This window comes from Aquarana catesbeiana, linkage group LG02 (genome assembly GCF_042186555.1).
Source record: "Aquarana catesbeiana isolate 2022-GZ linkage group LG02, ASM4218655v1, whole genome shotgun sequence".
Classification (NCBI taxonomy): Eukaryota; Metazoa; Chordata; class Amphibia; order Anura; family Ranidae; genus Aquarana; species Aquarana catesbeiana.
The window spans coordinates 90,214,906-90,285,938 of NC_133325.1; the positions used below are offsets into that span (position 1 = coordinate 90,214,906).

At 45.1% G+C, this 71,033-nt stretch overlaps 1 protein-coding gene across 2 annotated transcripts; it reads left to right on the forward strand.

Annotated features, from left to right (window-relative positions):
- Positions 1–460: 460 nt before the first annotated feature.
- Positions 461–53,999, forward strand: SMARCD1 (SWI/SNF related BAF chromatin remodeling complex subunit D1). 2 transcript variants are annotated; one of them, XR_012241481.1, is made up of 14 exons: positions 461–734; positions 22,925–23,115; positions 25,038–25,080; positions 25,165–25,287; positions 25,396–25,518; positions 28,560–28,676; positions 34,046–34,147; positions 35,612–35,773; positions 35,859–35,956; positions 36,036–36,171; positions 49,584–49,706; positions 49,811–49,912; positions 50,003–53,168; positions 53,421–53,999. XR_012241481.1 is itself a non-coding variant. In XM_073613157.1 (13 exons), the coding sequence occupies exons 1-13, from the start codon at positions 579–581 to the stop codon at positions 50,054–50,056; spliced, it is 1,530 nt and encodes a 509-aa protein (XP_073469258.1). In that variant the 5' UTR covers positions 461–578; the 3' UTR covers positions 50,057–53,999. The 2 variants fall into 2 exon arrangements, 1 of the variants encoding a protein (XP_073469258.1); XM_073613157.1 differs by having other exon boundaries at positions 50,003–53,999.
- The last annotated feature ends 17,034 nt before the right edge of the window (positions 54,000–71,033 follow it).

Sequence of the window (71,033 nt, forward strand, 5' to 3'; positions counted from 1 at the left end):
TTGGCGGGAAATTTGAGTTGTGTGAGGAAGAGGGAGGGTCGTGCAGTGGTGACCTCCAGCCAGCAGAGGGCGCCGCTCTGTATCCCCACGTTGGCCTCATAATCACAGATTACAATCAAATCTCGTCACACAAATGGAGAACCGCTCCGCTTCTACCGACCGGAAGTGTCGGCTCGGTTGGCACCAGCGGCGGCCATTTACCGTGAGGGCTGGCCGTATGCACAGATATAGCGGAGCAGCATTCGAGTCTGACCCTACAAAACACACACTAAATCTGAGCGGCTTCTGGCTTCCAGTGGCGAATGTAGAACATGCCCTGGGCCGATCATAGACGTGCCCTCGTTGACATCTACTAATCGGATTGGCCCTTTGCCCCTGACCAAAATGGCTGCTTAAGTGACTAAAAAGTTTGCATAGGTTCCCAGCGGTGAGAATTGCCCGAGTCCAAGATGGCGGCCATGCACTTCCGGTCTTTCATTCATGGTTGCTACTGCAAGTAGCGCTGTTCTGTGAGAGTGCCCCCCTCCGCCCCCGGTGTGACACACGACTTCCGGTTCCGGCCCCATTGTTGCGAAGCGATGGCGGCGCGGGCTGGCTTCCAATCGGTGACTCCCGGGGGATCCGGGCCTGCGCCCGCTGCGATGGGCCCCGGGACACCCGGACCTGCTGTGAGGATGGGCCCCGCCCCGGGGCAGGGCATGTACCGGTCACCGATGCCAGGAGCCGCTTACCCGGTAAGAAAGCGGGACTGTACCGGACACGTATCTGTCCCTCCCCCCATTATCGAGGCCACACCCCTCCCCCCTTCTATATGACACCCCAATACTGAGCACTTATCTACCCTTCCCCCCTCTATGACACCCCAATACTGATCACTTATCTACCCCTCCCCCCTTCTATTTGACATCCCATACTGATCACTTATCTACCCCTCCCCCCCTCTATGACACCCCATACTGATCACTTATCTACCCCTCCCCCCTTCTATATGACACCCCATACTGATCACTTATCTACCCCTCCCCCCCCTCTATGACACCCCATACTGATCACTTATCTACCCCTCCCCCCCTTCTATATGACACCCCATACTGATCACTTATCTACCCCTCCCCCCCCTCTATGACACCCCATACTGAGCACTTATCTACCCCTCCCCCCCTCTATGACACCCCATACTGATCACTTATCTACCCCTCCCCCTTCTATGACACCCCAATACTGATCACTTATCTACCCCTCCCCCTTCTATGACACCCCAATACTGATCACTTATCTACCCCTCCCCCCCCTCTATGACACCCCATACTGATCACTTATCTACCCCTCCCCCTTCTATGACACCCCAATACTGAGCAGTTATCTATCCCTCCCCCTTATTACTGCTTATTTATTCCTCCCCCTTTCTAAGTGACCCCATTACTGGGCACCCCTCCCCCATATGTGTATCGGACCCCAATACCGAGCACCCCTCCCCCATATGTGTATCGGACCCCATTACCGAGCACCCCTCCCCCATATGTGTATCAGACCCCATTACTGAGCACCCCTCCCCTCATATGTATAATCAGACCCCATTACTGGGCACCCCTCCCCCATATGTGTAATCAGACCCCATTACTGATCACCCCTCCCCAATATGTGTATCAGACCCCATTATTGGGCACCCCTCCCTCATATGTGTATCGAACCCCATTACCGAGCACCCCTCCCCCATATGTGTATCAGACCCCATTACTGGGCACCCCCCCCCATATGTGTATCAGACCCCATTACTGAGCACCCCTCCCCCATATGTGTATCGGACCCCATTACTGGGCACCCCTCCCCCATATGTGTATCGGACCCCATTACTGGGCACCCCCCCCATATGTGTATCGGACCCTATTACTGAGCACCCCTCCCGCATATGTGTATCAGACCCCATTACTGGGCACCCCTCCCCCCATATGTGTATCGGACCCCATTACTGGGCACCCCCATATGTGTGTCAGACCCCATTACTGGGCACCCCCATATGTGTGTCAGACCCCTTTACTACGTCCTTACCCCCCATTCTGTGACTGCCCCCCATTACTAGGCGCTTCAACCCTCCCCCTCTCTCTGTGACTGACCCTATTACCGGGCGCTAAGCCCCCCCCCATTTCACCCACTCTCCCGCTCAGTGTAGCAGACCCCTATTACCAGGCATTGCACACCTCCCCCCACATCCCAGCAGAGTACGGGGCCCCCCATTACGTAGTACATGGGGCTGCTCCTGGTATGTCCAATACTCGGTGCCTCTTCCAATGGGGGAAGCCTTGATGTAATGTGGGGCTCTCAGGGGCCCCAGCTAGACATGACCTCTCAGCACTCTGTACATTGGGCTGATCATTGTAGATATGATGGTGATAATGAGAAGGTCAGGGTGTGCAGATCAGCTCATCCTCATAGTAGAGCTGCACGATTAATCGTTAAAAAAAATCGCGATCTCGAATCAACCCCCCTCCCGATCCTAATCCAGGATTTCCACGATTCTATCTAAATAGTGCTGAGCCGTTCTCTGCTCACTCTTGGCTGTCAAATAAAAAAAAAAAGCCTCTTAGTCCCCTTTCACACTGAGACGCTTTGCAGGTGCTACAGCGCTAAAAATAGCACCCGCATAGCGCCCTGAAAGAGCTGCTGCTGTGTCTCCAATGTGAAAGTCCCGAGGGCTTTCACACTGGAGCGGTGCGCTGGCAGGACGCTAAAAAATCTCCTGCAAACAGCGTCTTTGGAGCGATGTATACATCACTCCTTCACCGCTCCTGCCTATTGAAGTCAATGGGCAGCACGGCTATACTGCCAGCAAAGCGGTGCTGCAGCAGCGCTTTGCGGGTGGCTTTAACCCTTTCTTGGCTGCTAGCAGGGGATAAAAGGGCTGTGAAATTGATGGTAAAGCGCCGTTAAAAATAGCAGCGCTTTACCGCCGACGCACCCACCACCCCAGTGCACCCACCACCAACATTGTGAGAGAACTATAAATAAAGTATCTTTTGGTTTGTTTAGAGCAGGGGCCTCCAAACTTTCTGAACAAAGGGCCAGTTTACTGGCCTTCAGACTTTAGGGGAGCCGGACTGTGGCCATTGGGAGTAGAAATTATCCTTGCGTCAGTAGGCGTAAACAATGCATCTTAGGGCACTGTTTCTCACAGTACCAATCATTGGTGTCAGTGAAGGAAGTAGTGCCCTGTTGTTGGTATCAGTGGGGGGACGAGTGCCCCACCGTTGGGATCGGTGGAGGGGGGACGAGTGCCCCACCGTTGGGATCGGTGGGGGGGGGATGAGTGCCCCACCGTTGGGATCGGTGGGGGGGGGACGAGTGCCCCACCGTTGGGATCGGTGGGGGGGGGGACGAGTGCCCCACCGTTGGGATCGGTGGGGGGGGGACGAGTGCCCCACCGTTGGGATCGGTGGGGGGGGGACGAGTGCCCCACCGTTGGGATCGGTGGGGGGGGGGGGGAGTGCCCCACCGTTGGGATCGGTGGGGGGGGGGACGAGTGCCCCACCGTTGGGATCGGTGGGGGGGGGGGGGACGAGTGCCCCACCGTTGGGATCGGTGGGGGGGGGGGGACGAGTGCCCCACCGTTGGGATCAGTGGGGGGGGGGGGACGAGTGCCCCACCGTTGGGATCGGTGGGGGGGGGGGACGAGTGCCCCACCGTTGGGATCGGTGGGGGGGGGACGAGTGCCCCACCGTTGGGATCGGTGGGGGGGGGGACGAGTGCCCCACCGTTGGGATCGGTGGGGGGGGGGACGAGTGCCCCACCGTTGGGATCGGTGGGGGGGGGACGAGTGCCCCACCGTTGGGATCGGTGGGGGGGGGACGAGTGCCCCACCGTTGGGATCGGTGGGGGGGGGGCGAGTGCCCCACCGTTGGGATCGGTGGGGGGGGGGGGGACGAGTGCCCCACCGTTGGGATCGGTGGGGGGGGGGGGACGAGTGCCCCACCGTTGGGATCGGTGGGGGGGGGGGACGAGTGCCCCACCGTTGGGATCAGTGGGGGGGGGACGAGTGCCCCACCGTTGGGATCAGTGGGGGGGGGGGGCGAGTGCCCCAACGTTGGGATCAGTGGGGGGGGGGACGAGTGCCCCACCGTTGGGATCAGTGGGAGGAATAGTGCCCCATCACCCATGTCAATGGAAGGAATAGTGCCCCATTGTTGGGATCAGTGGGAGGAATAGTACCCCATCACCCATGTCAGTGGAAGGAATAGTGCCCCATTGTTGGGATCAGTGGGAGGAATAGCGCCTGTTGATGTCAGTAGCAGGGATTATGCCCCATTGTTGGAGTGGGAGGGATAGTGTTTTGTATCACAGGGAGGAAAAATGCCCCAAGGGCCACATAAAGGCATGTAAAGGGCCGCAGTTTGGAGACCACTGGTTTAGATCAAAGGGATGAACTTCAGTGTGTAAATGAAGTCAGTTTATACAGTAAGGCTTCATGTACAATGAATGTATGAAAACCTCTTCTAAACTATGTAACTTGATAACTAGTAACTGACACAAAAAAAAAGTCCGTTTTGCACTTCACTTTTTGTATTCACTTTTACAGGCCACATTTAGCGCCTTCATTTTTGTTTAGAAGCGTTTTCAAGAAGGAATAATTTCTGCCCATTTGCAATGAGAAAATATCATCTCTCTTTCTTTCTTTTATTTATTCAATGGATCTGGAAAGACTGTTTTTTTACCATTACAAATGGTCAGAAATGATTCCCCATTAAAAAAAACTTATCAACAGACGCATTTGCAAGCTGTTACAGGTGTTTTGCCTTTCAAATGTCTCTGAACATCCGTCCTGAACACATTTTTTTGCTTTCTAAAAAATGCTTCTAAAGTCAACTGCCTAGAAATGACTATAAACGACCCTGTGTACATGTACTGATAAGATAACATAGAGGAGAGTTCAGGGGCAGCCGAAAAAAACACCCAACTGCTCCTAAACGTCCGTTTACCAGCAGCAGTGTACATGAAAGACTTGGTCCCCTTTCACACTACTGCGAATTTGACGCACTTTTTTGCTGCGATTTCAGGGAATGCTTGTGTAACTCGCATCAAAGTCGGACCAAACTAGTGCAGGGACTACTTTGAAGTTATACTAATATGAATGGTTGTCATTGGAAATCATGGGGAACGACTTGTCGTGCAACTCTGCAGCCCCAAATCCTAGGAAAAGTCGTACAAGTGTGAAAGGGACCTAATCCTTTTCCTGACACTTGTTGCCTAAAGTGATTATAAAGCTTAGTTTTTTTGTTTTGTTTTCTAAATAACACATTTTTATACTTGCCTGCTCTGTGCAAAGGGTTTTGCACAGTGTGGCCCCAATTCTCCTCTTCTGGGGTCCCTCAGCGTGCTCCTGGCTCCTCCTCTTCTCGAGTGCCCCATGGAGAGTGATCTTTCTATGGGGGAACTCGTGCGGGCGCGCTCTCAAGTAATGCTGCTGCATCCATTGACACAGACAGCAGGACTAGGCCCCACCCCTGTCCAGCAGCGGGAGCCAATGGCTCCTGCTGCTATCAGTCTATCTGGTGAGGACCCAAGACAGCGAATGGAGCTGCTGTGCTCATCCCCGTCGCTGAAACGATTGGGTTCAGGTAAGAAAAAGGGGAGAACTGGGGGGCTGCTGCAGCACAAAAGGTTTTTCACCCTAATGCATTAAGGTGAAAAACCATCAAACAACTCCTTTAATCAGTATTTTTGCTAGAAAATTACTTAGAATCCCCCAAACATTTTATATCTATCCATATCATTAGATATATATATAGAGCTATATATCTCTATGTAATTAGATATATTTATCTACTTATATTTTTTTTTTTCCTAGAAGAGACCCTAGAGAATAAAATAGTGGTTGTTGCAATGTATTATGCCACACTGTATTTACGCAGCGCGTCTTTCAAACGCAATTATTTGGGAAAAAATACATTTTTCAATGAATTAAAATTAAAGCCAGCCCAGGTTTTTTTGTATAATGTGAAAGATGTTACACCAAGAATCGTGATCTTTATTTTAAGCAAAAAAATTGCGATTCTCATTTTTTCCAGAATCGTGCAGCTCTACCTCATAATAATAACAAGGCCTCATCTACACTGAGGCAGAGGAGCCTCCCCGGTAATGTCGGGATGCCATCTACTTAGGCGGGAGTGTCACTGTGATATAAAGGCAGCACACTGCACTGTAACCCTTCTTTTGTTAGAACGTTATTGAAATGTCACCATGACGCTCCATTTAGGTCCTCTGGCTGCCACCCAGGGACTACATAGGACCACACTGCTGAAAAAACAAAACTGTGCCATACTTTTTTCATCCCCCACCACCGCAGCTTGATGGAGTGACCTGCCATGACGGGAAACAAGGGTAAGGCTGCCCACCCAATTCCTCTGGGGTGAACCAACCCTAAAGGAGCAAAAAATGTCCCCAGTGTCACTGACTCCAAGAACGCACCACTATTAAAGTAGAACTCCAACTTATTGTCATCCTATGGGGCTCATATGATAAAGGTTCCCAGGGTGTACTTGCCCTCTTGAGTGCTATCCCTGACTTCCTCCTCAGTACATTCCAGAGGTTCTGGTATTCTGTTCTGATGGGTGGCTATGTGGACTGGGGTGGCCAGGGTGCAGAACCACCCAGTCTCCAGGTCTAGCAGAGGAATCGTATCAGAATTTCCTGGTGCACGCGAATACCCCAAGCCACATTCCGGGCCACAAATGGCTCCCATCCACCATCTTCAGTACATGCCATTTTAGCCCACGTTCTGCCTATTTGTGTTGTTGGAGCCAGGTTCTAAAGTATCTCTAGATGGGGGGGGGGGGTTGCTTTAGCATGTTAGACGGTACACCTGAAATACAAGTGTAACATGCTCTAGAAGGTGAACTTTTACTTTAAAATGGATCCTCATTATACCCGAATCTTTGAGATTCATTTTTGTGGTTTGCTGACTATTCATATGACCAAGCAATAGTAACCCAATGGGTTCTAACCCCTCCACTTTCTAGCCAAAAAAAGGCTTTCATGTTGGGCACACCTACAATATATACATCTCTGGAGATCTGCTTTAAACAAAATCTGTTGCTTTGCCCTCTATTCTGGTCTGGGCTGTGTTTCAGTTGCCAGGATTTGGAGAAGACACCTTGTGTGTTGCTCAGTCCTCCCCCATATTCCAGGTTTATTGACCGGCGGGTGGATGTGGCAGGAGGAGCATTTTAGAATTTTATGACCCCGTCTGCAATGAGTAAAAATCTTCAGTGTTACTGTGATCACTGAAACACCGTGATTTTTTGGGATGTGGGTGAAAATAAACACAGGACTTGGTGCTTTAGGCAGATGTTGACCCAGTACTATTAACAGGGCAGTGTGTGTAGATGCCAATTGGCTGCTGTTTCTCAGACTTACTGTTGTCACAGAGGCTACCAGAAACCAGACTGTCTCTGATCGTCTCTATGGCCTTGGAGGAATGGAGCAACTTCACATCCAGTCTAGGGCAGAAGTAATCTTTTGCTTTTAAAGGTAAAGAACAAATTTGGGATGATCTTGATTCCAGATCTCTCCATAAAGAGGACCTGCCATCCTTATTTCTATTACAAGAGATGTTTACATTCCTTGTAATAGGAATGAAAGTGATAAAAAAAAAATAAGTAAGGGACAGTGTGAAAAAAATGTAAAAGTGCCCCCCATCCCTTTGTGCTTGCGTGCAGAAGCAATCGCATAGGTAAACTGTTTGCACCACACGTGAAGTATCACCATGACCGTTCGAGCGAGAGCAATAATTCTAGCACTAGATGTCTCCTGTAACCTGTAAAAATGTTTAAAACGTCCCCTATGGAGATTTTTTGGTAGCGTACTTTGATGCAGTTCCACGAGAATGCGCAGTTTTAAACCATGACATGTTAGGCATCCGATTACACAGCGTAACATCTTTAATATTTTAGAAAATAATTGGGGTGTATATTGTGTTTTGCTTTTTTTTATTCATTAAAGTGTATTTTTTCCCCAAATAAATTGCGCTTGAAAAATCGCTGTGCAAATACTGTATAACATAAAAAATGCAACGATCACCATTTTTTTTGTGGGGGGGGGGGGGGTTATAAGTAATTTTCTAGCATGTGTGTATATGTATGCGTATATATATTAGGGATGCACCAATACCATTTTTTTTACAATGAGTACATGTTCCGAAACTCTTTTTCCCCTTTCGTCTTTCAGGACAGCCACCATGAGAGATAGTCTCCTCCTCTTCCTCTTAGGAAACACTGCGCCAGCCCATAAATTCTCACTTCCCCCTGCCAGACCTCAGTATTAGTGTTTCCTCCGGTGGGGAGACACTGTGCAAGGAACCAGGCTTTTCAGTCAGGGGACTGTGGCTGTTATTTGTTTTTTTGAGCCTGTAAATGGGAGCAGGGGCTTCTTATGGGCATGGGGGGGACTTACCCCTCGATTCGGTGGCCACCACTTCCTTGCTGAGCGCAGCTTCAGGCTGTGGGGGTTTCCTATCGCGGTCACAGGGCTGCAGCAGGCTGGCGTCCGCCCTTCCTGTATACTTTACAGGCCGCTCTCTTTTTGGAACTAGGCGGGCCGGACGACGGGCGACGTCATTTCCGGCGGAAGGGCGGGGGCTTGCCTTTGAACCGCGGCTTCCGGTTCCGGGTCGCAGGGCTGATAGGGAAGCCAGGCACAGGCTGGAGACGAGTCTGGGACGCGCACAGGCAGCGTTGGACTCGGTAGTAGCAACCACCTGCAAGTCATGTCGGAAGCGGATGCTCAACCAACGGACACTACCTCCAGCCTTCCTAAGGTAAGAGTGCCTTGGGGAAAAGTACTCTTTACCTAGGATTGTCCCTCCATGTATGGTTCCTGTCATGGGGGGGCAGATACCCTGGGTGGTCAGGGGAGGGAGGCTCAGATCCCCATAGATGAAGGAGGGTCTAGTGCACTCCCAGGGTTGTATCCTTGTTTCTTAGAAAAAAAAAAAAAAAAAAAAGTGACAAAAATGTTTGTTTTTCCTTTCTTGTATTTCAGAAAGCTACAGAAAAATCTAAGTCTACCCATAGCTCTAAGAGGAGGTGTGCCTCTTGCAGGGACACATTAGGGGAGGCATGGACAAAGGTCTTGTGTAGGGAGTGCATAGACTCCCTTGTTAAGGAGAGGGACTCTGAACAGGAGTCAGGACTTGCAGCCTCAGTTAAAGAGCTCTCGTCCACCTTTTCTTCATTTAAAGCCTTATTTGAAAGGTTTCAACCTCCCATTAGTCCAGCTCCCCAGGATACAACCCCGCCTCAGGCGCAGGTCTCTGCTCCTGCCCAACCTGCAACTTCAGTTAGGGCAGAGGAAGCTCCAGGGCCTTCCGGAGTGGAACTAAGACAGCCAGATAGTTCCTCCTCCGATTCCCAGGATGGTTCAGAGGGGGAGGACCAGGACGGGGAGTCCAGGAGATCCTCCAGATATAAATTATCCCTAGAGGAGGTAGAGGACCTCTTAGGGGCTATTTATACAACCCTCGGTATTCAGGAGGACAGGAAACCCCTGACCCTTCATGACCAGATGTACAGAGGCTTGGGGGAACAAAAGAGAAAGGTTTTTCCAGTTCATGAAGTACTGGTTGAAACTATCAAAAAGGAGTGGCAGGATCCCGAAAGGAAATCCTTTTTTTCTAGATCCTTAAAGAGGAGATTTCCGTTTTCGGATGATCCTACATCTATCTGGAATAAAAATCCCAAGTTAGATGCTGCTTTCTCCCAGGTTTCCAGACACACTGACCTGGCTTTTGAGGACATGGGGGCCCTGGTGGATGTCATGGATAAGAGAATAGACTCTCTCCTTAAAAAGACGTGGGATTCAACAATTGGTAACTTGAAACCTGAGTTGGCTGTCACAGTAGTGGCTCGCAATCTGGAGCACTGGCTCTCTAAGATTCAAGAGCATATTGAGGCTGGAACGGCAAAAGAAACCATTCTGTCTTCCTTCCCTACGATTCTGCGGGGTATCGCCTACATAGCTGATGCCTCGGCAGAGTCAGTACGTATGACGGCCAGATCAGCGGCTCTGGCCAATTCGGCCAGGAGAGCCCTCTGGCTAAAAACCTGGCCGGGCGATAGCGCCTCTAAAGTCAAATTGTGCGGCATACCGTTAACGGGAGACCTTCTCTTCGGCCCAGGCTTAGAGACTGTCTTAGACCGCACAGCAGACAGGAAGAAATCCTTCCCGGTTAAGCGGAAAACCCCTGCACCTACAAAGAAGGGGTTTCGTCCGCAAAAGCGTGAAGAGACTCCAAAGCCGGAAGGGCAAAGGAAGTTCTGGGGTCAGAAAGGCAAGGGCAGAGGAGGGGCGATTTTTCGCCCTCCTGAACAGCCCCGTAAAAGTCAATGACTCCCCAACCATGGTGGGGGGAAGATTGGGGGCCTTCCTCCCACAGTGGGAGGCAATATCCCCCAATCGCTTTATCCTAGGGATTATAAGAAGGGGGTACCATATCGATTTCACGAATCTTCCTCCTCGGAGATTTTTGGTCACGCACCTACCCAGGTGTACGGCAAAAGCCGAGGCTCTGTTGGAAGCATTAAGAGATCTGGTAGATCAGAATGTGGTTCTAAAAGTTCCAAAAGCCGAGGAGGGAGAGGGGTTTTATTCACACATCTTTGTAGTGAAGAAACCCACAGGGAAATTCAGACTGATTCTGAATCTAAAGCCCCTGAACAAGTCAGTGACATACAGGAGATTCCGTATGGAAACAATTTTCACGGTGAGAACACTGTTGCCCCGCAACTGCTTTATGGTATCCCTGGACCTAAAGGACGCGTATCTACACGTTCCCATAGCAGAAGCCTCACAGAGGTTTCTCCGGCTAGCGGTAGATCTAGGTGGAACATCGGTACATCTACAGTTTCAGGCGCTGCCTTTCGGGCTATCCTCCTCGCCCCGCATCTTCACCAAGGTCTTGGCGGAGGTGATGGCCTTTCTTCGGCTCCAGGGAATATCAGTGATAGCATACCTGGACGACCTGCTCCTGTTTGCAGCGTGTCCACTGCAGTTAGTCAGGGATCTAGAGCTTACAAGAAGAGTTCTTACAGGTCTAGGGTGGCTGATGAACTTGGAGAAATCCAGTTTGATTCCCTCCCAGCGCATTACCTACTTGGGCTACCAGTTGGACTCAACACTTCTGAGAGTGTTTCTTCCAAGAGAAAAAATACTAAAGCTGGACAGGGCAGTGGCTGGTCTCCAGTGCAGCAGTCGGGTCTCTATAAGAGTTCTGATGTCGGCCCTGGGTCTTTTGACCGCGACCCTCCCAGCAGTGCAATGGGCAGGTCTGCACTTTCGTCCCTTACAGTCCTTTGTCCTAAGGGTGTGGGATCACAGCCAGAGAAGTCTGGATGCCTTGGTTCAGGTCCCATCCCAAGTAAAGAGATCCCTCTGGTGGTGGAGGAGGGTCTCAAACTTGTCGCAGGGTCGTCTGTGGTTCATCCCAGTCTCTCAGGTGGTAACCACAGACGCAAGCGGCAGAGGTTGGGGGGCGCACCTGGGTTCCCTTGTAGCACAGGACACCTGGGAGGGAAACGAACTCAGAAGGTCGTCCAATTGGAAGGAGCTGAAGGCAATCGGGCTAGCACTCAGGTTCTTCAAAAAGGAGCTACAGGGCCACCATGTACAGGTGCAGTCGGACAACTCGTCCGCCGTAGCTTATGTGAACAAGCAGGGAGGCACAAAGAGCGGAGTACTGCTGGCATTGGCATCAGACATTCTGAGCTGGGCCGAGACTCACACTCTCTCACTCTCAGCAGTCTACCTGAGAGGAGAAAAGAATGTGGTAGCAGACTTTCTCAGCCGAACCAGGCTGAGAGAGGGCGACTGGATCCTCAACCAGGAGGTTTTCAATCTCATCTCAGAGAAGTGGGGTCCTCCAGAGGTAGATCTGTTCGCGTCAAGAAACAACGCGAAAACCCCTTGTTTTTTCTCCCTAAACATAGGGGAGGGAGCACGAGGGGTCGACGCATTGATCCAGGACTGGCATTTCAGAATCTGCTATGCCTTCCCGCCCCCAGCGTTATTACCAGCAGTTCTCAGGAAGTTTCAGATGGAAAACACGTCCCTGATTCTGGTAGCACCACATTGGCCAAAGAGGGCTTGGTTCTCAGTACTCAAGCAGCTAGCGGTCGAACCTCCCTTATTCCTGCCACCTCGAGAGGATCTCCTCTCACAGGGCCCAGTCCTCTGTCCACAGGTTCACCAATGGCAGTTAGCGGCCTGGCTACTGAGGAGGGTATGCTGAGAGCTAGGGGTTTTTCTGAGAAATTAATCTCCACCCTCCTCAATAGCAGGAAGAAGGAAACACGCCAGATATATAAAAAAAATCTGGGTACGTTTCAATAAATGGTGTGCAGAAGGCTCCCTTGCGGTACATAGTCCCACAGCTGTGTTGGAATTCCTTCAGTGCGGGGCAGACAAGGGTTTATCCATAAGTACCCTTAAAGGTCAGGTGTCAGCACTTAGTACTTATTTAGAGAAACATCTGGCCACCAACCCCTGGGTGGTCAGATTCTTTAAGGCTCTGCCTAGACAAAGACCGGTTCAAGGTCCTCCCTTTCCCAAGTGGGACCTATCGTTAGTTTTGCAGGGCCTGACGGGAATCCCCTTTGAACCTTTAGAGGAATGTCTACTAAAGGATCTTACGCTAAAAACAGTTTTTTTGGTAGCAGTGACAACTGCCAGGAGAGTCAGCGAGATTGAGGCCTTATCTGTTAGATCTCCTTTTTGCGTTATTTTTCCAGATCGGATCGTCTTTAAGACCGATCCAGCATTTTTACCTAAGGTTGCTTCTGGTTTCCACAGAAGTCAGGAGGTAGTTTTACCCTCATTTTGTCCCAACCCCTCGGGGGAAAGGGAATTAAAATTTCATTCTTTGGATGTAAGGAGATGTATCCTTAGATACCTAGAGCTGACCAAGATGTTTAGAAAGTCAGACTCTTTATTTGTTTTGTTTTCTGGGGCCAGAAAAGGATGCAAAGCGTCTCGACGCACTATTGCCAGATGGCTCAGAGTAGCCATTGGCCAGGCCTATACATTGGCAGGGAAAGAAATCCCAATGGGTATAAGAGCACACTCTACTAGAGCTATGGCAGCTTCGCAGGCAGAAAGGGCTGGAGCAACGCCAGAGCAAATATGCAGGGCTGCAACATGGTCCAGCTACTCCACTTTTGTAAAGCACTACAGAGTGGACCTGGTGTCGGCTAGTGAGCAAGCCTTTGGGCGAAAGGTATTGCAAGCGGTAGTCCCACCCTAAACTGGTAAGTGCTCGTTTATCCTCTCATGGTGGCTGTCCTGAAAGACGAAAGGGGAAAATTAGAGTTACGTACCGGTAACGTCTTTTCCAGTAGTCTTTCAGGACAGCCCTAGTTACCCACCCGAAATTTTTGGGGGGGTCTTACAAAAGACCAGAACGCAGCATGATAATGATATGGAATAGTATGTTATTAATGTGTTCTTGTGTCTCCCCAGCTGACCGGAGGTAATCTCGGAATATACTGAGGTCTGGCAGGGGGAAGTGAGAATTTATGGGCTTGCGCAGTGTTTCCTAAGAGGAAGAGGAGGAGACTATCTCTCATGGTGGCTGTCCTGAAAGACTACTGGAAAAGACGTTACCGGTACGTAACTCTAATTTTTTTTTTTTTTTTTTTTTTTAGTACTCACCGATACCAATTACTGATACCTACCGCAACTGTTTTGTTTTAACTTCACCTGTCAGCAGTGGTACAAAGCATTGAAAACTTATTTACAAAAGAAATAGATTTTTTTAAATTTAGCGCTTTTTCAATGTGAAATGTGTAAATATATGTTAATATATATGTGTAAAAATATTCACTAACAATGCAAACAAAAAAAAGTTTTAAAAAAATAATTGGAGGAGAATAGGGAATTAATTAAGGGGTTAAACAGAGAAACATTTGTTCATCCCTTTGATCTGCAGATGAAGAAACAGAAATATACAAAAAGAAACAATGTTTTTTTTTATTTTAGCTTCAGGGCTGAGCAATGTTGGTAATGAACATTGCCGGCTGCTTTTTTTTTTTTTTTTTTTTTTGACAGCTCCAATTACCGGACTTCTTTAAAACTGGGGAGACCCACTGACAGCCCAAAGAACCAAGCCTGAAAGTATCGGTTTCAGGTATCGGTGCATTTGCACGAGTACCGATACTTTTGCAAATACTCGGTAACGGCCCCGATAGTAGTATCGATGCTATATATATATATATATATATATATATATATATATATATATATATATATATATATATTGGATTGTCAAAAATAACTGTCTGTATTGAAATTAGAATGTTGATTTTCTAAAATGAAAATGTAGAGTCTGGTGTCCTAAAGGACCTTGCCCTGTGGATGCACCCTGATCTCTCATTCTCCACAGATGCAGCTGAGGTGCTCTTAATATCAGGTCACAAGACTTATGTAAAAAAAAAAAAAAAAACTCTTTCAGGCTGGGAAAAAAAAAAAAAAACTCTCTCGCCCTTTCCAGCCACGTCCCCGCCATTGTTTACTTCCGCGCGCCTGGGCCTTTTTTTTTTTTTGGGCCTCCGAGGGTCATAGAGATTATTGGAGACCATCTGGTCGCCGGAAATCTCTGTGCTCAACTTCCGGCGTCGACTGATTTGTTCTCTGGCTCGCCAGTCACAGGGGCTCGCCGGTAGAAGCACTAGAGGGCGGCGGGAGGGGGGGGTGTCCCCTCCCGCCATCTGTAAGAAGGATCAAGCAGCTGAACTATTATTGTTTTTACGGTGCACAGAATCGCCGGCTGAAAAGGATGAGGTCTTTAGCTGCAGGCATCATTCAGGTATCCCCACTCAAAGTCCAGGACGTCATATGATGACCTACGGGAGGGAAGTGGTTAAACATGTCGGTAGCCTATATTTTTCGTAGTCGACACTTTAAAAGCCCCCTATAAGTCATCAGATTAGCGTTACGAAGGTGGTGGAATTATTGCTCTCCTATACGCTTACGTTTGGATGTGCATATATGTGGTGGTGAAGGGGCCTCAATTTTTGGGGGGAGATTTAATGCGCTTGGGTGTAACTTTAATTTTTTTACAATTGAAGAAAAAAACTTTTTTTTTTTTCTATCACATTGGGGACTTTTTGTCCCCAATGTGATAGAAAAGAAAAGTTTTTTTTTTTTTTTTTTTTTTAATTGTAAAAAATTTAAAGTTACACCCAAGCGCATAAAATCTTATCTCACCCCCCAAAAAAATTGAGGCTCCTCACCACCACATATACACACATACAGACAAAGCGCACGTGGTGGGAAACATTGCCTGAAAACATTGATTGCGATATGTTGCACATCGCTGCGTGCACCAGAATGAGAGTAATCATTCTACACCTCTGTAGCGCTAAACTGATGACAAAAAGTCCCTTATGTGGTGTTTTTTTTTTTTCGGTGACAGGTTTTCTTTGACAATATCCTTATATTAAAACTCAGCAGCTACAGTACTTGCAGCTGCTGACTTTTAATTAATTTATTTTTCCCAGGCTGAAGTTTGGGGTGGATTTGATTGAAATCGTTGATTTAAATCACTAGTAAAAAGGCTTTATTTAAATAATTTTTAAAGAGCAACTGTCATCTCTGTCCCGCATCAGCTCCTCCTCTGACCTGCTGTTGACTCACCGACAGTCACATTCACTTTAATGGGACGGTTGGTGATGCGGCAGTGACACAACAAGGTGAGGGACGTGGCGGCAGCAGGTGAGTGGATGCCCCGCTAACAGGCGCTGCCATGATGGATCGGAAATGACAGGTGTTCTTTAAATGTAAGAACTCATTCTTGCTGGTAGTTAGAATCTTTAATATTTGTAAACAAAATGAAGGTTTCATATTTAGAATAATAAGCTGTCAGGTTAGTAAAACAGCGATATCAGAACTGATTTTAGGTTAATCGCACATCGTTGAACTACTCAAATTCTTTTATTTAACTAAAACAATACCATTGCCAGTGCATGTTATCTCAGCTTGCAGAGCTTGGATTCATTGTATGAGTTTACCAAAAATGTAAATATTGCAGAATATACAGCCTCATGCTACATAACTAAGCTCCATTTCATGCTGAATAAACAAAATTATTAATGTATCTTAACCGCTTGCCGACCGCCTCACGCAGATATACTGCGGCAGAAGGGCTCGTACAGGCAGAATCGTGTGCCTGTACATTCCCCTTTAAGATGCGGGCGCGTGCCCGCGGCAAGCTCTGGGAGTCGGGTCCTGGGTCCCGCGGACTCGATCGCCGCGGGCATACCCGCGATCACCTCACGGGGAGGTAGAATGGGGAGATGCTAATGTAAGCAAGCATCTCCCCGTTCTGCCTAGTGACAGTGTCACTGGATCTCTGCTTCCTGTCATCGGAGCAGAGATCAGTGACGTGTCACACACAGCCCAGCCCCCCACAGTTAGAAACACGCCCCTAGGACACACTTAACCCCTACACTGCCACCTAGTGGTTATCCCCTTCACTGCCAGTGTCATTTACACAGGAATCAGTGCATTTGTATAGCACTGATTGCTGTATAAATGACAATGGTCCCAAAAATGTCCGATGTGTCCGCCATAATGTCGCAGTCGCGATAAAAAACGCTGATCGCCGCCATTAAAAAAAAAAAAAAATTATTAATAAAAATGCCATAAAACTATCCCCTATTTTGTAAACGCTATAACTTTTGCGCAAACTGATCAATAATCGCTTATTGCAAATTTTTTTTTTACCAAAAATATGTAGAAGAACATATCGGCCTAAACTGAGGAAAAAAATGTTTTTTTATATATTTTTGGGGGATATTTATTATAGCAAAAAGTAAAAAATAAGGCGTTTTTTTCAAAATTGTCGCCCTTTTTTTTGATTATAGCGCAAAAAATAAAAACCGCAGGGGTGATCAAATACCACCAAAAGAAAGCTCTATTTGTGGGAAAAAAAGGATGTCAATTTTGTTTGGGAGTCACATCACACGACCGCGCAATTGTCAGTTAAAGCGACGCAGTGCTAAATCGCAAAAAGTACTCTGGTCAGGAAGGGGGTAAATTCTTCCGGGGCTGAAGTGGTTAAATAGAAAACTATCTTTTAGATATATTTTTACTCCAAAAGCATTTTATTAAAATGAATTTGGTCCAAAAAATACATTTTTATCCACCCTGCTGGAGCTCCTCTTTAAGTCTGAATATATAAGAAAGGGAGCACTCACATAGCCACTTCCGTAATATAGAGGGGAACAAAAAGAAAAGGGATACTTGCTAAGTATCCCTAGGTCGAAAAGGCATAAAAAACCATAACAAAGTATAGAAAAATAACAATATTTATTAGAAAATTCCATAACATGAATAGAGCATTCAAAGATAAAAATCATGTAGAATGATACAAAGTATACAGTGAGTCCTTGTTCGTCAATTCGTTTCACCATTAGGCTATACCGATACAGAGGATATCCAAAAGTATCATCCAGGAAGGGTTAATTCCAATGGTCTATATGCTGTTAATTGGCAATGGTCACATCTGGCAATCCAATACAAAATCGCAGGGTCAGCTAAACATCCCAATATCCCCATACAAAAAAAAAGGGGGGGGGGGATACCTGCTAACATAAGTAGGTCAGAGATATTAAGCCAAGTAAATTCCAAAACAGGGGCAAAATAATACCATAATACCAGGATCGGTAGCTAAAATGAAAGGCACTGAGGCCTTGAAGCCGAGGTGCCTTGATGGCTGCAGAGCAGAAGCTTCTGTGCATAAACAGGTAATATGGTCCCTGTATGATCTGTAATAAATAAAGGCAAAAATGAGATGCTTAGTTGTAAAATCTATGAAAAAGGCCTATATAGAATTAGATAGATAGAAAAAAGTAAGGTTTACGCACTATACAGATGGACGAATATAGAGTGGCCCCTGGGAGACAGCCTTCTGCTGGTCACAACATTGATCTCACACGAACGTCTATTTATAGCCCATAGGGAGTTTGCTCCAAAGCAGGAGAAGCAGCGTGCCAACGTTGTCACTAAGCGGCGCAAGATAGAAAATGGCGCCAAAAGACGGACAGCATGCCGTCACAGCAGTGACATCATCCGTGCGGGACCAACGTGCAGCTCGCGTGTCAAACCCAGCACAGCCCACGTGTCCAGGTACGTACACTTCCCCTAAGGGAACGACGTCTTCAAACGTTGCGGTAGGGGCGGGGAAAGAAACACCCACAGCCCAACAGGGCCACTGGGAAAAGTCAGCAATACAAAACATACATATATAGTGTCACATGATTCAAAGTCACGTGAACAAAAACCCAGAGCAAACAGGCAGCAATTATGATAAATCTTGAGGGGGAAAAGAAAACTACAAAAACCATTTGATCATTCCTTTGGCTAGAAAGTACCCATAGTGCCAGAACAAATCCCGTGGACAGACAGGGGCAATTAAAAACAAGTTGAACGCTCAATATATCATCCAATTGAGAAATTTACATAGTTACAATCTACTGTTTGCTCTGGGTTTTTGTTCACGTGACTTTGAATCATGTGACACTATATATGTATGTTTTGTATTGCTGACTTTTCCCAGTGGCCCTGTTGGGCTGTGGGTGTTTCTTTCCCCGCCCCTACCGCATCGTTTGAAGACGTCGTTCCCTTAGGGGAAGTGTACGTACCTGGACACGTGGGCTGTGCTGGGTTTGACGCTCACGCTGCACATTGGTCCCACACAGATGATGTCACTGCTGCAGCAGCATGTTGTCCGTCTTTTTGTGCCGTTTTCTATCTTGCGCCACTTAGTGACATCATCATCGTCGGCACGCTGCTTCCCCTGCTTTGGCGCAAACTCCCTAGGGGCTCTAAATAGACGTTCGTGTGAGATCAATGTTGTGACCAGCAGAAGGCTGTCTCCCAGGGGCCACACTATATTCGTCCATCTGTATAGTGAGTAAACCTTGCTTTTTTCCATCTAGTTCTATATAGGCCTTTTTCATAGATTTTACAACTAAGCATCTTGTTTTTGCCTTTATTTCAGATCATCATACAGGGACCATATTACCTGTTTATGCACAGAAGCTTCTGCTCTGCAGCCATCAAGCCACCTCGGCTTTAAGGCCTCAGTGCCTTTAATTTTAGCTACCGGTCCTGGTATCATGGTATTATTTTGCCCCTGTTTTGGAATTTACTTGGCTTAATATCTCTGACCTACTTATGTTAGCAGGTATTCCCCCCCTCCCCCCCTTTTTTTTTTTTTTTGTATGGGGATATTAGGATGTTTAGCTGACCGTGCAATTTTGTATTGATTGCCAGATGTGGCCATTTCCAATTAACGGCATATAGACCATTGGAATTAACCCTTCCTGGATGATACTTTTGGATATCCTCTGTATCGGGATACCCGTACACGAGGCTTATTCTCCTGCAAGGTATTCTCGTTTTTTCGCTGTTCAAGCTTTTGTACCTATCTGTGCCCTGACTTCTCTTTTGGACAGACAGGCGCTTTTTAAATGTGTGTTATGTTTCATAGAATTTTTAATATAAATATGTTCTATTTCAGACAGTGAGATCTGCTCTTTCTTTCTTATCTTTGAAACCTTGAATGTGTCCTGAGGAAGCCTAACGGTGAAACGCGTTGACGCACAAGGGTTCACTGTATACTTTGCATCATTCTACATGATTTTTATCTTTGCTCTAGTCATGTTATAGAATTTTCTAATAAATATTGTTATTTTTTTTATACCTCATTATTGTTTCTTATGCCTTTAAATGCCTTTTGTTTCCCTCTTTAAGTCTGAAGCTACACTGGTGATTAACTGTTGTACTTGTTACTGAGAGATTTAACTGCTCACTGGCAGTCCTTTTATTTGTCACTTTTCTCATGCTGGGTAAAGTGACAGCGTTTCTGCAAAGGACATCTCCTGGTATACTTACCTTACCTGTGCTCCCTCACAGCTCCTTGCTCTGTAGCCAGTGCTGTAATCTGCTGTGTTGGTCTTGGGGGGGCATTGATGTCACTTTCTTGGTACTGTGACAGTACTTGGGGCCCGGCATTTGGCTGCTAGGCCCTGGGAGCAGGTCACAAGCTCCTACATGCCCAAAAGTTCCAGGTATTCACTAGCTTCAGGGGATTAAGGAGCTGCAATGGAGCTCAGGTAAGGTGAATATAAGGTATAAGTGACATTACTTTCTCTGATATAATTATTAATTGCATCTGTTTGGTAAACTGTTTTGTTTTTTGTTTTTTTTTCAGTTTAGTGGTATGGAGTCACTATATTTGTTCAGCTTGTCATTTCTTCAATGAGTAAATCCAGAACCTAATTGCATATCCAATATGCTGTATGCATCTGTCTAGCGCTCCAGTATGCAAATGTAAAGCTTTTATTTCTTTGCATTGCCAAGACAGCAGTGGTTTGAGGATAACTGTGTGTACTCCACCTTTTGGGTATAAAATCTAATAAGCGTCACTGCTGGGATATGAGTAAATCACCGAATATACGTCTTTTTTTTTTTTTTTTTATTTTAGTTTTGCAGCTTCTAATGTCTTATACCCTCAAAGCTTATTGCTTTCATTAGTTATTATCCCTCTGGCTCCCAGCAGCTCTCATCCTCCTTCCTGAGCCGCTGTGCTTTTCTAGAGCTTTATAATGAAACCTCCAATAAGAACAATATGTAGATTGCCTTTGCTGTCCTCTGTTTTTGAAAATGTTCAGACCTTCATTGGCCTGGGGTTTGGACCTCGCTGTATCCTTGTCCCAGTTGGTAACTTTGATGTAACAGCCAGCCAAGCTGAATTCGTAGGAGGGAAGGAAGCCCCATAGCCTTTGCAGGGCATAAACATGAACTGGTGCTCTAAGGACCAACAGCCACGTGATTGTGACATCAGTACATAAGCTTGGTCAGCCAAGCAAGCATGTTTATAGACCAATAAATACACTCCAGATAGCAGCTTGATCTCAGTAAAAAAGAGAATATTTGGTAAATGCCAACCTGAACAATTTGTTACACCTAGATCAGGCAGCAAGAGGTGTCTGCAGATGTTGCATATTACCTGTAGACAATAATTTTCCTATGACACCTGTATTTATCTCATGTCAATGGTCACATTTGAAGAATAACTGATAACTGTATTTTAAGCTCTTTGATGGGATAAAACATAATTCCAAATATAAGCTCTTACCTCCTGCTTTTTTACAACTTGTCTTTTAAGAGCTGCCATCATAGACGCAAATTGGGGTAAAAGTCACTTTTTGTACATTCAGCTTTGCTGCAACTGCACTGAAACGTCAGGCCGGGACTAAAGTAAAGCCTCCGCTTCTCCTTTCTTATACAGAATTTCATGCCAAGTGCCAAATATTATATTATATATTGGCTGCAGTGCACTCAGAACTCGTTCACACTAGTGCCATTTCTGCTGTTTCTGATATTGCGCTGCCCTGCACCACCATGGAAATCACATTATCTACTTGACCTCCGGAAGGTTTACCCCCTCCTTCATGACCAGGCCATTTTTTGCGGTACTGCACTGCCTTACTTTAACTGACAATTGTGCAGTCGTGCGACACTGTACCCATATACAATTTATATCCTTTTTTTTCCACAAATAGAGCTTTCTTTTGGTGGTATTTGATCACCTCTGCGTTTTTATTTTTTGCCCTATAAACTAAAAATGTTGAAGAATTTTTTATTTTATATTCTGCTATAAAACGTGTATGTATATGTGTATATATATATATATATATATATATATATATATATATAAATCTAATTTCTTCATAAATTTAGGCCAATATGTATTCTGTTACATATTTTTGGTAAAAATATTGGCGGATATTCTGACACTTTTGACACTTTGTGGGAACCAGTGACACTAATACACTAATACAGTGATCAGTGCTAAAAAAAATGCATGGTCACTGTACTAATGGCTGGGAAGGAGTTAAACCGCTAAGGCAATCAAAGGGTTAAATTGGTGCCTAGCCAGTGTTTGTGTGAGCTGTGTGAGGAGCTTTTACTATGGGATGTGATGAATTTTATTACCCGTCTTTGCAGGGAACTCTGCCTTGTTTACATGGGCTGAGCTAGATTGTGTGTGTTTTCCCGACGATCGGCCAGTGTCGGCGGGCATCCATTGGCCAACACCCACTGATTGGCTTCTGCTGGGACAAGTCACAGCAGAAGCAGCATGCCCCAAACCCGGAAGTGCAAAATCACACACGCACGCACTTCTGCACAGTGCGGCCACCTGTAGAAGAAAATCTATGTGGTGGTCGGCAAGTGGTTATTCTCTGTGGTGCCCGTTCACATCAATGCAGCATGATGCAGTGCGATTTTTGAAAAGGTGTAGGTGCTTCTTTGGGTCCAGCATAGTGCGTTTTTAGCCCAATAAACTTCAGTGGGAACGCATGGAAAGCGCATGTAAAACAGCTTTACATGTGTGTTTTTTAGCTGCGTTTGTGTATAAAATCCAGTCTCCTACAAAAAAAAGAGCATATTAAAACACAGTGAAAACCGCATGACTATGCAGCAGCACTGTGAACCTAGGCTTAAACCATCTTCCCCTGTATCGTTATACTGGCACTATCCAGCTGAATCTTTACATAATATGGTATACATTGCTTATATGACTGTATAGTAAAGAAGTACACCAATTAACCCCAATGTATAGCAAAATGTATTTAAGATAAGGGTGTTTATTAAATTGCAAATGAGGGCCCCTTCTTCCTTGGATTTCATATTTCTTATCTCTATATAAATTAACATAACCTGGTTCACAACATATGTGCTAGGCAGTAGACGTGTAGATTGCTGAATGTAGTTGTTCTCCATTTATGTTTGTTCGGAGTTATTGTTGATTTTTCATTGTCATAATCATACAAAGTTCACATCATACTAATTGGTGAATGTTGGTTCAATGCAGCGACCCGGGATGCTTCCAGGCAGTCGGATGACTCCTCAGGGACCAGCCATGGGACCTCCAGGTTATGGTGGAAGCCCAGCTGCTCGACCAGGGATGGCTCAGTCAGGTATGGACCAGTCCCGGAAACGCCCTGCACCTCAGCAAATACAGCAAGTTCAGCAACAACAGGCAGCTCAAAATAGGAACCACAGGTAACTAACCAAACATACATTTAAGTTTTTAGTGCCCTAAAAATAGGTCACTGTTGTATCAAATACATCAGTCAGCCATAACTTCATGATCACTGACCGGTTAAAGCGGAATTCCACCCATTAGGGGAAGTTCCGCTTTAAGGCCCCCTCCTCTTTAACATTTGGCACATTTTTCAGGGGGGAGGGGGAAGCGGGTTTATAGTTTTGACAGGTACCTGCTTCTACTTCTACTCTGATTGCCTGGGAGATCCAAGGGGAAGTTTTCCTCACTACAGTCTTCAGGGACATGTCACAGATCCCAGAAGACTGCAAGACCATTCACAATGCTATGCGTAGCACAACTCGCACTTACGCAGTGGGCAGCCAACTGTGAAACCGCAAACTGACGCAGCTGGGTACCTACAATTTAGATGCTGGGGACCAAAGGCAGTTCCCGCGCCCCCATCGGGTGACCACAGTACTGTATCCTGGGACAGGTGAGTGTCTGTTTATTAAAAGTCAGCAGCTACAGTTTTTGTAGCTGCTGACTTTTAATAAATGACTGGAGCTCCTCTAAGTGAATGACATTATCTCATTACAATGTCATCTGAAAGTGGGTACGATATATTAGTCAGCAATTAAACATGTTGTCCCTGAAGTTGATGTGTTGAAAGCAGAAAAATAGGCATCGCAGTTTGTGTATGGGGCTGAGTAGCCGCAGGCTGGTCAGGGTGCCCACGATGACCCGTGTCCACAGCCAGGAGCACCTACAATGGGCATGTGAGCATTAGAACTGGACCACAGAGCAATAGAAGAAGGTGGCCTGGTCTGATGAATCATGTACTCTTACATATGTGGATGGCCAGATGTGTGTGCGTCATTTATCTGGGGAAGATATGACACCAGGATGCGTTATGGAATGAAGGAAAGCCAGCAAAGGAAGAGTGATGCTTTAGGCAATGTTCTGCTGGGAAACCTTGAATCCTGCCATTCATGTGGATGCTACTTTGACACGTACCACCTACCTAAACATTGTTGCTGATCAAGTACACCCCTTTCTAGAAATGGTATTTCCTTATGGCAGTGACCTCATTCTGCAGGATAATATGCCCTGCCACACTGCAAAAATGGTTCAAGAATGGTTTGAGGTGTTGATGTGGCCTCCCAAATTCTCCAGATCTCAGCCCAATTTACAGGATTCAAGGGATCTGCTACAGACAGCTTGGTGCCAGATACTGCAGCATACCTGCAGAGGTCTAGTGGCATCCATACCTCGTGGGGTTAGGGCTGTTTGGATAGCAAAAGGGGACCTACTCAATATTAGGTGGGCGGTCATATAAAGTTATGAATGATCCGTGTATAGAGTGCATGCAGCTTGGCATATTTTTAAAGAGGATTAACTTCACAATTTCCCATTTTATTATGATTTATTCATATGCCATGGCTTAATAGTAACTGCCATATCCCTAAAAGGGTCATTTTTATTTACTGCCAAATGACAGAACAGCATTCGTTAATTTAACCCCAAAGCTTTTTTTTCTCATTCACTTTTAGCTTGGACATTCTCATTTGTTCTTAAGGACATTAAGTTCTGCAGAGTGTGTAAAGGACAACTGACTTAAAACATTATCAACATTTCAGCTTATCTGCCCATGGGTTCGACTTGTACTTTTCTTTTATAAGGGTTATGCCTGTTGGTATTTTAGTCCTCTTCCATTGTGTCCATTAATTTAATTGTTATAAGCGAAGGTTGACTGTTGTCTGTCGCTGAGTTTGTTAAACATTTGTGTGCCCAAGTGGAACAAAAACCAATTCTCGGTTTAGGCCTCAGAGGTAGCGCTGAGTTATTGTGCCATCACTTATGAATATCTGAATGTTTGTACACTGTGCTGGAGGGGAAGGCCGTGATCTTCGCTGATCTCATTTCTTTTTCAATTTTAAAGTGCTAAAAAGAAGAAGATGGCTGATAAGATTCTACCTCAGAGGGTGAGTGTTGACGAAATGATGGACTACCAATAAAACATGTTTCCGAAGTTGCACACATTGTAATTACTTTGACTTTCTGCACAGATTCGGGAGCTAGTACCTGAATCTCAGGCTTACATGGATTTATTGGCTTTTGAGAGGAAATTGGACCAGACAATTATGAGAAAACGGCTTGATATTCAAGAGGCCTTGAAAAGACCGATCAAGGTACGTTTTAAGTTCTGTAATTTACTTTTCCGCAAAGCTCGACTGGCAGCTTTTTCCAAACAACACTTTATTTCGGCTTTTTACTTTTTATATTTTTTTTCTCCTTAGCAAAAAAGGAAACTCCGCATCTTCATTTCTAACACATTTAACCCAGCAAAGTCTGATATGGAGGACGGCGAAGGAACAGTGGCTTCTTGGGAGCTGCGTGTAGAAGGTCGCCTTCTTGAGGATGTGAGTAACAAAACCTGTATATTCTGCGTTTCATTTTTACGTTTATCTATACCTAATATATACAAATAAAGACAAACCTAAACCTGTTGTGTTGTGACATGGGTCCCCTGTCTTCTCTGATTAATTGCAGGCACTGCATATTGTTTTTGGCACATATCAGGGGTGTTGCTTTCCTTTATGATATTCCTCTGCAGTTAAAGTAAACCTTTCCTAAGATAAATATTAAAGCTGCTACAGCTGACCACCTTCTTCTGAAAACAAGTCACCTAGCTTTTAGGCTCACTCACTGGCTTCTTTTTTTTTTTTTTTTTTTTTTTTTTAAATCAAGCAAGTTTTTATTGAAAAAAATATCATTTAAAAAAAACCTTGTCCTCAGTACACCTGTGTCCAGCTATTGCTCAAGAAAGAAAGAAAAGCCTTTTTAACCACTTGCCGCCCACCATATAGCAAAACGACGTCGGCAAAGTGGTTGCAATATCCTGACTGGACGTCATATGACGTGGTAAGGATAACAAGCCGCTGCACGCCCCTGGGGACGTGTGCATCGAAGGGATCATTGTTGCGGCGTTTCAGTCTGACACACCGCAACTCCAATCTAGGTAAAGAGTCTCTGACGGAGTCTCTTTACCATGTGATTAGCCGTGTCCAATCACGGCTGATCACAATGTAAACAGAGCCATTTATCGGCTTTTTCCTCACTCGCATCTGACAGACGCGAGTAGAGGAGAGCCAATCGGCTCACATGATGGGGGGGCTCTGTGCTGATTATCAGTGCAGCCCCCTCTCGGATGCCCACCCAGGACCACCAGGGATGCCCACCACTGATGACCACCAGGTATGGCATCCCTGGTGGCAATGTGTGCCCACACATGATGCAAATACGTGCCCACCAGCAATACCTGCCAGTGTTTCCTAATCAGTGATGCCAATCAGTGCCATCTATTAGTGTCAGTGCCACCCATACTTACCAATCTGTGCCACCTATGAGTGTCACCTCATCTGTAAAATTAGAGAAGCTATGCTAGGATATTTAATGTATATGTCCACAAAAAATATGGAGACAAGAAAATTCATTTAAATATTTGAATCCTTAATGTCACCGCAGTGTTCACACACAAATAAGGAAAGTGCCCAACCACCGTAGCTGTAGATTCTGCTTACCAGACGGAAAGCTTAAAAGGCAGATGGCTATAACCCAGCCTAGGCCTCTAAGCTTGCAGATGACCACAACAGGGACGGCGATGCAGATGCAGGTCGCTCCCTTTGTCCCGCTATAATGTACGTTCACTCAATTGGGTACTTGTCTGCTGCCACTTCCAGATGTTGCTGGAAGTGGCAGCAGAAGAGTACCCAATTGAGTGAACGTACATTATAGTGGGACAAAGAGGAGTCCGCACCATCTGCATCACCATCCCTGTTGTGATCATCTGCAAACTTAGAGGCCTAGGCTGGGTTATAGCCATCTGCCTTTTAAGCTTGCCGTCTGGTAAATAGAATCTACAGCTACAGTATTTGGGCACTTTCCTTATTTGCGGTGACATTAAGGATTTGAATATTTAAATGAATTTTCTTGTCTCCATATCATTTTTTGTGGACATATACGTTAAATATCCTAGCGCAGCTTCTCTAATTTTATTGGACTTTCTGTGTTATCACACTGTATGCTGCTGCTTTTTTATAATTCTATTTATTTGACTTCTTTCTAGCGCGGTATCCTCTTTTGCATATTACCACCTCATCTGTGCCGCCTATGAGTGCCCATCTGTGTGGCCTATTGGTCTTTTTTTATTTAGCAAATAATAAAAACTGCAGAGGTGATCAAATACTACCAAAAGAAAGCTCTATTTGTGGGAAGAAAATTATATAAATGTTGTTTGGGTACAGCGTAGTGTGACTGCGCAATTGTCATGTAAAGGGCGACAGCTCTGAAAGCTGAAAATTGGCCTGGGCGGGAAGGGGGGAAAGTGCCCTGTATTGAAAGTTTGGTTCCACCCAAAAAAACAGAAATACCTGAAAAATTCTAAAAACACTTACCTCTAAATGCCTGTTGCTAGGTGGTCCCTCGTAGTCTGCCCCTTCCAGTGCCTGGGCTGGTGACATCACTTCCCCCTCGGCACAGGAAGGGCTCGGCTCTGCTCCCTCCCTCCTGTCAATCATCTGGGACCCATTACAGGTCCCAGGTGATTGAGCGGCCAATCACGGCGCGCGGCGCTGCTCGCGCATGCGCAGTGGGTGCCAGGCTGTGAAGCCACAGCCCGGCACCCACAGTTGAAATGCCGACGAGCGCAGGGGGGGGACGAGCGGGGCTTCGATCCCTTGCATCGCTGGACCCAGGGACAGGTAAGTGTCCAATTAAAAGTCAGCAGCTGCAGTATTTGTAGCTGCTGACTTTTATTTTTTTTTTTTTTTTTAATGGACCCCCTGGGTGGAACTCCTCTTGAAGTGGTTAAACAGGATAAAATCTGCTCACTAGTGGTATCTTGTCAAATTTTAGTTCTGATAACTGTTGTAAAGACACACTCTGGGTTTTATTTACTAAAGGCAAATCCACTTTGCACTACAAGTGCACTTAGAAGTGCAGTCGCTGTAGATCTGAGGGGGACATGCAAGAAAAATAAACAGTTTTTTTGCTTGTACATGATTAAATGATAAAATCAGCAGAGCTTCCTTTCATTTCAGATTTTCCCTTCAGATTTACAGCAACTGCACTTCCAAGTGCACTTGTAGTGCAGAGTGGATTTGCCTTTAGTAAATCAACCCCTCTGTATTTTCATCTAGCAACCAGCTGGAAGCCTTTCCAGTTGATTGCTGTGCTGGTAGTGACACTTTTAGCTGCTCCTACTTTCCTCTGGCTTATGTGAGACCACAATGGTCTTGTATACCTGCTGGGCTGCTAGGGACTGTCAACATACAACAAAGAATCTGAATTGTGAAGTACATCAGCATTAGGACCAACGCAGTTTTGGCACTTAATATACTAACTTTACATGAAAACATATGTAATATAAGGTTTCTGAACTACACTTTTTTTCATTTTACAGGCAACTTTATCCAAATATGATGTTTCCAAACAGAAGAGAAAATTCTCATCGTTTTTTAAGTCTTTGGTCATTGAGTTAGACAAGGATCTGTATGGGCCAGATAATCATTTGGTGGAGGTAGGTCCGACATAAAGCACATCTTTCTGGAGCTCCACTTTAGAATCCTACTTTGCATCCTTTTTTTTTTTTCCCCCATTTCCTGTGCACACACCTCTGTCTATTTAGGTTCCATGCACACTGGACGTTAAAATAACGTTATAAAAAACGCCAGTAGCTTTGCAGTGAGTCTTAACATTTTTGCAATAGCATTTTTCCTCATTAGCATTTTTTTTTAATTACTATTTATTTTCAATGGATCAAAAACGTTACATGCTGGTGAGCCACGTTTTTGAGCGTTTGTCGACGTTTAGCAGCGTTTGGCATGTTTTGTGGTCAGAAGAACGACTCCTGAATGCGATTTTATGGCGTTCAGAAAACAGCCCATAAACTCCACTGCTGATAAATGTCTAAAAACGTCCATGTGTGCATGGACACATAGGATAACATTGAGGGAAGTTTATGGGCTGTTAAAAAAAAAAAAAAAAACACCCATACTCCCAAAAACGGCCATTTATGAGTTTCAGTGTGCATGGAGCCTTAATGCCAATACATTATGCAGAGGTGATACCTCTTTTTGCCAGCAATTTAGAAATGGATATAATACATGAACTATCATAATGCTTTCTTTTGCTCGTCTCATACATTCCAGTCACAATTTGTTTTCTTGCGTGTCCCTGTGATTAAAATGAATTCATGCATGTATGATTGTTAGCCACTAGAGGGCAGTGTTCCTTTTGATGTCAGTATGTATTTATCCCAGCAGGGCGGCCTGTAAGCCGGGTAAAAGTATAGATAAATACAACTGCAGAAGGGCATAACGGTTCAGACAGGGCAGCATCTGTCTGCATCACATAAATCACTTGTAGAAATGACTTGGTGATGAAATTGAAAGTAAAATAGTTCACGATGACTCTGATGTTCAGATAATGGTGTGTTTTCATTATCCACATGGAACATGTGTGGAGTCAACCAAATGGCTGGATACAATGCTGGGTTTTATATTATAGGCTGCATCAGTGACCACTCATTGTACGGGTATGAAAGTACTTCTCTTAAGATACCACAGGGCCCCTAAAGTCGCTAATGGCACACAGGGTTTTTTTGTTATTCCAAAAGGCACATACAGTCATAATGGCAGAAGGGAAAAATCCTTAATTACATATGCACTACACTTCAGACTTGACAAAGGATCAGATTGTTATCTGAAACATTATTATACTTATGGAGTGATTTTTCTGCTTTTAGAACATCCGCACTTAAAGTGTTTTTTTTTTTTTTTTTGTTGACTAAAGGGTATTTGTTACCATTGTTGAAAGAGAGCCTTATGACAGCTGTGATGTTTGTGGATTGCCTTTTAAATGTCATTATTTTATACCAAGTCCTGGCATATAACCTAATATGTATTGTACAGTGCCTTGAAAAAGTATTCTTACCCCTTGAAATTTTCCATATTCTGTCATGTTACAACCAAAAATGTAAATACATTTTATTGGGATTTTATATGATAGACCAACACAAAGTGACACATAATTGTGAAGTGGAAGGAAAATGATAAATGGTTTTCAATTTTTTTTTTACAAATATGTGAAAAGTGTGGGGAGCATTTGTATTCAGCCCTTCTGAGTCAATACTTTGTAGAACCACCTTTTGCTGCAATTACAGCTACAAGTCTTTTTGGGGATGTCTCTACCAGATTTGCATATCTAGAGAGTGACATTTTTGCCCATTCTTCTTTGCAAAATAGCTCAAGCTATGTCAGATCGAATGGAGAGCATCTGTGAAAAGCAATTTTTTAAATCCTTCCACAGATTCTCGATTGGATTTAGGTCGGGACTTTGACTGGGCCATTCTAACACATAATTATGCTTTGATGTAAAGCATTCCATTGTAGCTCTGGCTGTATGTTTAGGGTTGTTGTCCTGCTGGAAGGTGAACCTCCACCCTAGTCTCAAGCCTTTTGTGGACTCTAACAGGTTTTCTTAAAAGATTGCCCTGTATTTGTCTCCATCCTGTTTCACTGTCCCTGCTGAAGAAAACCATCCCCACAACATAATGCTGCCACCACCATGTTTCACAGGGAAGCACATGCATTCAATGGATAGATGAGGGGCAGGTGGGCCTGGAGGCAGCCCAATCCCCCTTTTAAGGAACAGGAGCACACTGGACACCCAGCACGTAGCACAGTAGCAGCAAAGGTGTACAGTGTGTTCCCGGACCATATTTACACCAGTAACAAACAAATGGCCCCTGCCCCCACCTATAACTGGCCTTTGCAGCAAGGAGCACATGGAAGGGCTATCACATGAAAGACAAAAACAGAACATTCCATAGCTCAACTCACCAACCAGTCTGCCAACTGACCAAATTAACCTGTCCAACAGTCTGCGTTTAAAAACAGGGGTTTAGTTAGCACACATTTGCAAACGCATGCATAAGCTGCAAGGCCTCTTCACGGCACCCTGTGTATGCTTGCAGTCCTAACACTACTGAATTTATAAGCGTCTCCACAATGGAAGCACATGCATTAAATGGATAGATGAGGGGCAGGTGGGCCTGGAGGCAGCCCAATCCCCTTTAAAGGAACAGGAGCACACTGGACACCCAGCAAGAGCACAATGGCAGCAATGGTGTACAGTGTGTCCCCTGACCATATTTACACCAGTAAAAAACAAATGGCCCCTGCCCCCACCTATAACTGGCCTTCACAGCAAGGAGCACATGGAAGGGCAAATGCATAAAAGACAAAAGTTTAGTCATCACGCATTTGCAAATGCATTAGTAAGCTGCAAGGCCTCTTCACGGCACCTTGTGCATGCTTGCAGTCCTAAACGCTACTGAATTTATGAGCGTCTCCACAGTGGGAGCACATGCATTCAATGGATCTCACCAGATCTCAATCCAATAGAGCAGCTTTGGGATGTGGTGGAAGGGGAGATTTGCATCATGGATGTGCAGCCGACAAATCTGCAACAACTGCATGATGCTATCATGTCAATATGGACCAAAATCTCTGAGGAATGTTTCCAAAACTTTGTTGAATCTATGCCACGAAGAATGAAGGCAAAAGGGCAGTCCAACCTGATATTCGCAAGATGTACCTAATAAAATGGCCAGTGAGTGTATATAAAAACTATGACATCACAAATCAAGGAAGGGGGTTTAGTCAATGTCCCATTGAGAGTCCATTAGTAAATATGAAAATCTGCACTAAGGTGGTCAACTATAAAGAGTCCATTATAGCAGCGTATGATCGGCAATGTTCTATGGTGAGGCCAATCGACAAATAGTCCTTGAAACGGACCAACATTGTAGGCCAGGCTGAAGGGTTAAGCAGGACTACACCCACCCAACCAACTACCTGGTCAGATGACTATAATAGTGCAAAACAAACAAACAAATCTAGAAACCACCTGGGCACCAACCAATAGGTGTGCACATCTCCCATAAGCTCATCAAATAATATATTGACATCATAGTGACAGTATCGTATCCTTTAAGATATCTTGTCACACATAAAACCTAGACAGAAACCTTGAGTCTGAAATAGTGGTCCTACTAAAGGACCAAAATTGCATCAGAATAAAGAGAAGCAAACAAAGAAAAGATAAGAAAAGTGTCTAAGATAGCATTGGTACTCCTGTCCAGGAAACCACCAGGCCTTCAATAGAGTGCCAGCCTTAAAGTGGTTGTAAACCCTTTTTGCTGACTTTTACCTATAGGTAAGCCTAGAATAATATTACCTATAGGTAGTGGAAATATCTCCTAAACGTGCGCCATTTAGGAGATATTTCAGTTGTACTGCCCCAATGTTGTCATTGGCGCCTGCGCTGTGAAGAAACGGTCCACCATGCCGTTTCTGAGGCCTGTTTAGGGGACAGCGCGGGCTTCGTTTGCAGGTAAGTGTCATATAATGGGTTAGTATGCGGTGCATACTAGCCCATTATGCCTTTCGTTTCGTTTGCAGGCCTTGTGGGGAGCAAATCAGGAAGTAAAACCCATCGGGCAGAAGGTTTTTTTATCTTAATACATTCTATGCATTAACATAAAAAGCCTTCTGTGTGCAGCAGTGCCCCCCTAATACTTACCTGAGCCCCATCTCTATGCAGCGATGCCCACGAGTCCCTCAGCCATCCGCTACTCTCCCTCCTGGTTGACTGAGACACAGCAGCGGTGCCATTGGCTCCCGTTGCTTTCAATCAGGATAGAGGGCTCAGGAGGAGGGGGCCAGGAGCAGGAAAGAGGGACCTGAAAAGGAGGATCCACTGTGCCCCGTGCCATTTCACAGAGCAGGTAAGTATAACATGTATGTTTTTGTTTTTTAAAACTAGACTTTACAATCGCTTTAAAGTGGAGTTCCGCCAATTTTTTTTTTTTTTTCTAAGTCAGCAGCCTACAAATACTGCGATGTCGGCACCTGCGATGTCGGCACCCGAAGCCAGTCTATCCCTCGGCTGTCGGGTGCTGCCGCTGCCATCCTCAGTAAGGGAATGAGGAAGTGAAGCCTTGCTGCTTCACTTCCTGGTTTCCTACTGCTCATACATGACTCTCGCTGCGCTACCCTACGGGTCCCGTGTGTATCCCAGAAGACAGCGGGGGGGAAGTGGCGGGTGGCTCGGGTATCTATGCCCGGAAGTGGGAGCAAAATACCTGTATTAGACGGGTATCTACTCCCCCCTGAAAGGTGCTAAATGTGACCGGGGGGGGGGCAGAAAAGCCGACGTTCCATTTTTGGGTGGAACTCCGCTTTAAGTGTCCGGTACCTGCAAGTAAGAAAGCCAGGGGGGTCCATACTTTTTCTATCATACTCATTCTGTTTGTTCTTGCCAGGTTTTTTTTTTTTTTTTATAAATGCCTTATCCCACAAGTGCAGAAATACTCTTCTTTGCCCTTGTAACGTCATTACAAAGACCTAAGGATCTCTTCAGAACTCTGGAGCCTGGAGGAGGGATCCAAGAGGGTGCCTTTATGTAATTTCCTTCGGACGCAGGGTAATCTTCTGGATTGCCGTTCCCATCTGCCATGTGCCTGTGGACAGGCTCGTTGAAACACCAGGCAGTGTCGTGTATTAACTGGCAGTGAGTTAGTAACAGTGCTGATAACTCTTCAACATGCATATCCATGCTGGCCTGTAGTCCTAGTGGCTGCACGTGGTAACCATGCTGTAGTGATTTCACTCTAAGGTTGTAGTGTGGTCACCCCACGAGTAAGAGCCATTGAAAATGGTTTTTATTACAGTTTGTGCCTTCATATCCAGTGCCAGTTGTAAGCCTAGCTTGTTTAGGCGTCAGAGATGGGAGTGAGAAAAATCTACTCAATGTAGGTCCCAGACAGGACTTGATTTTAAGATGAGATGTGATCATTCTCACTCATTCATTTTCTATTTGCAGTGGCACAGAACACCAACCACTCAGGAGACAGACGGGTTTCAGGTCAAACGTCCAGGAGATGTCAATGTTCGCTGCACTGTGTTGCTGATGCTTGATTATCAGGTATATATGTATTCATAAACATCATTCGCATTGTGTGGCTGATTTAAAAATTTTTTTTACCCTTTTGCTGCCATGTCTTTATGTCAACCACCAGGAGTGTATCAATCTGACAAGCTGGCTGCCAGATGAAATCGATCCAGCGCCTGGGCAAGCACTGGATCACTTCCAAACGCCTCTGGTCACGGGTCTTTAAAGAGAACCTGTCAGCAAAATAATCATCACATGGGGCACTTTTCATTGAAGTAGAACTATGGGCAAACCTTTTTTTTTCTTCATTTTGGCTAGTGCAAGGGAGGGTTATGATCTGTCAGATTTTTTTCACCACCTGTATCCCATTGTGGATATTTCTCTTCACTTCCTGTCCCATAGCCGAATAGGTCACCCCCAGGTCACCAAAACTAGTGTCTCCATTGGAAGATTTCCCCTCTAAAACTTTTCTGGGGTTTTCGTTTACTTTCACTTTCAATGATAATGTAAACAGAACAAATAGAGAGGGTGAATCTTCTTAAAGTGGTTGCAAACCCTTTACAATCCCCTTTTACTACAGGTAAGCCTATAATGAGGCTTACCTGTAGCTACCCCGGATATCCCCTAAACCTGCACAGTTTAGGAGATATCCCCTGTATCACTTTTGTGCCGTTGCGCGCAGGAGTGACGTCATCGCGGCTCCGGCCAATCACAGCGCCGGAGCCCAGGATACCCGGAAGTAACCCCAGGAGCGATGTCGCCGGCTGGAGCAGTATACAGGGACCGCATGAAAACGTTGATTTGCAATACACATTTTATATTGCCGCGCACGCTGGAGTGAGCATAATAATTTTAGCACCAGAACTCCTGTGTAGCTCTAAACTCATGACCTGTAGGGGCCTTTAAAGTGTTGCCTATAGAAAATATAGGGTACTGAACTTTGTCACTATTTCACAGACGCATACAATTTTAAGGTTCGACATGTTTGGTATCTACTCAGAGCAGCCTCAGCTTTTATATTTTACTAAAAACCGAAAATGAGTAATTGTGTTTTGTGTGCCCTTTAAATTAACATTTTGTATATTTTTTTTGCTGAACTTTTTGCGTTTTCAACACCTTAGCATGAATATCGTGTAACCCAAAAACTGGGATTACCACTATTTTATTCTCTAGGGTGTCTGCTTTCAGGAAAATATGATTTTAGAGGTTTTATACCATCTTCAAGGCTAAAATGATTTTTTAAACGTGCAAAAAATGCAAAAACGGCTCTGGCAGCGTAAGGTTTAAAAGAGGACAGGTGGAGAAATAGTGGCACTTTTGCCTGTCAAACTCAAACAAGTTTTCACTTGTGGATTAATGGAGTTAGAAATCTGTGTTTCGTTGGTTTTCTTCACTTGCGGTGTAACCTAGCCATACGAGACGAATGTCTCGGTGCATTCCCATTATCTGATATCCTATTATTAACATCAGACTCATGTCAACATTTCCTTTTCCCAGCCACCTCAGTTTAAGCTTGACCCCCGGTTGGCTCGTCTTCTTGGAATCCACACACAGACTCGTCCAGTCATCATTCAAGCTCTATGGCAGTACATTAAAACTCACAAACTTCAGGACCCTCATGAGCGGGAGTTCATAATCTGTGACAAATACCTCCAGCAGGTAAATATGATTCCTTCACACCATCTCCTACTGACTTGTCACAAGTCTTTGTGATTCTCTCTTATTCCATGGTTTGTCACCTTAGATTTTTGAATCTCAGAGGATGAAGTTTTCCGAGCTTCCTCAAAGACTACATGCCCTTCTCATGCCTCCAGAGCCCATCATAATTAATCACGTCATTAGGTAAAGAGATTTTTATAGTGTATGATCTTTTGTCTTGGTTTGCCAGTGTTTGCTATATTTATAGATTTTGTATTGACAGTGTGGATCCTAACGACCAGAAGAAGACAGCATGTTATGATATTGATGTTGAAGTGGATGACACCCTCAAGACTCAGATGAACTCTTTCCTGCTTTCTACTTCCAGTCAACAAGAGATTGCAGCTCTAGATAATAAGGTAAACGAAATGGGTCAGTTTATCAGAGACACCTGAGATTCATAAACTAGGTTAGGAGAAGTATGGGAATTTTTTTTATGGGGGGGGGGGGGGTTATACTTATTATTATTGCATTATTGCAGTCATTATCATTATTGCTCCGATGCTACATCTGTCCCCTGCCGGCTCTAAAATTGAGAACCGATCGATCAAACACCACCAATCGCATGGTTCTCAGAGCTCCCTGATCAGAGAGCTGGTGACTGACAGTGCTCTGCCCACATGCTAAAATGAATGGTCACTTACTGGACGTTTTAATAAGTGAGCAGCGTAGATATAAGGAAGTTAGCACATGTTTATTATTGGCGTTTATATAGCGCTTACAGTTTACTCAGCTCTTTACATACTGTGAATTTACATCAGTCCCTGGTCTCAAGGAGCTTACGTTCCTAACTCGCATTCATACATAAACATACTAAGGCCAATGTAGGCAGGAGCGCACTTACCTATCAAGATGTGGAGTGTGGGAGGAAACTGAACTACCCAAAGGAAACCATGTAGGGTTGCATCCTAGTCGTTTTTTGAACCGAGGACTGCAAGACAGAAGTGCTAACCCCTAAGCCAGAGTTAAGTTGGCCATAGATGAATAGTTTCCTCCATCCACACAAACGGCATGAATGATATTCTGAAAATGGCAACTGCTGCTGTCAGGATACATTGATCAGCGATTTCAGCTGATTGGCTGCAGCTGCTGGTCGACAAAATGTTTCCAGCATGTCCGTTCAATAGAAGTCGAATACCTTTGTTGAATAGTGACAGCCACATATTGATTGAAATTTGGCCAGTCCCTTGTGAACCAGACAAATTTAGATCAGCGTATGGCCAGCTTTAGCCTATATAGGGGCCTATGGTAAGTTTGCATTCTTATTAAAGTGTATATTTTATATTTGTATATATTAGTTTATATTCGGCTGAAACTTTGTTGTAGAGTCTGTTGAGTCTTGTATACATAATCATGTCATTGACAGATAAATCACTAGGTGATTTTCTTTCACACAGATGCGGATAGGACACAAATCCTATTATGTTTTCCAAAGAACTTTATCAGCCTAGAATAGTCAAGCTTAGTACACATTATTAGTTTTTTTTTTTTTTTTTTTTTCCATACAACCCAGCGGGCTGAACGAAAAAATTACTGATGGCTCAGGTTGGAGCCATTTTACTAACACTCTGGTCAGCGCTCTCAGCCATTGGCTGTGAACGATATTCGGGAGAAGGTGGGCAGATGTTTCAGTCATACCCCTTTGACAGAAGCCGGCCAAACGTATGGCTTATGTCGGACCGGCTGCAATACACACGGGCTGAATGTCCACCGGTTTCTATTGAACCGACTGATGTTGCCTGACGTTTGGCCTGTGTGTTTGGGGCTTCTTTTCTCTTTTTTTTTTTTTCTCATACAGTAGCTCTAAATTTGCTTTTTGTCCTGTTTGACAGTCTTTCAGTTAATCTTAAATAGGTTGATGTTTTTGTATATATTTTTATGTGCAGGATTATAACCTATTTAAAAAAAAAAAAAAAAAAGTTCCCTTGTCTCTCCACATAAACATGAAACATTGAATGTGAGAGTAAGTAAGTGACAAGTGATGGCGTCAGACAATATGTGAATATAAATAAATAAAAATTAGTGAAGCTGCCCCTTTTGGATAAACCACTCCAATCGGTGAATAAATATATGAGAAAGGTATGGCGCTAGCTCATATTAAACCTTCATGAATTAGTATTGTGACAGTTCAATATCACCCAGCAAAAATAGGATAATATATGTGACTAAAAAATAATACAAATATATATCTGTGAAAAGACAGTCCAAATAAATTTCTTCTATATAGCTTTACACAAAGTCAGGAGTCCAATCACCGTGATTCAGAACAAAAAACATTCAATGAGTGCTCCACCATAGATTATGCATAAAAAATGCACACTCTCAGGAACTTTAAGTCAAAAAAGCCTGGTTATGTACCGTATATACACGAGTATAGGTTGATCCGAATATAAGCCGAGGCCCCTAATTTACCACAAAAACTGGTAAAAACATATTGACTCGAGTATAAGCTGAGGGTGAGAAATGCAGCAGCTACTGTAAGTGGAAAAAGAGGGTCAACAATGCCCATCTGCAGCTGCATGCCTCCGTGTGTCCTGTGCATACTTACTTGTGCAGATCTGCCTACCTCACTGTGTCTTGTGCCTGTGTCCATTGCAGCCTACCTGTGCCGATGTGCATTCCTCTCTGTATCTGTGCATCCCTCCTGTGCTGCTCTGCATCCACCGATCAGGGTGTCATAAAAACATACGGCGGCCATTCCAGTGTTCAAAAGCTGCGCCTCCTCCTCGTCTCCGAGAGGCAGAACACTCAATTTCCCAGCAGTCAGTGTTCAGCCTATCACGGACATCTGCTCATACCGGGGATGAGGATGAGAGGATGTCTGTGATAGGCTGAACACTGACTGCTGGGAAATTGAGTGTTCTGCCTCTCGGAGACGAGGAGGAGGCGCAGCTTTTGAACACTGGAATTGCCGCTGTATGTTTTTATGACACGCTGGCCGCCGTCTGTCTGCATGACATGCTGATCATGTAGGCAGACGGAGGTGACTCGAGTATAAGCCGAGGGGGGCACTTTCAGCCTAAAAAAAAAGGGCTGAAAATCTCGGCTTATACTCGAGTATATACGGTATATGATATATATCATTCAGCAATAGAAATGGAAAACGATTCCTTTCACTCAGAAATGGAAATCAAGCATCAACCCGGGGAAGTAAAAGATGTAAACATCATCGCACGAAGCTTCCTGAGAATGTGTTTAACACGAAATGCATAGAGGCTGCATGTCCGCTCTCCACTGACGTCATATCCAGTTTTGCAGGTTCCTTACCCTGCTGCTTTGGAATGCACGCTGTGGCTGAATATATAGCGTGCTTATCTACCCCAGAGCCATACATGTCGGTACTAACTGTGGTGGCACATCCATGTAAGTGCGCATTATCTTGATGTTTGCTTGGATTCACTGTTTTTTTTTTTTTTTTTTAAATTTTTTATTTATCAAAGAAAACAGGTCCACAGGGACCGATACATCGGTGTTTAACATTGTAACAGTACAGTATGAGTATTTACATAGATCTTATATTGTAGATTTTCTTCCACTTATTTTAGAGACCTCTTGTGTTATGGTGCCGTGTGAGATTGACATATTTCAGAGGTTATAACTGTGTAAGATCTCTAAAAGTGGTGTATAACAAGGTTGCTCTTTGTTGTATTCGGGTCATGGTATTGTCATGGTGTGCTTGTCCAATGGCGTTAGTAATGTGGGGTCTGTTAATGGTTCCTCTGTGTGCCCCGTTCCCTTCCTTGTTTTTATTTTCTATAGATCAGTAGAGCTAAAATAGGAGAGAGAGTGTATAGAGGAAAGAAGAGAGAAGAGAAAAGTGGAGGGGGGGGGGCGGGGGGGTTGGGGAGGGAGGGGTCTGCGAGCAGGGGGACTTCACAGTGTCCCGTGAAATTTACTTTCCAGTCTATCACTTGGCTGCCTATAAGTTTCAGGTATGGGCTAGATATCTGTTTCTTCTCTCTGGAGGGCCTGTCCTTCTGCTGAGTATTTAAAGATGTTCCATAGCTGCCAGGTTTTGGAGTATGTCTCACCTCTGTTCTGACTTGTGAGGATCAGATCTTCCAATGTGCTAATTTCGTCTACCTTTTTAAGCCAGGTGGCGATAGAGGGCGGCTCGGGGGATTTCCATTTGAGGGGGATGCAAATTTTAGCCGCATCTAATAGGTGTCGAACAATTGATTTTTTGTATATCCGAGCAGGTGTATCGGTGGCGTGGAGGAGGAAGTACGCCGGTTCATCGGGGACATTACGATCAGTGAATTTCTGTATTATCTCCCGGACCCTTCCCCAGAATGGCCTTATCCGTGGGCATGACCAGAATATATGTATTAGTGTGCCTGTGCTCTGCTGACATCTCCAGCATAGTTTCGATGTCTCGGGAAAAATTTTTTGTAATATTGCCGGTGTTCTGTACCATCTCGTAAAAATTTTGTAATTGGTTTCTTGGAATCTGGTGCATATGGATGATTTATGGGTGAAGTGAAGTATGTGTGTTCTTTTTTGTGGGGTGAGGTGGCAGTTCAGATCCCTTTCCCATTTGTCAAAACTGGGATGTTGGTAGTCTTCAGGAGGTGTGATGATCATGTTATAGGTCAGAGACAACGTGTGCGGTAACACACCACTTTCCATACAAATTTCTTCAAAGGTAGTGTGGGGAGGGTCAGTTACAGTTGGGGGGGTCAAACTGCTGAGGAAGTGTGCAAGCTGGCTTGCCCTCAGGAAGTCCAGTCGGTATATGCCATTCGGGTCTGATAGTTCGGCTAACGTTGCCCACCTTCCACCGTTGCTGTAATGGGAAGCTTGGTACATCCCTGAGTTTCTGAGTGTGCGGAATGTAGGGTCTATTATACCTGGAGTGAATTGTGGGTTGCCTAATATAGGTCGCAATAATGAGTTTTTAGTAGAAAGAGATGTTTGTGATATTAGGCGTGTACAGATGCTCGTTGTGGGTCCAATTAATGGGTGAGATCGTATTCGTGTAGGGAGTGTGGAGCCGCTCCATGGGGCTCTATTCAGCGGGATGTCAGATTGTGATTGTTCTATTTGGGGCCAAAGTTTTGTTTCCTGGTGCCTGCACCAGTCGACTAGTCTACTCAGGTGTACTGCTTGGTAGTATGTTTTAATCTCTGGCATGGCCATACCGCCGTGCTGTTTTTGTAGTGAAAGTGTCTTTCTCGGGAGGCGTGGCTTTTTCCCCGCCCATAAAAAGGTTGTAAATAGTGAATGTACCTGTCTGAAATAGTTTGCGGGTATGTGAATAGGTAAAGCTTGTAGTAGATACAAGAATTTAGGCAGCACCATCATTTTTAGTATATTGCAGCGTCCAAACCACGAGTGTAGGCCATTTTTCCAGCTGTGGAGCAGCGTTTGGACATTTTTTAATAAGGGTGGGAAGTTGAGTTTGAAAATCTGGGAGAGTTTTGGAGGGATATAAGTGCCTAGGTACTTCAGGGCTTTGTCTGTCCATTTGAAGTGGAAGGTATGTTGAAAGTGTGCGAGTTGGGTTTGTGGGATCCCTATTCCCATGGCTTCGGATTTGTTAAAATTTATTCTTAGGTTGGAAAGATGTCCGTAAATCTCGAACTCTTTCATTAAGTTTGGGAGGGAGATGGCTGGGTTAGTGATGGAGAACATCAAATCATCTGCATATGCAGACACTTTATGTTGGGTGTCCCGTATTGTAATCCCCTTGATATCTGGGTTTAGTCTCACGTGACATAGGAAGGGTTCTAGTGATATAGCAAATAGCAAGGGTGATAATGGGCATCCCTGTCTGGTTCCATTTGATATTGGGAAAGAATCCGAGACAACACCATTAGCCCTGACTCTGGCTGTTGGACTTGAGTACGCTGCAGATATCCAATTGAACAGCTTTTCTCCCACTCCGATGTATTTCAATGTTTCAAACAAAAATTTCCAGTGTATGCGATCAAACGCTTTTTCTGCATCTGTGCTAAGAAAGATGCTTGGCGTCTCGTCTCTATTTGCTATATGGAGCAGATTCAGGACCTTAATGGTGTTGTCCCTGGCCTCTCTGGTTGGCACGAAGCCTACCTGATCTAAGTGTATGAGTCGTGGTAAGTGTTGTTGTATCCTAGAGGCTATAATTTTGGTAAAAAGTTTCAGGTCAGTATTTAGTAATGATATTGGGCGATAACTTCCGCATTGTGTGGGGTCCTTACCTTCTTTTGGGATTACTGAGATCTGCGCCTGGAGCGTCGAGGGGTGTAGTTTTGAGCCGGAGCCAAGGTCGTTGAATAGTTTTGTTATGTGATGGCCTAGGGAGGGGAGGAAGGTTTTATAGTAGTTAATAGTCAAACCGTCGGGTCCTGGCGCCTTTCCCAGTTTGGTGGTTTTTATAGCCGACTGAAGTTCTATAAGTGTGATGGGTTCCTCTAAAGATTCCCGAGCCTCCATCGGTAGGGATGGCATTAGTGATGAGGATATATATTCAGGTGTATTGTCTGGTGTAGGTAGTGTCGTCTGTAGGTTATATAGAGAGTGATAGTAGATCTTAAACTCTTCTGTAATTTGTTTGGGAAGGGAGACTGTCTTCCCGGTAGTGGTCGTGATCCTAGGTATGTATGATGCCAGTTTTTGTTGTTGTAGGGAGCGGGCCAACAGTCTCCCACATTTATTGCCTGATTCATAAAGTTTCCTCCGGCATATTTGGAGTGCCGCTTTTGCTTTGAAGCGTAGTATGTCCGTGACTTGTGTACGGGTGGTGTCTAGTTCGGCCCCTAATTCCCTTGTGGGTGTTAGTTTGTGGCTTGTTTCTAATGTCTGTAGTTTCCTAAGCAGGGTGTCTAATTGTTCTGTTCTTTTACGCTTTAGTCTGGATCCATGCTTAATAAGCACACCTCGGATCACGGACTTATGTGCCTCCCACACCAGACCCACGCCGCTGTCTGGAGTGTTGTTAGTTTTAAAATAATGTTCAATCTCCTGTTTTACATCTGCGTAGACCTCCGGGTCTTGCAGTAAGCTTTCGTTTAGTCGCCAGGGCGGGCGCTGGGTCATGTGCGGGTCAGCAATGGCATATTTCAACAATATTGGTGCGTGGTCGGACCATGTGATAGGTTCTATCTTGGTGTGCAGAACAGCCTGTAAATTTCTGTGGGGTATTAGGAAGTAATCAATGCGGGAGTATGATTGGTGGGGCCGGGAAAAAAACGTATAATCCCTCTCCCCCGGGTGGAAGAGGCGCCAGGCGTCTATTAGTTGCGCCGAGTGTAGGGCCATTTGTATCTTTTTGCGTGAGGTGGTTGAGGTCGAGGATGTACCAGAGGATGTGTCTTCTGTCGGGGTTAGGGGTGTGTTAAGGTCTCCTCCTACTATCAGTTGGCCTGCCGTGAACTGTACAATTTGGTCTAGTCTTTTCTTTATGAATGTGTCCTGATGTTCGTTGGGGGCGTACAGGTTTGCGAGGGTAATCTTTGCGTTCCCTATCAGTCCTTTTAAGTATATATACCGTCCTTCTGGGTCTGTTTTGGAGTCTAGGTATGTCCATGGAACTCTAGCAGAGATTAGGATTGTAACCCCTCTGGACTTTGCTTGTGTATTGGTGGAATGATAAGCAGTGGGGTAGTATCTATTTTTAAGAATTGGTATAGTATTGTCCCTGAAGTGCGTTTCCTGCAGCAGGACTACGTCCGCTTTCATGCGTCTCATGTCATTAAGAAGCATCCGCCTCTTTTCTGGTGTGTTTAGTCCTTTTGTGTTTAGTGACACTATGTTTAGGGTGCCCATGTTCGCAGGTTAAGGAGGGGGGGGGGGGAGGGGGGGAAGAGGGGGGGAAAGGGGAAGGGACTTGGAGAAAGTGTTAGGTAATAGAACCAGAGAAAAAAAAAAGTTTATGAGACAGGAGAATAGTGTCAGGGCAGAGTGCCGTTAGGATATAGATGATTTAGAGAGCTGTCACTAGAGTGTGCAGCGTAATAGGGTACTAAGGGTGCAAGCAGTAGTACTTGCTGAAGCGCTGTCCGGGAGAAATCCGGCTATATAGCGCTGGCCTAAGTGGGTTTGTGGGAGGACACGGTCAGGGGGTGAGTCTCCCCAAGTCTCTCTCCGCCCACGGCATAGTGTAATATCATGTGTTCAATCGGTATAAGGTTGTAGTCTGGTATGTAAAAATCAGTACAGGAGTTAGCAAACAATATCAGAAAGTAATTCAGCAGTAACATAAGCAACATTTCAAAACAGGCAACTATCATCTACTAAAGATAGTAAATGTAACCAGGGGTCCTCTTCCCCACACTGGATGAAGGTTAGGGATAGTTCTGCAGACCTCTAAGACTTGCTTCTGGCTAATTGCGGTGGACACCCAGACCATAAAGGTTATAACCTTCCCCTCCCTCATGGAGAGAGTTAGTCAGCGTGTACCGCCATGTCTATGAAAGGTGCAGGCATGACTCTTCAGGGTCTGCAGTCCTGAACACATCTACCCCCCTCCTCCCCCATCTCCACCCATGCAGCAGGGCTCTGTTCGTAACAAGAAGTTATGCCATCCAGGTTGTAAAGACAATGAAGTTCTGTTAGTTCCTTCATAGCTATTTTGTAAGGAGGTTGACATTTTCTCTTGTGCTGCACATAAAGGGATTCTGACCACTGTGTCTCTTATTATCATATGGGTGAGTGTTCCACTTCTCCATGTGCTGGGTAGCTCGTGGTGCGGACTAGCGGGTCCTCCCAGGGTAAGCCCAAATGGTGTGCACCCAGGGGATAGAAGCCGCTTATCAGGTTAAACCCTCACCGCGGGGATGACATCCCCGGGGCAAGCTGCAAGGGTGTAGGGCGGGAGTTAGCGGCAAAGGAACACTTCTCCCCTTTCTTCTCCAACGGGTGGCCCCAGCCGGGGTGTTAGGCAAAAAATCGTTGGAGTGTTCAGATGGGGGGGGTGTTTGAGGGGAATGCTTCATGGGAGTCAGCAATGGTGTGGGGAGGGACGCAGATCAGGGATGCATGGGGATCACAGGATATCCCTACTCACGTGCAGGGCCTCCAGATGCTGAGCGGCGTCTCCTCCTTCCTCGCTGACGGAGCGGCATCGGTCCCCGTGCAGCCGAGGGACCCGATCTACCCATCGGACGAGGAAGTATTTGTAGCCAGTCCGGGATCGAGATCGGGGTCGCCTCAAGAAATCGGAAGAGCTCCGGCAGGTCCGCCGCTGTCTGCAGTGTAAATGCGGCTGTGGCATTGCGGAAAGTCACCGAGAGAGGGTATCCCCAGCGATATGTGAATCCTTTCTGTTTTGCTAGGTCCAGGAGGGGTCGCAGCATGGCTCGGCGTTTCAGGGTGGATCTCGATAGGTCAGGAAGGATTCTGATGCGAGACTCATTGTAGTCCACGTCGCCGTGTTCCCAGGCGCCGCGTAGGATGGCTTCTTTCTGTATGTAGCGGTGAAGTCTGCATACAACGTCACGTGGGTTAGATGGGTCTGTTGGCCTCGGTCCCAGTGTTCTGTGCACCCTGTCTAGTTCTATGTCTGTGTTTGATTCAGCAAGGACAATGTGGAAGATATTTTTCACAGCCTCTGCTAGGTGTTCCGGGCTGGTTGTTTCCGGAATGCCTCGAAGCCGCAGGTTGTTTCGGCGGCTTCTGTCTTCGACATCCTCCAAATGTAGCTGCAGGGAGATGGCTGTGTCTCTGTGCAGGTCTCTGGCTTGTTCCAGGGCTAACACTCTTTCCTCTAAGGAGGACACCGCCGTCTCTCCTGAGGAGATTCTGTCTGCCAGGCCGGACACTTCATCACGCACTTCTTGTATGTCCCGGCGGTGGGTCTCTTCAAGCCGTAGGATCATCGCCTCAATGTCGTTCTTGGTGGGGAGTGCCTGCAGGAGCGCTCGGATATCTGGATCCATTGGTGTTGGTGCGGGAGGGCATGTGGAGTCCATTCCCTCTGTTGTAGTACTTTCTGGGGTCTCAAGTGTCAGGGAAGGTGGTGCAGACCGGTTCTCCAGGGAAGTCTGGATATCTCTGGTAGAGGCCTGGTGTGGGAGCTCACGTGGAGGGCCTCGTGGTGTCGCAGCTCTGGTGCCAGGGGATAGTCCTTGACTGAAATAGCGGTGTATTTCTCCGGATTTCTGGTTGGAAGGGGTCCCCTTGGATTCGGCTCTTGTCCTGTATCGTTTAATTGCTTTCATACCGATTGAAATGGAATAAAATTCCAGGGTTAGGAGTTTGAGAACGGGAGCTCAGAGAGAAAGCAGCCTCACTCAGCCATGTCCAGGCCACGCCCCTCGGATTCACTGTTACCAAACATGTTTGCGCAATGATATTTACATCTTTTTTTTCCGAGTTGATGCTTGATTTCCATCAAAGTGAAAGGAATCGTTTTCCATCTGTATTGCTGAATGAGATATATCCTATACTTACCCAGGCTTTTTTGATTTAAAGTTCCTGTGAGTGTGCATTTCATATGCATAATCTATGGTGGTGCACTCATTGAAGGTTTTTTGTTCCGAATCACAGTGATTGGACTCTTTTTCTTTTACTTTGAAGCCATATAGAATATATTTATTTGGGCTGTTTTTTCACAGATATATGTTTGTATTATTTTTTATTCTATTTTTGCTGGGTGATATTGAATTGTCATACTAATTGTTGAAGGTTTAACATGAAATATTGAATACATATTTCATATTTATATTTCTAGCCAACACACGGAGCACAGGGCTCTGCTTTTGCTGAGTAGAAAATTAAATAAATTTTACCTAAAACCATTAGTTTGTGAATAGGATCAATGAGGTACCTGAGCTCTGATATGACGCTATGAGGTAGAGGAAGCCTGTACTGAGAAAATTCTGTACTCCCACTGCTGAATTCTCATCCTAATGCTGCGTTGCGGTCTGTAATCATGATCCAAAGGCTTCAACGTTTTTAGTCACTGACCCAGAACAAATGTGCAGATCAGGGGATTCGGACTTTCCTGTGCCTTCACTAGCTGTCTGCTTGTTTTCCAGAAATGAGGTACTAAAAACCTTAACCACTTAAGGACAGAGCCTCGTTTTGAGATTTGGTGTTTAGTTAAGTTAAAATCTTTTTTGCTAGAAAATTATCTAGAGCCCCCAAACATATATAATTTTATTCAGACACCCTAGAGAATAAAATGCCGGTCTTTGCAATACTTTGTCACACCATATTTGCCCAGTGGTCTAACAAGCGAAATTTTTTTGGTAGAATTACACTTTTTTGAATTAAAAATAAGATAACAATAAAGTAACCCAATTTTTTTATATTGCAAAATATAATGTTACGCCGAGCAAATTGATACCCAACATGTCATGCTTCAAAATTGTGCCGCTCTTGGAATGGCGACAAACTTTGACCCTTGAAAATCTCCATAGGCGATGTTTAAAAATTTTCTACAGGTTACCAGTTTTGAGTTACAGAGGAGATCTAGTGCTAGAATTATTGCTCTCGCTCTAATGATCGTGGCGATACCTCACATGTGTAGTTTGAACACTGTTTTCATATGCAGGCGTGACTTACATGTGTTTGCTTCTGCACACGAGCTCGGCAGGACGGGGCGCTTTAAATTTTTTTTTTTTTCTTATTTATTTTACTTTTTTTTTTTTTTTTACACTGTCTTTTTAAAAAAGAATTTTGGGTCGCTTTTATTCTTATTTCAAGGAATGTACACAACCCTTGTAATAGAAAAAAGCACGACAGGACCTCTTAAATGTGAGATCTATCAAAAAGACCTCAGATCTCATATTTACACTAAAATGCAATATTAAAAAAAATTAAATGTCTTCTTTTTTCCCCCCAAAAAAATTTCCTCTTTAAGAGCATCGGGTGGAAGTGACGTTTGACGTTGCTTCTGCCCTCCAATGCTATAGAGCAGAGTGGGGGCCATCTTTCCCTCACTTGGCATCCGGGCTTTGATAGGAGCAGACATGATCGTTTCCGCCGCTACTGATGGCTCTGGTAAATGGCCAAGATGACCGAAGCGTGGGGGGCCTCTTCTGCCCAAGATAAAAGTGATCTCGCGGTGAATACGACGCTGAGACCACTTATCTGAAAGCCAACCGCCCACTAAAGAAGAGGATACCGGGCTTATGGCAGCTATCCGCTGCCATAACAACGGTATTCCTCTTCAAACAGCTGCTGTATAATGACGGCGGGCGGTCGGCAAGTGTTTAAAGTGATTGTAAAGTCTTGTTTTAAAAAAAATAACAAACATGTTCTACTTACCTCCTCTGTGTAGTTGGTTTTGTACAGAGCAGCCTGGATCCTCCTCCTCCCGGGTCCCTCTTTGCTGCTCCTGGCCCCTCCCTCCTGTCAAGTGCCTCCTCAGCCAGAAGCTTCCTATGGGGGGAGCTGAGTCAGAGCTTCATGTATCCATTCAGACACTGAGCCCTGCCCTACCCCCTCTCTCCCCTGATTGGCTGACTGACTTTGACAGTTGCGATAGCCAATGGCGGCGCTGCTATGTCTCCGCCAATCAGGAGTGTCTCGGACTGCACTGTTCAACAACAGGCACTAACGTTTGACCCTGCTGCCCAGTGCACCCATCAATCTGTGGTGTGGCTGTTACTCATCTGGACCAGCAGAGAGCAGGAAATGCATTTCCATTATATAAAAATGGCGTTTTGAGGCATTTCCAATGAAAAATCAGTACAAAATCAGCACGCAGTGGTCCAGGACAATAAAAGGAGAGTAGAGGTGTGAGAGTTCAGCTTAAGGATATATAATTAGTAGATATGAGGAAGCGCTGAACTTGCTCTCCTGCTCTCTCATGGAATATTTATTTACCATGGGCACCCTGGAGGCTTTATTAGTGTATGAAGCCGTTTTTTCAGCCTCGACTAATTGATTGTTTTGTACAGGTTCTTAAAACACGTGTGTGTGCATTCTTCTGAAAATTATGCATTTTGTAAACAGCATTTTCCAGTCCCTCATTTCATGCTCTTTAGTATCCTTCTCCCATGTGGACTTTTATGTTAACTAAGCAACATCTTACTGAGTTTGTCTGCTTTTTGTCTTTTGTGTGCAGAACACATTTAAAGGGGTTGTAAAGGTTTGTTTTTTTATCTTAATGTATCCTATGCATTAAGATAAAAAAAGCCTCGCTGTCATGGCCCCCCCCCCCCCCCCCATTTTACTTACCTGAGCCCTTTTCACCTGCTGTGTGCGTCCCCCGGCATCCTCTTCTCCACTGAGTCTGGCCGTTGATTGGATAGATTGATAGCATCGCAGCCATTGGCTCACGCTCCTGTCAATCACATCTAATGACACGACCGCCAGGGGGGCGGGACCAAGTCATACACTTGGCGTCTATGGACACCAACTGTATGACACAGGAGTGCGCCCGCAAGCTAACCCCCAAGGGAAAGAGCTTCCCAGAGGGGGTTAGCTTTAGCGGGGAGGAGCCGAGACAGCCGCCGTGGGACCCCAGAACAGCAGGATCGGGGCCACTCTGTGCAAAACGAACTGCACGGTGGAGGTAAGTATAACATGTTATTTTGAAGAAAAAAAAAATCAAACCTTTACACAACCCCTTTAAGCTCCCAGAAGCATAGCAGGGCTTCACGTTAACTCATGTGCCTGCCCTGCCTTTTTTACATCTGTGTAATGGAAATAAGTGATTGATTGCATTTGTAACATCGGTGTTGAGTTCAGTGATGATTTGCACTATTGGACAAGCTGCCCTAGTGGTTTGAAGTCAAACAGCTGTTGAGTTATCTGTTTAGTCTCTGGTTCCTTGGAGCTTTATGCAAATGGCCATCAATATGCAGTCTTGGTTCTTAACATATGTTCTCTTGTTTAGATTCATGAGACGATTGAAACAATTAATCAGCTCAAGATTCAGAGGGAGTTCATGTTAAGCTTCGCCCGTGACCCTCAAGGTTTTATCAATGACTGGCTACAGTCTCAGTGTCGTGACCTCAAGGTAAGTGATACTGAAGTCGCTTGTTTGCATGGTGTGCCGTGGTTTGTTTTTTTTTCTTTTTTTTCTTCAGTCTTCTAAGCCCTAACGATCTGCTTTATCCCCAGACTATGACGGATGTTGTTGGAAATCCAGAAGAGGAGCGCAGAGCAGAATTCTATTTCCAGCCCTGGGCTCAGGAAGCTGTCTGTCGATACTTCTACTCCAAGGTACACACTTGTTTTACTTGCATGCAGAAGGTATTCAATGCCGGTTTGTGCAGTTCATTTAAGGCTTGCCTTTGTCATGGTTTTATATAGGTGCAGCAAAGACGCCAGGAATTGGAACAAGCCCTGGGGATCAGAAATACATAAAAGGGACACTGGCACGTGGGAAGCTGCCTATTGGATGTATGGAACTGAGCGCTTCTCTTGGCCAAAATTTTCAACATCTTTTTTTGAGGCTTTAGGATGCTGCTATCAAGTATATCAGAACTGAGGCCTATGCCACCAAATGACTGACAAGTGGAATAAAGACACACTAATATTTATACTGGTACCAGATGAGAAAAAACAGAGAAAGCCACCAGATGTTTTGAGGGTTAAACTATTAAAGTTGAAGGATCAATTACTTTCAGTTTCCTTGCCACCTTAAGTGTCATTTTTTGTGTTTGTTTTGTTGTTTTTGATTTTTTTTTGTATTGCTCTTAGGCCTCATTCACACTGATATTGTCAAACTGTGCGCTTAGAGGACATTTTTAAATGCATGTAATGATTTTTGTGTTCTATTCACACTGGTCTTGCCTGAATTTAGGTGTGGGCAGTTTAGTTGCTTTTTTAAAGAAAATATCATTGTTTGTGTCCAGGATCCAATTAGACACGTAAATGTGACTAAATGTATGTAAAGGTGGCTAAAGCCGTAGCATTCAAATGCAGGAAAAACGGATCTTGGGGGAAATAAGTTTTCTTTAAATTTCCCAGATTTTTTCTTCTGCGTGTAGAAAAGCTAAACACGGGTGCCTTAGGACCTCATTCACACTGACAATGTCAAACTTTTAGAGAACATTTCTAAATGCCTATAAACATGTGCATTTTTCAAGGATGTCATTGACACTGTGTGTTTACCTGCAGTTAGGTTCAGTCAGTTTAGCTGTGTTTAGAGAAAGTAGAATTCTGTCCATCCAGGATCTGATTATAAACTAAACACAAGCAAACTTTTCTGCTTAAAGAACTACACTGTATCTGAGCACCACAAACCAAAAGCGCTATTGAATTACTTTTTCAATATTCAAAGCAAACGCCCCCATCCATCCATGTCTCTATGCTTTATTTTGCTGAGAAATCACTTAGTAAAACACCCCCCCTATTATTTCTGGCTCTGGCCATCTTGAGTAAGGGCAGATGATTCCTGTAATCTTTTTAAACTTAGTCCGAATGTGCAGGCAGGAGTTTGAGCTTAGATAAGAAAACCCCTCCTCTCCTCCTGAAGACTCCCGGGATGTATGACATCATTTGCCTAGGCAAGAAACCAGGAAGCAACTGAAGAAATGTGGGAAAAAAAAGTTTAGAGCAAGTAAATGATATACTTTCTTATCTATTTACTGATGCTCGCAGCATAAGGATTTAAAATAGTCAATGTTGATTGAGAGGTTGAAGTTCCACTTTAAGGCTCAGTTCACACTGGTGCAATGCAAGAGCCCATTCAAATCCAGCACAGGTTCCCACATCGCACCCGACTCGCAGGCAGTTCACACTGCCATATGCCAACCACTGCAGGTGTCAATACAAAGTTAATGACACCCCCAGATCCGTTCACTTATCGCAGTGCAAACTGTCAGTTTGGACAGGAATCGGATCGCATGGGTGTGAACACCCATGTGATCAGATTCTGGTGCAGACCAAAAAAAAGCACGACTTTGGCCTGAATACAATGTGAATTCAGCCATACAATCTGTATGGCTGAATTTGCATCGCACAGACATTGCATGAATTACATGCAATCTCGCACAGCGCACCAGTGCGAACTGAGCCTCATTCAATTAGCTTTTGTAAACGCAGGAGAAATTTTCTGGGAAGTATAAACATCATTTATGCCTCCCCGATCACCTTTTTCTGATTTTATATGATCCTGCTCTACAACAGGTTTAGATGTGTTTATTTTGAGTTCAGTGTGTTTAATCGGATTCTGGAGGCACAAAAACCTATTTTCTCTAAATGCAGCTAAACTGACGTGTGTGAATGGCACCATTGCAAAATCAATAAATGCATTTCGGGGTGTTTTAGAAATGTCCTCGCAATGCAGATTTGACAGTGCCAGTGTGAATGAGGCCTTAATGAGGAACATTTAAATGCAGGAAAAAGTGATCTGGGATGCAAGAATTTTCTATACTTCTCAGATCACATTTCCTGCGGTTTTTAAATCTCTATACACAGAAGTGTCGGTGTGAATGAGGCTTTAATGTTTAACTTGCAAGTTCGAGATGTTTGGCCACCTTTTCTTCACCTACACTTAGTGTGTGTGCGCTCCAGATTGATTGGCATATTTAAAATAGTTTTTCATGTCTCTATGTAGGTTTACTGTAATCTTTTAGATTGCATGGATCACACATTAGAGGTGGTCAGTGCATTTTAGAAAAATTAAAATTGCAGCCTGTCCATTCACTAGTAACACTCTTGGCTTGACGTGGTAGGAGGAGCAATTGCTTGCTATATTTTCCCCAAACCAATCCAATCAGACTTCATCAGTTTTGTTGAAAAATGATTTCTGATTGGTCATTGTGCACTCAAAGACTACATACAAACTATTTGGTGGCTGTGCATTCCGGTTCTCAATCTCTGAAGGCCAATTTTTGAAGCAGGTTGTGACATTGCTGAAATTTCTCAACTGCAATACTGTATATCCAGTTTACTGATTGCAGTCTGTGTTTTTATGAGCTGACTTTATGTTTCATGCGTTGGCATGTTGTGTGGATTGACCCGAGTCCTTTGGCTATTAGTTTCCCAGGGTCCTTTGCACCACTGCATGGATTTCTTTCTGTGTTGTTGCTTCATGATTGACAGCTCTTTCACTTTGCATCAAAAAATGGTCTCCATTTAAAGCCGACCTTTCACACCCAGCACCCCACTGCCCAAACAGATTAGCTATAAATAAATCTTTATCAACAAAGATTTCCCAAGGAATAAAATACAAAAAAAAAAGACTTGCCTGGATGTCGTCTTGTGGAAGGTGCGGCTGACATCACTGGCCCTCCCTGCTGCCTCCTGTCAACATGGAATCCTGCCAAGACGCATTCCTTCTGTGGACTGGGGTGCATTCTCACATTATTTTGAGAGCCCAGCTATCCCAGTGGTAAGGTAGAGTGATTGCACCTATGCATCCTGGAAGCTGCAACTATGGAGCGTTTTTAATATATCCTTTTTTTTTTTTCCTTCTTCCTCCTCCACTGTCGTGTTTGTTTGGGTGGCAGGATGCAGTTTTTTTCGGAAGGTCCGCTTTAACATACAATGAATGTAGGCCTTTAGCCAGACGCACTCTCAACACCGTTTGTATGTAGCCTTCTCATTTAACTAAAGATCCCTGAGATTGATGCCTCTGTGAGTGTCTAGTGCAGGGATATGCAATTAGTGGACCTCCAGCTGTTGCAAAACTACAAGTCCCATCATGCCTCTGGGTGTCATGCTTGTGGCTGTCAGAGTCTTGCTATGCCTCATGGGACTTGTAGTGCCGCAACAGCTGGAGGTCCACTAATTGCATATCCCTGGTCTAGTGGATTGATGGCTGAGTTATTCAGTCCTACAAAAGGCCCCATCGTTCTGTACAGGTAGTCGGTACACCTATCTAGCCTCTTTATTACAGATATAGTAGAAGCACTGATAAACTTGACTTCAGGACTGCCATGTAAAGGATTGGAGACCTGTGCTCTCTATCACAGGTTGGAAAATGTATTAGATAAACTTTTTTTTTTTTTTAATATATATATACAAAGTGGAAAAGGTTACACGGTTATGGACTAGGGAAGTGGTCAGTAGATTTCAATGATGAAGGACTCTGGTTTATGACAGCAGAGTGTACAATAATAAATATTTATACAGCATTTGCAGTCTGCAGAATGGGCTCTTGATATGCTGCTTTGCTTTCTGGGGTGTTATCCTTAGAAGCTCTCCAATCTCTCACTGAATGTGCCCGCGAGCACCTCTATTCTCATGAAATATGTAGCCTTTTTTATTTTTAAATGGATTATGGTTTTGATGGACCAAAATATTGTTTTGTATCTTGTAGTCATTGCCAAGTTTTTAATAAAAGCAACTTCTCACTAAATGAATGTTAGCGGTGTTCACGTTTTATTTATTTATTTATTTTTTATACAATGTTTAGGTTGATCTTGGACAAGACTTTACATGCTGACTATTTTATTATAGTGTATGTGTAGCCTAGAGTGTGTATGGTTTTGGATAGAGTAAAGCTGGATACACACTATACGTTTTTCTGTAGATTTTTTTTTTTTTTCCTTCAGATTTACCAAAAAACATATAATGAGGTCAAACCTTAAGAGTTTCAATTTGTATGCAATCAGGCAGGCCCTTGCACTACGTGGTTTTGGCAAATCTAAAGGAAATCGGACAACAAAAATTGTATAGTGTGTATGGGGTTTTGGAAAGGAAAAGTAAGTTCATATTCCAGTCTGTTGAGTAGATTCACTTTCTCGGTTTATCCCGTTGGCCATTGTCAGGATTCAAGAAAATTATGGGAAATCCAAAATGTTTGTTGTCAACAAAACAGGAAGTGATGGTACATCTGCCAGTGCAGACAGCTGTTCTGGTGACAAGAGTGAAATGCCTTTTTGTAGAGATTTTCTTATATTTCCTGTTGCCTCTCAGGGACAGGAAGTGAATAGCAATCTTTTCTCAATGGGACACACAACACAAAATGACAATTGTAAACAATGGATGGCTTCCTTTCATGCCTTAGCGATGCTGTATTACACTGGTGACAGTATGTAAAAACACAAATTATGAAAAAAAAAATTGTAATTACATTTTTTAATTTATTTCATGTTCCAAATAGTTGTGACAAAAAATTACAACTTGAAAAAACTCATCATGCCTCTTACTAAATACCTTGGACTGTCTGCTTTCCAAAAAGGGGTCATTTGGTGGGTATTTGCACTATCCTAGCATTTTTGGGCCTCAAATGATAGGCTGTCAGTACATCAGGATTGATCAATTTTCGTTATATACATACATGCGCACACATACAGTATTTCACAAAAGTGTGTACACCCCTCACATTTTTGTAAAAAATGTATTCTTTTCATGTCACCACACTGAAGAAATGACACTTTGCTACAATGTAAAGTAGTGAGTGTACAGTGTAAATTTTCTGTCCCCTCAAAATAACGCAGCACACAGCCATTAATGTCTAAACCGCTGGCAACAATATGAATACACCCCTAAGTGAAAATGTCCAAATTGGGCCCAATTAGCTATTTTCCATCCCCGGGTGTCATGTGACTTGTTGTCTTTGGGAAATAGACTTATGAGTGCTGCCAGCATTGCTGCAGAGGTTGAAGGGGTGGGGGTCAGCCTATCAGTGCTCAGACCATACGCTGCACATTGCATCAAATTGGTCTGCATGGCTGTCATCCCAGAAGGAAGCCTCTTCTAAAGATGCACATGAAATCCCGCAAACGGTTTGCTGAAGAAAAGCAGACTAAGGACATGGATTACTGGAACCATGTCCTGTGGTCTGATGAGACCAAGATAAACTTATTTGGTTCTGATGGTGTCAAGCGTGTGTGGTGGCAACCAGGTGAGGAGTACAAAGACAAGTGTGTCTTGCCTACAGTCAAGCATGGTGGTGGGAGTGTCATGGTCTGGGGCTGCATGAGTGCCGGCACTGGGGAGCTACAGTTCAGGGAACCATGAATGCCAACATGTGCTGTGACATACTGAAGCAGAGCATGATCCCCTCTCTTCTGAGACTGGGCCACAGGGCAGTATTCCAACATAACGACCCCAAACACACCTCCAAGATGACCACTGCCTTGCCAAAGAAGTTGAGGGTAAAGGCGATGGACTGGACAAGCATGTCTCCAGACCTAAACCCTATTGAGCATCTGTGGGACATCCTCAAACGGAAGGTGGAGGAGTGGAAGGTCTCTAACATCCACCAGCTCTGTGATGTTGTCATGGAGGAGTGGAAGAGGACTCCAGTGGCAACCTGTGAAGCTCTGGTGAACTCCATGCCCAAGAGGGTTAAGGCAGTGCTGGAAAATAAAGGTGGCCACACAAATTGACACTTTGGGCCCAATTTGGACATTTTCACTTAGGGGTGTACTCACTTTTGTTGCCAGCGGTTTAGACATTAATGGCTGTGTGTTGAGTTATTTTGAGGGGACAGAAAATTTACACTGTTATACAAGCTGTACACTCACTACTTTACATTGTAGCAAAGTGTCATTTCTTCAGTGTTGTCACATAAAAAGATAAAAATAAACTATTTACAAATATGTGAGGGGTTTACTCACTTTTGTGAGATACTGTGTACGTGTATATGTGTGTGTGTGTGTATATATATATATATATATATATATATATATATATACCATAGCTTCTGGTGGACTCTATAACTTTCCTTCAGACTAAATAATAAACTCTGATTTGGCTTATGTTCACCAAAGAAATGTAGCAGAATACAGTTTGGCCTAAATTCATGAAGAAAGATTTGCAATTTTTTTTTTTTTTTTCATTTAGCAAAAAACCCAGAGGTGATTAAATACCACCAAAAGAAAGCTCTATTTGTGTGAAAATATACATTTCACACGGTGTTGCATGACCGCGCAATTGCCATTCAAAGTGTGACAGCGCTGGAAATTGGCCTGGGCAGGAAGGGGGTGAAAGTGCCCGGTATTGAAGTGGTTAAACGGAGCTTGTCTAAAGCATTATGCCACAATGGTAAAGCCCAGTGCTAACAACTTTCGGTTTGGATAGAGAGAGAAGGTTAGAACTTCTGCTGAAATTGTCCCCATAGAGGTGATTTTTCTGATCTTTTCCTGTTATGTCATCTGGACAGGAAGTGAGATGTAGTATACCTGTTGGGAACACAAGTTATAAAAGCCTAACAAATGTCCACCTCCATTCCTCACTTTACTTTTAATGCTGCCTGTGCCCCCTCAATTCCTGTTCTGTCTGACACCACAAATAGGGGGTGAGGAGAAATCTTTCAGATTAGGCCACAGACTCTATAAAAAGGGTTAACAGGGATGGTCACTCTTCACTATCCTAAACTAATAGAATTGTGACTGAACTTTGGACACACATACAATACCAGTCAACGCAGTTATGGATTCATTGGCAGATATTTACTAATCATTTGGCTGTATTTGTATGAATTTAGCCAGTCAGGCTTTGCCGCCTATTCAGTATTTGTCAAATTATGGTAATTTAATGAGTCTGAGTGTCTCGGTCACCTCGTTCCTCTAAACCTACTGAGACACATTTCCAAACCCATGTCTGAGTCTACATTTAAAACCTGTCCTCTTTTATTACTGCAAAGCTGGTAGAACCTAGGACATAAATGTAGGCTAAAAGCTCACGTACCACCAGAAATACATAGACATTCTGTGCTGTGTTCCTGAACGTACTGCTCTCTTGGCTGTGTTGCTGATCACCTGGCTTTAAAGCCCAACTCCAGGCAAGACTTTGAGCCAAAATAGACCCTCCATTTGTGGTAAAAAAAATAAGCTCAGACTGCAATACTTGCCTTCAATTTGAAGCTGCACAGCCTTTTTTTTTTTTTCCCTGCTACAACTTGCCTTCCAGGTTGAATGGTGCCCATTGCCACTCCACCCAGATGACAGAAGATACTGTGAGTGCAGAACGTTACCAGGGCAGCCTTGGTTCAGAGTATGAGATCATCATCATCGTTCTCTCCATCACCCAGGACTGGCAACTTCTGAGAGAAGTTTGAAAAAAAGAAGAGGACCCTGTGTGTCACGGGCCTGAAGACTTCAAAAAAAAAAAAAAAAAAGGTGTTAAAAAAAAACAAAACATAAACCGGAGCATGTGTTGGAGATAGGGTGCCCACGTGTCCCGGATTGCCCGGGATTGTCCCTTAATTTATATTTGTGTCCCGTGTCCCGGGCACCTTCATTCCGGGACAATACAGTGTCCCGGAATGAAAAAATAAAACACACCGCCACCCTGATAAACATTGCCGAACTGGTTGCTAGGGCCGCCCCGCCTCGCGTCTAGCAACCAGTGACGTCGGCTGAGCGAGGCTCACCCAGAGCTGCCCTGCGCTGAGCAGCGCTCGGAGTCCACCCACCTGCTCTCCTTCTCCGCCTCCAGCCGCAGCAACAGAGAGAGAGAGCAGCCAGAGTGTCTTCTGTTATCTCCTCCTCCTGAGTCCTGACAAGTGCCAGTCCCGGGGCCGACTACTCCTGCTGCCTGCAGCGCATTGCCATTGCCAGCAGCCGGCTTCTCTCCTCCTGCGCCTCCTCCCGCCCATGAGGGCCGCAACCCGAGCCCCCTTCCTCCGCCGCCGGTGCTCTTTACACTCTGCGGATCAATAGACAGTAATGGAGCCGTTAACGCTGGTGTGTCCCCACTGGGAGCTACACTATACAGAGTGGATGAGCAGCGGAGGAGGGGGGGTTTCCTGCTGATGATCTACTCTTAGCCTAACTGTCATTCCTCTCTTGATCCTCTCTGCTGCATCATGTCCCAGAAGAGTCGCTGCCGGCGGAGATGTGACCACCTCTTCTGGACCCTCTTCCCTCACCTCTGCCTGATCACCTGCCTGGTGCTGTACAGCTTCTCTGGGGCCCCCTTATTCCAATGGCTGGAGGGCTCTGCTGGAGGCGACCAATCCGAAGCGGACGTCGTGCTAGAGAAGCTCTGGAATGTCTCACGGGCCGTGAACAGGAACGTCAGCGCCAGTGAGCCCCCTTATATATTTATATTTGTATATTTTATACACATATGGAGTTATATGTTTTGACTTCACTTGCTGCATGCTTGTTCTAGGGCAGTGACTGAGTATTGAAGCCAAAAACAGCCAGGGAACTGGTATTTTTACCAATGGTGGCCCCTGTGTGTCTCTTTGCAGGCAAAAAAATCCCACTCTTGAGATCTCTATCCTATTAGTAACATGGCCAACAGGTCCCATATATACCAGCCAGACCAGTACAGTACCAGCTAGGTGGCTGCCATGATCACAGTACAGGTACCTCTTTACACTCTCTGGGGGAGCAGTCAGCTGCGGGGGCCCTTACCAGGTTGGTGTTGTAGGTGTCACACTCACCGCCGTTCACTTCTAAAAACTGAGACACAGAGTGTCAATAGTATCCATAGCAACATGTGTCATGGCCTCACTTTTATGGAGATGAAAGTTGCCTGGTAGCTGTCAGTGACAACATCACTTCCTGTTCTGATACCATGGTGATGTGAGGTCACCCATAGCAACCCAATTACTCAATACCAGAGTCAGGGGAGGGCAAGATGGTTCCTGATTGGTTGTTATGGAATAATGCTCTCTACATATTATTGTTTGCCTGTCAGAGCACTGCACAGTGCACCGTAACCTGTAGCAACCCGATTTTAGTTTTGTGGAGGGGAATTGTAATTTAGACAGAAAGATGTCTTCTGGACAGGGAGCCACCAGCCGATGGATATGCATGGGTAGCCGCCCGACTGAGTGCCTCAGCGGTGCTTTTCCGGCGGTTCCCATTCAGATCAATGGGCAGGAGCGGTTTAGGGGCGGTGTATACACCCGCTCCTTCACCGCTAGAAGAACATGCGGCTTGCAGGAGTGGTTACCACTGTTTGCTTTTTTTTTTCAAAAAATTGGGCAGGTGTGGGTGCAGGGGGTGGGGGGGTGGGGTGTCCCTGAATGGCAGTTTGGAAATGTGGTCACCCTAGTTGGAGACCATCCCTTCCTCTACATCCTAATTAATTTCTAGCACAGCTCAAAAGCAATAATTCGACTAAATCACAACTGACCACCTTATATTTCATACCTACTTATTTATGGCAAATTGGAAAGTGACCACAAACATTTAGAAATACCTAACAGACAGCCCCCCCCCCCCCCCAAATGCGTATATTCATGCATATGGGTGTAATAAAACAATCTACACAGGATCTTGCTGGCAAAAAGAACTTGCATAAAAAAACAAATGTAATGGTCCATAAAGAGCTTCAGTCACATGTGTTTAGACCACATAAATGTCCATAATTTTACGTAGCTAAATATACTGCATGATTACTGAGCGCAATGGAGCTGTATGCATGGGACCATAATAGAGAGATCCCTGGGAACTCTAAAACCCCTCCTCCTCCTACCTGCCCCTGGCCCTCACCTCCCACAGCCTCAAGATGATCTCAATAATGTGACGGGGAACTTCACTGGACAGTTGGGGGGGGGGGGGGGATACAGCGCCAAGTGCTGACTTCCTAGTAGTAAGTCAATATTTTCATATTACTGTGTCTTGTTGGGAGGCTACTGGGACACTTTGGAAGGTAACAGAGGAGATGTGTGGGCAATGCATGAGTGTGAGCAGATAATTTGTAATAAAATGAGAAGTATGGCCAAAGCTTTTTGGGCCATACTTCCTTTCTAGGTCTCATGAGTGCACTTGCTTTTGCTCTCTTGTGAGCAAGAATCAGCTGATGTCACAGAGCTGCTCCGGAAAGATCTCGATCATATTGTTGGGATCCACCCAGCTGACTGATTGACAGCTGGCTTCAGCTCTCAGCACGCAGCAGAGAGCCAAAGTCAGCTGTGTGTATCTTCTCTCCAATCCGGTGCTCCAAAGTGCATTTGAGGGACAGAGGCGAGAGGGATGACTGACAGTCACTGCCCTCTGCTCCAAGAAGACCAAGAACTGAGTAATCAGCGGTCAAGGGATCACTCAGTTCCAATGTACCAATATTGCATTAATGTACTTTTTTTGCAAAAATATCAGATCTTTCCATTAATTCTACAGACGCTTACCTCACTGTCCTCATGGATATTTCCAAACACATATCCATGACTTCTGCCTTACTTCCTGGACCAACTATAGGTTATATCACAGGAAGGAGTTGACCAGCTAACCTCATTAGCACACACCCTGCATCATCCACCCTCCTACCTACCCACCAGGGGCGTAACTAGAAATCACAGGGCCCCATAGCAAAATGTTGTATGGGCCCACCCTCACCCAGGGGCGGATCCAGAGTCTAGTCTCGGGAGGGGCACTGCCAGAAAATATGTTTTTTGGGGGCAATTTATCAGGGAAATGGCTGATGTTGGCGCTTCAATCATCACGGCACCATGGTTATTATAGTGTCAGGATGATTGAAACACATTATTTCTATTATTACATTGTTATAGAAAATGAAATAGTTCAACTCACCATAATGCAGAATCAGTGGGAGCCCGAGTGTGTCACTTGCCACATCGCCTGCCACCAGATGCAGATTATCACTTGCCACGTCACCTGCCACCAGATGCAGATTATCACTTGCCACGTCACCTGCCATTAGTTGCGGATTGTCCACTTGCCACAAGTTGCAAATTGTCCACCTACTACCCGTTGCGGATTGTCACTTACCACAAGTTGCGGATTGTCCACTTACCACGTCACCTGCCACACATTGCGGATTGTCCACTTGCCACATCACCTGCCACAAGTTGCAGATAGTCACTTTCCTGCTGCCTGCACAGTGATCTCTCTGCTGCCTGCACAGTGAGTGAGAGAGGAACTGCCAGGATGCAGGGCGGGCGCCGGGCGTTGAGAGATGATGTCATCTCTCTGCTCCGCCACCCACTGATTGGCCAGTCCACCCCCGCCGAGCCACCCAGCTGGCAGCTTCCCGTAAACCCACCCCCCCACCCCCCGCCGAACCACCCAGCTAAGTCCACTCGCACAGTCAGTGTGACTGTACGAGCGCCGAGCGGGTGAGCCGCCGGGCCCTACTCACTTACACGCTGACTCGCCGGGCCCTACTCGGCTGCGGGCCCCATGCTATGGCGGTAGTTCCGCCACTGCTACCCACCCATTCCAAGCTGCACGTTTTTTAAATGAATTGCAATCAATCAGTGATCAAATTCTCACTAAATACACAGACATTAATTTTTTTCCCTACCTTAACTTTAACCACTTGACATCCCTCCCATAGTCATATGACGTCCGCAGGAGGGATCTCCCATCCTGGGCGGGCGCCATATGATGTCCTCGGCTTCGGCGCGTGCCCCCTCTGCCTCATTTGGGAGCCGGTGCGCGTGCCCTGCGGGCACGATGTGCGCCGGGCACCTGCGATTGCCGGTAATAGAGCCGGGATGTGGATCTGTGTGTGCAAACACACAGATCCACGTCCTGTCAGGGGAGAGGAGACCGATCATGTGTTTTCCAGTACAGAGGAACACTGATCGGTCTCTTCCCCTTGTGAGTCCCCTCCCCCTACAGTTGGAATAACTCCTTAGGTAACACATTTAACCCCTTGATCGCCCCCTAGTGTTAACCCATTCCCTGCCAGTGACATTTATACAGTAATCAGTGCATTTTTATAGAACTGATCGCTATATAAATGTGAATGGTCCCAAAATAGTGTCAAAAGTGTCCGATCTGTCCGCCGCAATGTCACAATCACGATAAAAAAGATCACCGCCATTACTTGTAAAACATAAATAAATAATAAAAATGCCATAAATCGACCCCCTATTTTGTAGACGCTATAACTTTTGCGCAAAGCAATCAATATACGCTTATTGTGATTTTTTTTACCAAAAATATGTAGAAGAACACATATCGGCCTAAACTGAGTTTTCTTTTTTTTTAAATTGGGATATTTATTATAGCAAAAAGTAAAAAATATTGTGTTTTTTTTCAAACTTGTCACTTTTCTTTTGTTTATAGCGCAAGAAATAAAAAACGCAGAGGTGATCAAATACCACCAGAAGAAAGCTCTATTTGTGGGGAAAAAAATGTAATTTGGGTACAGTACTGCATGACCGCGCAATTGTCATTCAAAATGCGACAGTGCTGAAAGCTGAAAATTGGCCTGGGCAGGAAGGGGGTGAAAATGCTCTGTATTGAAGTGGTTAATCTTGCATAGATCCTTCACTTGGCATTTTGAAGTGTGCAGGAATTGAGTGATCAGATAACAGCCTATGTGGATAGAGCTGTAGTATTGAAAACAGGAGAGGTGTGCCCTGGGTTCTGTAAAGCTCAACATACACTATACAATCTGATTGTGCAATTTCCTTTGGATCTACCATCAACTAGTGAAGGGCCTGCCTGATTGGATACACAGTGAATGGATAGCTAGGTGGGTACTCCTAATCCATAGTTCTGGTAAATCTAAATGAAATTGTACAGAGATTGTACAACCAGATTGCATAGTGTATGGCCATCTTTATACAAGTACATAGCGTGAGGGAAAAAAGTATCCCCTGCTGATTTTGTACATTTGCCCACTGACAAAGAAATGATCAGTCTATAATTTTAATGGTAGGTTTGGTTTAGCAGTGAGAGACAGAATAACAACAAAAACATCCAGAAAACGCATTTCAAAAAAGTTATAAATTGATTTGCATTTTAATGAGTGAAATAAGTATTTGATCCCATATCAATCAGCAAGATTTCTGGCTCCTAGGTGTCTTCTATAGAGGTAACGAGCTGAGGTTAGGATCACTCTCTTAACCACTTAAGCCCTGGACCTTTTGGCTGCCTAAAGACCAGAGGACTTTTTACAATTTGGCACTGCGCTGCTTTACCTGGTAATTGCGCGGTCATGCAATGCTGTACCCAAACGAAATTTGTGTCCTTTTTTTCCCACAAATAGAGCTTTCCTTTGATGGTATTTGATTGCCTCTGCGATTTTTATTTTTTGTGATATAAACGGTAAAAAGGCCGAAAAATTTGAAAAAAAATGATATTTTCTACTTTTTGTTATAAGAAAAATCCAATAAACTCAATTTTAGTCGTACATTTAGGCCAAAATGTATTCAGCCACATGTCTTTGGTAAAAAAAATGTCAATAAGCGTATATTTATTGGTTTGCGCAAAAGTTATAGCGTCTACAAACTAGGGTACATTTTCTGGAATTTACACAGCTTTTAGTTTATGACCTCATTTCTTGAGGTGCTAAAATGGCAGGGCAGTACAACCCCCCCCCCCCCCCAAATGACCACATTTTGGAAAGTAGACACCCCAAAGAAATTGCGGAGAGGCATGTTGAACCCATTGAATATTTATTTTTTTTTGTCCCAAGTGATCAAATAATGACAAAAAAAAAAATTACAAAAATTTGTTACTAAATGATATATTGCTCACACAGGCCATGGGCATATGTGAAATTACACCCCAAAATACATTCAGCTGCTTCTCCTGAGTATGGGGATACTACATGTGTGGGACTTTTTGGGAGCCTAGCCGCGTACGGGGCCCCGAAAACCAATCACTGCCTTCAGGATTTCTAAGGGCGTAAATTTTTGATTTCACTCCTCACTACCTATCACCAAGTGTTACTGCAGTGCTGGTTTGACTACGACCGGGGTGTACTATTATTATTATTATTCAGGATTTATATAGCGCCAACAGTTTACGCAGCGCTTTACAATATAAAAGGGAGACAATACAGTTATAATACAATACAATACAATAGGATTAAGAGGGCCCTGCTCAGAAGAGCTTACAATCTAATAGGGTGGGGCAGGTGGTACAAAAGGTTGTAACTGTGGGGAATGAGCTGGTGGAAGTGGTAGGAGATTAGTTGGAGATGTGATAGGCTTTCCTGAAGAGATGAGTTTTCAGGGATTGCCTGAAGGTAGCAAGAGTAGGGGATAGCCGGATAGATGGAGGTAGCGAGTTCCAGAGGATGGGAGAGGCTCTGGAGAAATCCTGGAGACGAGCATGGGAGGAGGAGATGAGAGAGCTTGAAAGCAGGAGGTTTTGAGAAGAGCGGAGAGGTCGATTTGGGTGATATTTGGAGACAAGATTAGTGATGTAGCTTGGGGCAGAGTTGTGAATGGCTTTGTATGTTGTGGTTAGTATTTTGAATTTAATTCGCTGGGTGATTGGGAGCCAGTGTAGGGATTGAAGTAGAGGGTTGGCAGACACTGAGCGGTTGGTAAGGTGGATAAGTCTGGCAGCAGCATTAATGATAGACTGAAGAGGGGATAGCCTATGGAGAGGTAGGCCAATGAGAAGGGAGTTGCAATAGTCAAGGCGAGAGATAACAAGGGAGTGAATGAGGAGCTTGGTGGTTTCATTTGTTAAAAAAGGGCGAATTTTAGAGATGTTACGGAGGTAAATTCTACAAACTTTTGACAGCGATTGGATTTGAGGCTGAAATGACAAGTCAGAGTCTAGGATTACACCTAGTACCCTGGCGTGAGGGGGGGACTATAGGGGAACATGGAGGCTGGCGACCAGGAGAAGAAAGAGACATCAGAGTAGAAAACCAATTGAACCCCCCCCAGGCAGCAGCAGCAGGTACTAGTACTGTACAGCACCTGTCACCATGATATTGATCATCTTGTGCATGTGTACCAGTAACCAGCACCAACTTCAAAGCAAGCAATCAAATATAGTGCTCAAACAATTTGGATTAAATAAATATGCTTAGCCATAGATATCATAAAGTGTAAAAAAGTGATTTGTGTTAGTAGTACCTGCTTTTGCACAAATCACTTTATTACACTTTATGATATCAACGGCTAAGCATATTTATTTAATCCATATTGAGCACTATATTTGATTGGCTACTTGCTTCTGCTTGGGCCTGGCATACACACACACACACGCACATGATGATGACTTAGACCCCTTTCACACTGAGCTGCCCCGGGCGTCAGCGGTAAAGCAGCACTATTGTAGCGCCGCTTTACCGTTGTTTTAGCAGCGCTATTCGGCTGTTAGCGGGGGCGGTTTAACCCCCGCTAGCGGGCAAAAAAAGGGTTAAATCCACAAAATGCCGCTGCAGCAGCGCTTTGCCGGCGGTATGGCAGCACTGCCCCATTGTTTTCAATGGGCAGGAGCGGTGGAGGAGAGGTGTATTCACCGCTCCTCCACCGCTGCAAAGAAGCTGCTGGCAGGACTTTTTGTGACATCCTGCCAGCGCAGCGCCCTCAGTGTGAAAGCACTCAGGCTTTCACACTGGGTTTGTAGCTGAGGCTTTTTTCAGGCGCTATTTTTAGCGCTGTAGCACCTGAAAAATGCCTCCAGTGTGAAAGGGGTCTTAAAGTCATCATGGGCGATTCTGCGTGTGTGCCAAGCAGACTGGGCCGGCGCTACCACTAGGCAAACTAGGCAGCCTAGAGCACCCGGTCGCTGGTGATTCTACTCCCTTTCTACCTCTGTACAGTGTCAGAGGCGATGGCACAGCATTTTTCGGTGCTGGTAAGGCCGCATTTATGGGTGCTGATGTTACTGTATTTATGGGTGCTGATGTTACTGTATTTATGGGTGCTGATGTTACTGTATTTATGGGTGCTGGACAGGGGCGCAGTTTCAGGTCTTGCCATAGGCGCCATTTTCACTAGATACGCCTCTGCGCACATGGCACCAGCGACAAGCAGCACCGCAGTCAGTGGTACACAGAGTGTAATAATGCCGCTGCAGCAAGTGTAATAGATCATTTGGCATATCCGCACGCATGTTGTGGTACACTGGCAGGCCGGTTTATCAGGCTCGGGCTGAAGGCTGACAGATCTATCACCAGGCAGCACAGTGGGAGGCGGCGGTGCGTGTAGTCCTGCCCACTGCACACCATGTATTCCCGTTGGCTTGCAGTGCCACTCCCACCTTGGGCTTGGGAGAGGAGCTTTGCCTGGGCCCTGGAGCGCAGAGTGCTTGTGAAGTGCTGTGTAGCCGCCGGCCCCCCACATGGATGAACTGCTGCTGTCCTGTCCAGGTATGTCCTTCTTTCTCTTCTGGCCTAGTCTCAGAGAGTGTCCTCAGACTTACCACTGCTCCCACTGCTGTGCTGCTGCTGGCATTCTGCTGTTCATACTAGGTAATCGTGAGTCAGTGAGAGACTGTCTGTGATTCTGTGTGGCAACTGACAAAGCATGTGATTGAGGCTGGCTGGGCTAAATTTTGCATTGCTTGTATTACTGACAGTTGATTGAGGCTAAGCTGAGTTTTCTATTGCTTGTGTTACTGACAGTCCAGCCTGGCACTGGCAAGCTCGTTGTGGTGCTCACCGGCTTACTGATTCAGTAGTTGGCACCACAACATGTCTGCCAATGCCAGAGCCAGGCTGGACTTTCTGCTGCCCTCAGTGGCATGCCTTGGCCCTGTTTTACCCCTGGTCCATACATATGTGGTACAGAAAGCGCTGTGCTCCCAGTGCGTTTCCGCACTGCATTGCAATCACACTGTGTTTTTGATCTGCTGCAGGTGTCAACTCAAAGTTAACAACTCCCCAAAATAATGTCACAAACGCAGTGTTTGTCTGAACCAGACCGCATGGTTGCTTTTAAAAAAAAAAGGTGCCTGTACTTCTTTGGTGCGATTCAGCCCATTCAAAATGGGCTCAAATCACACCACACAGAATCGCACAGGAACGCGGTGCAGTTCCTGTGCGATTTACATGCAAACTATAGTGTAAAACCAGGCTTACTGTGTTGATTGCAGTGCAATCAAAGCCCATTCATTTTGAATAGGCTTAAATCGCACCAAAGTCATGGAAACGCACTGCAACCGGTTCGCATGGTCGTTTTGTGAAATTGATCTGGTGCAGGCAAACACACTGTTTTGCAACCTTTATTTGGGGTGTCGTTAAGATAGCACTGACACCCACTGCAAGGGGGGTGCGATATGAATGAGGTGCATGAAACGTTCGTGGATTGAGGGTTTCCTGCGTTGTAGTGTACCGCCGCAAATCTCCTAAGCAGTAGTGTGTTTTTTTTCTGCCGGTGCAGGAAGGTGTGCAATTTACACACCTTCTCACACCCGCTTAGATGTGAACCTAGCCTAAAGAAAAGTCAGTGTTTTCAAGGCTGGTCATTTTTCAGTTGATTGTTTGTTTTTTAATTTTGTGATTAATTGAAAATTAAGCTAATGTGAACACAGTGAGTGTGCTTCCTTCCACAAGATGGTGCCCTTTGCACTTGCCCAGTAAGATTGGCTATTACAGGGCACCATCCTGTGGTAGGCAGTGCATCCCACCCCCCAGCTGAGCAGGCGGATCCGCTTGATGGATTCCGCTCCGTCTGAGAGTTTACATACAGTTTAAAGTGACACTAAACTCTGGATTAAATTAAAAACAAAAAAACTTTTTTCAAGCATTCCAATACGTATTCTTTTTTTTTTTAATTCTTTATTTAGCGAGAGACAAGGGTTTACAAACTCTATGCACAGAAATAATTACCAAAGGTAAGGCAGTTTAGACACAGCTGAGGAGTCACAATATACTGAAATATACAATAACTCAGAAAAGACTCATGAGGTCATAGACTTGCAGTAACAAAGTCAGAAGTTTCCAAGGACTTCCAGAATAGCGTAGAGATAACCTCCGTAACAAAAAATATAACCCCCACTCTGGCTGCCTGCCAGACCTGAATCACATGCCTTTCGACAAGGATTTTTATTAAATTAGCAAGTGGGGATAACCAAAAAAGTGCACTCTGCTGCAACTTTGGAGGGGTGCGACTTAGATGCGACTTTGACCAATGATAACGGGCAACTGTTGCACAACTTTCGCATATATAACATTCAGGTGTGACATGAAAGTCAGACCAAAGTAGTGCAGGAACCTTTTTAAAGTTGCTGCATTTTAAATCGCACATATTTGAACAGTAGTTATTGAAAAACATGGGGTGCGACTTGTCATGCGACTTTCGTGTCCAAAGTCCCATGACAAATCACTCACGTGTGAATGGAGCTAAAGGATAAGTTCATCTTTAGGCCTGGTTCACACTGCTGCGTTATGGGATCCGACTTGTGAGACCCCAAGGCAGATGACATGTCAAATTCAATGTTTCCCTATGAGAGTGGTCTTACCGGAAGCTACACAAGTCACTCCAACTTTATGAATAGTTCCTGCACCACTTTGGTCTGACTTGGGTGTGATTTCAGCCCTTGTACAGGCTCCTAAATAGCATCCAAGTCAGATCGAGTCGAAATGAAGTTGCAGGGCAAAGTTGCACGACTTTGCCGTCGCAGCAGTGTGAACCGAGCCTAAGCAGCCTGTTACATGTTACACCCATATTTAGGGTCTACATAACATGCTCCTATGCACCCGCCTTCCCCTGCCAGAGCTCTCCTTTCTGTGATAGCAGGCAGGGGTTTTTCTTCCTGCACCAGCTGTCACATTTTGAAAGCAGTACAGCGGTGCGGGGCTCATCCGTCAGCAAACAGACCTTTAGGGGTTGATTTACTAAAGGCAAATAGACTGTGCACTTTGCAAAGTGCAGTGGCACTCTGATAGTGCAGTTGCTCCAGAGCTTAGTAAATGAGGTAAAGCTTCACTTTGCAAAGAATACCCAATCACATGCAAGGAAAAATTTAAAAACAGTCTTTTTGCTTGCATATGATTGGATGATGGAATTCAGCAGAGCCTTTCCTCATTTACTAATCTCTGGAGCAACTGCTCTCGCAGAGTGCAGCTGCATATTGCAAAGTGCACAGTATATTTTCCTTTAGTAAATCAACCCCAATGTGTCTGTGGGCAGAAGCTTCTGATGGGGGTGTAAGGAATGAGGATGGGGGCAGCAACAATGTATCCTCCGCTTCCCCTCTACAGGTGCTGTTCTCCCTCCTGCCAGCTTTTAGCTGCTGCAGGGTGAGCCACAAAAGATCAACTCCAGCTATATCCCCCACCTGCTGCACTGATCACTATGGGATTCTCCCCCCTGCGGGTAGGGGTAATTTAATCAAGATGGTGTACTTACCGAAATTCTTGTATTTTTTTGGTAGCTGCCATATTCCCTTACTGAATTCCTTTTTACAAAGGTGAATGGTGTGCTCCCTGGTTTCATTAGTTCAGGTTGAACTCCACGGTTGGCCCTGTCTACGTTGCAGCTGCCCCTTGGTATGGGGGGATTGTCTCTCCCCAATTTCCAGCTTTACTACTGGGCGGCAGTGCTTGTCACTGGCAAGTGATGGTTTTCACAAACACGAGACAATCTTGCTGTGACTTTGGAAGCAGCCATTGTGGGCTCATACTCAACGCTTAAACTTGTCTCCAGGGGCCCTAGGGCACACCTGGAAATTACAATTTTAATGCGTACCATTGTGTTGGTTTGGCGTAGAGCTCAGGCAAAGTATCACACTCTGGAATCCTTCTCCCCTCATGCCCCTTTGTGGGGTAACCCTTCTCAACCTCATATGCATAGTAGCCCAGATCCTAGTGTGTGGGTCTGAAGCATATAGTGGCTGAGGGTCACTCGAGGATGTTCCCTGATCGCAAGGCCGCTTTTCATCTGCCTAACTGAATGTTTTTCAGGTACTTGCAGCTTAGGCATGCTTTTGGCCAACAATTCCCCTCTTGGATAACCTTGGAGTTAGACCCCGTTGAGAGACTGTTGACCTCCCAAGTGTTGGATAAGCCCCTCCCCTATCTTGCACTTCTCCATGGCCTATGCAGCCTCATTTTTTCATATGGTATGGTATTATCCCTCCTTACAGTCGTTTTAGTGGTGACTGATGTCAATTCGGTGTGCAACTTCACTCTCAGATTGGATCCCAGGGTTCTACTTCTGAATGTTTTTTGATGATTCTCAAATGAATAGATATGTAAAACTTTTTATTTGTTACACTTCCTTTTATGCACTCAGGGAGATTCTTTTATGCTGGAAATCTGCTCAGCCCCCAAATGTTACTTCCTGGCGTTCTGCTGTGAATAGAGTTCTGTCTTTATATAAGTTTACCTATTTCAATCAAAAGTGTCCTAAGAAATTTGTCAAAATTTGATCCACTTGGATTGATTCACGGGGTGTGGCAGCAGAGCAGATCTCCTGATCCCCCCCCCAGTGTATGCTCTCCTGATCCCCCCCCAGTGTATCAGTGTATGCTCTCCTGATCCCCCCCCAGTGTATGCTCTCCTGATCCCCCCCCCAGTGTATGCCCTCCTGATCCCCCCCCAGTGTATGCTCTCCTGATTCCCCCCCCCCCCCCGTGTATCAGTGTATGCCCTCCTGATCCCCCCCCCCCCAGTGTATGCTCTCCTGACCCCCCCCCCCCACTGTATCAGTGTATGCTCACCTGATTTCCCCCCCCCAGTGTATCAGTGTATGCTCTCCTGATCCCCCCCCCCCCCCAGTGTATCAGTGTATGCTCTCCTGATCCCCCCCCCCAGTGTATCAGTGTATGCTCTCCTGATCCCCCCCCCACACACACAGTGTATGCTCTCCTGATTG

Coding starts and splice junctions, on each gene's coding strand:
- SMARCD1 (XM_073613157.1), top strand. CDS start 579: ATGGCGGCGCGGGCTGGCTTCCAATCGGTGACTCCCGGGGGATCCGGG. Junction 35,957..36,035: donor ATAATTAATCACGTCATTAG/GTAAAGAGATTT, acceptor TTGTATTGACAG/TGTGGATCCTAACGACCAGA. Junction 36,172..49,583: donor TTGCAGCTCTAGATAATAAG/GTAAACGAAATG, acceptor TCTCTTGTTTAG/ATTCATGAGACGATTGAAAC.